Source organism: Serinus canaria, chromosome 13 (assembly GCF_022539315.1).
Source record: "Serinus canaria isolate serCan28SL12 chromosome 13, serCan2020, whole genome shotgun sequence".
NCBI classification, from domain to species: domain Eukaryota; kingdom Metazoa; phylum Chordata; class Aves; order Passeriformes; family Fringillidae; genus Serinus; species Serinus canaria.
Window position 1 is genome coordinate 13,713,623 of NC_066327.1, and position 68,274 is coordinate 13,781,896.

The 68,274-nt window shown below is 46.7% G+C and overlaps 5 protein-coding genes across 11 annotated transcripts in view; 3 read left to right on the forward strand and 2 right to left on the reverse strand.

Annotated features, from left to right (window-relative positions):
* Positions 1-970: 970 nt before the first annotated feature.
* NIPAL4 (NIPA like domain containing 4) lies at positions 971-9,754 on the forward strand. Of its 5 annotated transcripts, none has more exons than XM_050979751.1 (8): positions 971-1,092; positions 2,736-2,984; positions 4,901-4,957; positions 5,913-6,003; positions 7,121-7,281; positions 7,380-7,963; positions 8,389-8,433; positions 8,733-9,754. In XM_050979751.1, exons 1-7 carry the CDS (start codon positions 1,056-1,058, stop codon positions 8,398-8,400), a joined length of 1,191 nt encoding a protein of 396 aa, XP_050835708.1. In that variant the 5' UTR covers positions 971-1,055; the 3' UTR covers positions 8,401-8,433; positions 8,733-9,754. The 5 variants fall into 5 exon arrangements, with proteins under 5 accessions (XP_050835708.1, XP_050835709.1, XP_050835710.1 ...); XM_050979752.1 differs by having other exon boundaries at positions 9,143-9,754; XM_050979753.1 differs by having other exon boundaries at positions 9,148-9,754.
* A 138-nt stretch (positions 9,755-9,892) lies between these two features.
* Positions 9,893-41,340, reverse strand: ADAM19 (ADAM metallopeptidase domain 19). Its single transcript, XM_050979748.1, has 23 exons — positions 41,136-41,340; positions 40,788-40,867; positions 37,668-37,738; positions 28,408-28,486; positions 27,265-27,341; positions 25,445-25,637; positions 24,938-25,003; positions 23,603-23,674; positions 22,625-22,791; positions 21,690-21,774; positions 21,304-21,443; positions 20,020-20,197; positions 19,122-19,211; positions 17,781-17,976; positions 17,402-17,510; positions 16,570-16,762; positions 15,936-16,016; positions 15,330-15,438; positions 15,095-15,230; positions 14,811-14,877; positions 14,040-14,231; positions 12,567-12,713; positions 9,893-11,841 (listed from the first exon to the last, which is right to left on the reverse strand). Exons 1-23 carry the CDS (start codon positions 41,194-41,196, stop codon positions 11,767-11,769), a joined length of 2,664 nt encoding a protein of 887 aa, XP_050835705.1. The 5' UTR covers positions 41,197-41,340; the 3' UTR covers positions 9,893-11,766.
* Positions 41,341-45,867: 4,527 nt separating this feature from the next.
* SOX30 (SRY-box transcription factor 30) lies at positions 45,868-53,035 on the reverse strand. Its single transcript, XM_009091668.3, has 5 exons — positions 52,379-53,035; positions 50,972-51,211; positions 49,785-49,958; positions 48,190-48,667; positions 45,868-46,289 (listed from the first exon to the last, which is right to left on the reverse strand). Exons 1-5 carry the CDS (start codon positions 52,983-52,985, stop codon positions 45,920-45,922), a joined length of 1,869 nt encoding a protein of 622 aa, XP_009089916.2. The 5' UTR covers positions 52,986-53,035; the 3' UTR covers positions 45,868-45,919.
* A 341-nt stretch (positions 53,036-53,376) lies between these two features.
* On the forward strand, positions 53,377-57,946 carry THG1L (tRNA-histidine guanylyltransferase 1 like). Of its 3 annotated transcripts, XM_030229419.2 has the most exons (6): positions 53,377-53,563; positions 54,366-54,542; positions 54,983-55,152; positions 55,843-55,931; positions 56,502-56,609; positions 57,179-57,946. In XM_030229419.2, exons 1-6 carry the CDS (start codon positions 53,379-53,381, stop codon positions 57,338-57,340), a joined length of 891 nt encoding a protein of 296 aa, XP_030085279.2. In that variant the 5' UTR covers positions 53,377-53,378; the 3' UTR covers positions 57,341-57,946. The 3 variants fall into 3 exon arrangements, with proteins under 3 accessions (XP_030085279.2, XP_018771072.2, XP_018771073.2); XM_018915527.3 differs by lacking the exon at positions 53,377-53,563 and having other exon boundaries at positions 54,396-54,542; positions 54,987-55,152; XM_018915528.3 differs by lacking the exon at positions 53,377-53,563 and having other exon boundaries at positions 54,476-54,542; positions 55,078-55,152.
* Positions 57,947-60,475: 2,529 nt separating this feature from the next.
* LSM11 (LSM11, U7 small nuclear RNA associated) overlaps positions 60,476-68,274 on the forward strand; it is a 13,704-nt gene continuing 5,905 nt past the window's right edge. The window contains exons 1-4 of the mRNA XM_030229334.2: positions 60,476-60,887; positions 64,799-64,938; positions 65,669-65,752; positions 67,257-68,274. The exon at positions 67,257-68,274 is cut by the window's right edge and continues 5,905 nt beyond it. Coding sequence (XP_030085194.1) covers positions 60,476-60,887; positions 64,799-64,938; positions 65,669-65,752; positions 67,257-67,643 — 1,023 coding nt within the window. The 3' untranslated portion in view covers positions 67,644-68,274. The remainder of the gene's footprint in view (positions 60,888-64,798; positions 64,939-65,668; positions 65,753-67,256) is intronic.

Consider the following 68,274-nt stretch of genomic DNA (forward strand, 5'->3'; position numbering starts at 1 on the left):
AAAGAAAGGCAATTTTTCAGACATGTTCAGGTCCTGCAAATCTTATATCTTTATATTGCCTTATGACAGGGACCCTTTCTACCTATAAACGTGGGCTTGCTGAGCAAAGCTCTTGTTTCACTATTGGTTTTATTTGCCTTTGTTGACCTACAGCAGAACCAGCAACGAAAGGACTTTTCTATCAGCAATAGATTTCTGTGTACACACAGCCACTGAGCACAAATGCAGGAAGGGAGGTCAGCAGAGGAGGATGGGGATGAAGGCAGAACAAGAGAGGTCGGCAGAGAGGGTGGGGATGAAGGCAAAAGTGGTGTTCCACACACTCTGAAACATTCACACACCAGAACCAGCAAGGAAAGCTTCAGCTGCCTTGGGAGGGGGAGCTGATGGAGATTCCTCTTCTCCAGTGTGAACAAAAAGTGACCTCAGTTGCTCTTCACAAGGCTTCTCCAGACCCTTCACAATCTTCGTGGCCCTCCTTTGGATATTCCCTAACAACTCTGTATCCTTCATATAATGTTCAGCCCAAAAGGCTGAAAAATACCTCTAAGCTCGAGTCCAACCATTAACCTGACATTGCCACTAACATTTCTCTCGTTTACCTTTAATTTCTATTTCCACCACACCTGTGTTCAGCCCCCGGCTTTGCGCAACCCCTGAGCACGCACCAACCCCGCACCTGGGCTCACACACCACCGAGCCACCTCCTGCTGCCCCAGCGCCTTCTCCAGTCCCAGCAACGAGGAAAACACCTTCCAGAGGAGAAACCCGGCTGCAGGAGCCTGGTCCCGGCTCTGTGACAAGGGACAGAACCACCCGGAGATGCCTCCGCACCGACCGGGCAGGCGGGGACGGGGATGGGGACAAGGGCTGGGGATGCGGGGCTGGCCCAGGGGACCGTGCAAGGCTCCCCAGGGTATGGCGAGCGCTCCCAGCCCAGCGAGGGGCCGGGCCGGGCAGGGCCGGGCCGGGCCGGGGGCGGAGCGGGGCGGGCTCAGGTGTGCCCGGCCCTGCCCTCGGCCCGGGATGCGCTGAGCGGCCGGAGAACGACGGCAATGGAGCCGCTGGAGACCAACAGCAGCTGCAGCAACGGTGGGTGCAGCCCCGGGGCAGCGGGACCGGCTCGGCCCCGTTCGCAGCGCCGGGACCGGGACAGGACCGGGCTGGGTCCGGGTCCGGGTCCGGGACGGCGCGGCCGCTCCGGCTCCGAGTCCCCCGCACCCCTCGGCCTCATCCCCCCGGCTTTGGGGCTGTCCTCTGTCACTGCTCTGCTGCTTTGGGTTCTTTCCTGGCTTCGGGGGTTCTTCTCCATTTTTTCTTTTTTTTTTTTTTTTTCCCCGAGGTCTGTATAGGAATGGGGAAACTCGAGCAGCCGGCACCACGCTCTGCCAGTTCTAGAGTGCCCGGAGAAGGCAGGAGTTGGAGTTGGGTTTTTTTTCCTTTAAGGATTACTTAATCCAGTCGGTAATCACCTCATCCCGCTGCCTTATGCTTGTACCTTGTGGAGATTTTCACGCAGCCGAGGGGACAAGTTCCCCCGTTATTCCCCAGGAAATATTTCCACGATCAAAAATGTTTTACGTAGCAGGAAAAGAAGTATTATTAGGGAACCCTTGGAAACTCACCTAGAAAGTCACTGCTATTTTTTCCTTTAGAAAAACGTTTATAGCCAGATTCAAAAACTCATCTGTGTGTGCCGGGGCCAGGGATTGCAGCTGCTTAAGATCTAAGCCAGGCTCCTGGTTCAGGAAAAATGTGGGGCCCCTTGCCCAGGCTCCTGACACTGCTGGGAGCAGTTTAGCCATTCCACACTCCTGCTGCAGAGACACAAACACTTGCTCTATAATTCCTATGTGAGTTCAGGGGAAAAAAAAAAAGAAGTGAAGTCTTTTTCTACAAAGAGACTTTTGTACTCCACCTGGCTGCTCTGTTCCTCATGGTCACAGTCACACCATCCTTACTACACTTGGAGTAAGGATTGCGATAGAAAGATGTGCTGGGTGTGGTAGGAGTGTCAGGGGAGGAAGAAACTCAGCAATTTCCCACCCCCACACACCAACACACCTTGGCCAGAGCCACAGGGCTGCAGTGCTTTTGGTGTTAACAGCAGAACACTGCCTGCTCTCAGTCCTTCCACACTGGCAGGACTGGGTTTGCTTTAGGAGCTCTCAGGGAAACTGCAAATAGAATAAAACTATTGAACAGTAGAGGAAATGAATTGTCCAAGATTAATCTGATATTATTTTATGACACAGCTCAGCACACAGAGTAGGGACAGATGCACAGTTACAGTGTTGGCATCGCTCCACATTAAACCCAAAGTTACAACTGCAGATGAGCTGGCAGGTGTGGGGATTAGTTGGCTGGAAAGCACCAAAGCCTTTGGATCAACAAGGTTAAGTGTTGATAAGGCCTAGTTCAACTCTATAACATTGGAATTTGGTGGAGAGATTCTGGCTTATATATTTGGAAATTCAAATTATTTTTAGAGGTCCTTGTGGCCTGCCAGCTCGGTATGTAGACTCATTCAGTGTCAAAGAGATGCTTGAACTGCAGGCCATAAATCTGTCAGACAACACCCTGCCATTTCCACGTGTGAGTAAAGAGGTGTCCTGAGCTTTGGGTGTTGTTAGGGTGACAGCATGGCTGGCTGTGCAGGGGGACACCTGGATGAGCCCAGGGGAGCAGGGACACTGTTGATAGTCATGTCAGTAATTTGCTGTTCTGTCTCCAAGGGTCTCTGATCACCCTTTCGTGCCTTTCCCACCGGGTCGTGTGCCAGGTGATCAGCAGTGCTGTCCCAGCTGACTCCATCCAGGAGAATGGGACTTCAGACAGCTCCTGGATAACTCGGCTGGAAAACAGTTATGGATTCTACATTGGCCTGGGCCTGGCTGTCTTCTCCAGCTTCCTCATCGGGAGCAGCGTCATCCTCAAGAAAAAGGGACTGCTAAGGCTGGTGGAGAAGGGAGGCACCAGGGCAGGTAAGGCTTTCGTGGGGGTAGGAGGGAGAGGGACCACTTCTTCCTGGGATTGCACACACAGTCCAAATTTCAGCACTCCTGAGGCAGGGGACACCTCTGGGTACAGCCAGTCTTCCATCAGCAATGTAAATAGGAGCTTTTGTGGATGCATCTTTGTGAGGGAGAGCCAGACAGCAGAGCTGTGTGGGAGCTGTGGAGCTAATTTACAGGCCTGGCATTGAAAGGAGTTAATTTACAGTCTCTGTATTGGAAAGGAGCTAATTTACAGAGCCCTGCACTGGAGGAGCTCAGCTAAAAGCAGCGTTCCCCTGTCTGGCACCACACATAGCAAGGGAGGGTCCTGTGAGATCAGCCGTGTCCCCAGAGCTGAGAGTGCCCATTGCCCAGGAGCAAGCAGAGTGCTCAAAGCTCTTTGGAAAGGGTCCCTTTGCACAAAGCTGCAGCTCACAGCCATGCCCCAGCCCAGAGCAGGGCAGCACAGCCCTGACCCCACTCTTGCTCTCAGTGAAGCACCAGGCAGCTTTGCCACCAGGTCACCGAGACGAGGACGCAGCTCCGTGTGCTTGGATTGCTTGGATTGCAGGAGTGTGTGAATGCAGGACAGACAGGCTCTGTGGGAGCTCTGTGGTTGCAGAAAGGATCCTTTGGAGCTCTGTTGCACAACAACCTGCAGATAACTTTCCTCTAGCACCAGGCTCTCAGGGCGAGGCATGTGTTTATGTGTACACACACACATATATATATATATATATATATATATATATATATGATGGAGCAGCAGTGCCTAGAGCAGAATTGCACTGTGGAATTGGACACATCCCATCAGCATGGCAAACATGCTCCAGCAGCAGGGTAAGTCCTACCTGGCAGCTGACCTACTTGCATAACTGCAAAACAGAGCAATGATAATTAAAATACTGCTGCTTCCCAGTTCTGGCCTAGGAACAGTTCTTAAATAATCTTTCAGAGGAAGTAAATATCACCATCCCCATTGTACCCTGTGCCCATACGGGGACACAGAGGCGTGGAAAGATGAAGTGATTGTCCAGAGACAGCCAGCAAAGCTACCAGCAGCAGCTGAGCCACCAGGCAGCCTCAGGTCCATCTCCATCCTCTGTCACTGGGCTGGCCACATGCAGCTGCTGAACACAGATGGGTTTGCTTTTTGGCATTATGCTTGCACAATGAAATATCAGTATTGCTTCAACTGTAGATGTCTCTCTCCTCCTTCCCTCCATGAACGCTTCCCACAGCAGAGCCAAGCAAGTACAACAAGAGTAAACCCCTCCCTGTTTTTCAGAATATTTAACATTCTGAAAGGAATTAGAGATTAATGACAGAAAATTGCAGCTGACAGAAAGAGTTCTTGGGAAAAACCCCGACCAAACAAAAAGACCCTAAAACAAATAAACCAGCAATTTCTGAGGAATACCAGAGCATAACATTTGAACTTCAGCATTTATGGTGTTGTTGAGGAACCAGAAGAGGCTGAACTCTAGCAAAAGATTTTTCCCTGTATCCTGAGGTCTTCCTGCTCAACTCTTCATTGCCCCTTGTCCTACCTTGCCCTGTAATCTCTCAGTCGCAGTGTGTCACCCCTGCTGTGTGAGCACATCACTTTTCTCCAAGGCAGGTCAAACACTGCTGTGCTGACAGCTCCAGTTGGGTCAGATTTATCAGAACCATGGGCTCTCCCTGACCCAGCAAAACCAGGGCTCACCATGTCAGCAGGCTCAAGCTCCTTATGTCCCACAGGCTGTGGGTTAGGACCAGAATTGGATTAGCTTCAAACACAATCCATTCTTCCCTGTTCTTTTCACATTCCCCTTGCAATTTATCCCTCTCCAAAGGGACATTTTCATCTCTGGCTCTGAAGAATATGGTTGTTAACCCCTGCATGTGCTTTTCTTCCCCAGGAGATGGAGGCCATGGCTACCTAAAGGACTGGCTCTGGTGGGCTGGCTTGTTAACCAGTAAGTAGGAGCTGTTTCCCTGGGTTTGCAGCTTTTCCAGGGTCTGTCCCTGTGAATGAGGTGTGGAACAAACTGAGGATGGTGCTTGAAGCCTGTTTTCTGTAGAGTTCCCCCATTCTCAGCAGAGGTTCCTCAGGGAGAGGAGAGGCAGTGATCCCTGCAGGATCTCCCTCTCCATCCTCCTGCAGGACTGGCAGGACCTGCTAGCTCAGTTTTACCTGATCAAAAGCATGAAAAGCCAGATTTTAATAGGGCAGCTGGCAGGTCTGCCTGTGTACCAGGCACAGGGCAAACAGCCTCCCCTGAGTGCCTGGGGAACATTTCCTGCTGCAGCACAGGGACATAACAAAGAGCTGTTGGTAGCACCTCCTTCCTTGAAAACACTTGCTTTCTCTTTAAACAAGACTTAAACATATTTATTTCCTGCTTGTATCTCCTAAAATTGGACTCAAAGCTGCACAGAGAGCAGCAGATTTTACAACAGGCTGTTTCAGAGCCCTCTTTTCTGCCTCTCACCCTGGCAGCTGCAGCTCAAGGTGCCCCCACCTGGCTCTGCCCTCACTCTGTCCCTGCTCAGGGACAGCCCAGCCCCAAGGACAGGTGTGGAGGGCACAAGCAGCCTCCCAGCACTGGGGCTCCCACAGCCACCCCCTCCCTTGTTACCCCCACACAGCCTGGCTGGGCTGGGGGTTCCTAAGCCCTGACCTGGCCAAGCCCTGGCATCCCCAGCCCTTCCCATGGAGGGGTTCCCTTCTCCAGGGGTGCTTCTTTTAATTTGAAATTTTCAATAATTTGAGATTTTCACCCACTGTCTGGCCCTGTTTAGCAGCAGGATGAAGCCCCCAACATAAAACCCACTCTCCAAGTGACATCTTGCTGGTTTGCAAACCCCCAAGAGAAAATGCAGAAAGTGCTCTGTAACTCACTGATATTTATTTTTCTTGTGTTTGTTTAGTGGGTGGAGGGGAAGCTGCCAACTTTGCTGCCTATGCCTTTGCTCCTGCAACTATTGTCACGCCTCTGGGGGCTCTGAGCGTGCTCATAAGGTGATTTTTGTGTCTATAAATTGAAATTTGCCTTTTTTTTTTCTTGACTTGTAAAAATAGACTTGAAGGGATACTAATATGATTTATTCTGCCCAGAGTAAAAAAAGGTCTCAGTGTTTTCTAAAAAACACTTTAACAGTTGTTGTCCTTTCTGAGGGATCACTTGGGAACCATTGAATTAAATAGCTTGCCCTTCTGGAAATGCTGGATGTGTAGAGCAACCACATACACTGCAGGTTAAATTATTGCAAATATCTGCATTACTTCATTCCTTATCCCAGCTGTTTAACCACCCAGGATTGGTGGGATTTCAATGTTTGTTTGTTTTGTTTTGTTTTGTTTTTGTAATCAAGAGTACTAAAAATTTAAAAGGGTCAAAAATACCAGGCTTGTTTTCAAACTGCTTTTCACCTGCCTTTTGTTTTATAAGCTTTTAGGATCCTCTGATGTTGAAGGGGTTTATATTTCTGGGTGTTCCTAAAACGGCTGAAACCCTATTTCATTTCTTTATTTTTAAACAGGAGATTCCTACCAAAATACATTAAGCTACTTAAGGTTTTATGGAATGATTGTGTTGTGAAATGCATAAGCAAACTGAGAATTAGGACTGCTCTGTTGTCTTGCCCCAGATTTTTTTGGACAATGACTAGATATATTTGTAGATAAATCTGCAGCCCCAATACTTTTGGAGTTTCTCTGTTTCTCTTTCTAATAGTTCTGATGATTTAGTTAAAATTAACATAGGTTTTTTGTTAGGTTCAGGTTTTTCCTCTGTTACACTGGCCCTTGAAGTAATTTTCTTGAGCACTAAAAGCTTCATAATGCTCAGCAGCTCCTGAATGATTCTGCCAACCCTGAAAAAATATTTCTGAGGACGTGCTAAAACATTCAGCATTTTTGCACCTTGCTGACACAAGAGCTGTGATCCACAGGTCACACCTGCACCCCTGTGATTGTGTATTAACCCCCTGGAATCCAACTTATTGCCACCAAAATTGCGTCCTTGTATCACATGGAAGCATTCTTAGCTTTCCTAAGCTGCTGCTCCTTCTTTAAAGGAGTGCAGAGCACCGGCTGATGTTTGTCTGTCCAGCTGATGTTTGTCTGTCCTGTGCAGTGCCATTCTGTCCTCGTATTTGCTTGGAGAACGGCTCAACCTGCTGGGAAAGCTGGGCTGCCTGCTGAGCCTGGTGGGCAGCACTGTGATGGTCATACACGCCCCAGAGGACGAGGAGGTCACCACTCTGGAGGAAATGACCTCCAAGCTGAAGGAGCCGGGTACGCAGCCAGCCGCGCTTTCCCTCTCGGGGCCGGGCACTGCAAGGCTCTCCCCGTGCCAACTGCTGGAGTTTTGAGTTCTTCCCTCCCTCCTGCAGGTTTCCTGGCTTATGCTGCAATCCTCCTGGCTCTCTGCTTCCTTCTGATCTTCTGCCTCGCCCCCCGTTATGGCCAGAGCAACATCCTCATCTACCTCGCCATCTGCTCCGTCATCGGCGCCTTCTCCGTGTCCTCCGTCAAGGGCTTGGGAATTGCCATCAAGGGCTTCTTTGGTGGCCAGCCTGTGCTGCAGAACCCACTGACCTGGATCCTGGTCATCACGCTGGTGGCATCCATCACCACGCAGATCAACTACCTCAACAAGTCTCTGGACATTTTCAACACCTCTCTGGTGTTCCCCATCTACTACGTGCTGTTCACCACCATCGTCATCACCACTTCCATCATCCTCTTTAAGGAGTGGGTCACCATGACTGTGGTTGACATCATTGGGACAGTCTGTGGCTTCCTCACCATCATTTTGGGGGTGTTTTTACTCCATGCTTTCAAAGACATGGACGTCAGTTTTGGGAATTTACCCCAAGTCCTTCAGAACGAACAGCCAGCGCCGGTCACCAGAGATGACAAGAACATCCTGATAGAGGTGGACAACTCCAGCATTGCCCCAGAGGACAAACCCAAAGTATTCATGCTCTACACTTAGGGTGTTACGTGCAGGGAACTGGAGGTTGGGTGGGTGATGTCAATATTCCAGGTGCCATGGGAAAATTTCAAAAAGGAAAAGCAGAAAATAAAAGAAACAGTGTCTTTTCCAAAGTCAAATCTTTCTTCAGGCTTTTGTTCAGGATCTCTGTCATGGTGTGGGAGCAAGGGGTGTGTTTAATCCTCTCTGGGCCCTAATACATGCAGCCACTGGAAACAAAAATCCTCTAGAAATATGATAGTGCTGTAACAAAGCTCCTCTCTGGGGCCCCTTCCCTCTCTTATTCTTGGCAGGGCTGATGTTTACCCTTCACTCCTTCCCCCGGGTGGCCACTGATGTCTTTGTTTCCAGGCCTTGATGGATCATTGATTAGTGGTTTTTGTCTTTTTTTGTTTCCTTTCTAGACACTTGCATGAACTCTAAAATACACACCAGCGTCTGGAGAGGAGGTGAGAGACAAGGGCTGAACAGTGCTACTCAGACTCTGCTCATCCATGTTTAATCACTTGCTCTGCAAATAAGGGGACAAGAATATTGGTGAATATGGGCAAAACATGGTGAATTTTGCAAAAGCTGCTCACTCAGGCTCAGGGGCAGGACTCAAGCCATGAAGTGTTTTCACAAAGAGATCTTTTTCAGCTTTTGTTTTTTTGCAAGGTGCAGGAGTTTCCCTGAAGCAGTGTTAATTATTTTTATAGGAGTTTCAGTTGTTTGGTTTTTTTTAGTTTTTTTTTTTTTTTTTTTCCAGAGCAGCTCTGGTGCCCAGGCCCAGGGTAAATCCCATGTCAAAAGAAACTCTACCACTATCTTCAAGACTTCTTGTGACAATTATTTTCAGTCTGAATGACCAAGTGGCTGTAAATATAAAGTATTTTTATTTCCTCAGGAAATATCTTGACCTTAGAAAACCCCCCAAATTCTTTGAGCCCCATGAGATGTCCTGCTGTCCTCTGAGATGCTCACCTGAGTATACCTGGGTGTGAGCATCACTGAGTAAATATATTGTGGGGCTTTGGGAGAGAGGACAATGCAATCTCGTATTTTAATAACATTTCAGTGCTATCATTTTGGAATGTGGAAATGGAAATAAAAGGTTTTTTCAACATAAAAAAATGCTGCAGGTGGATCTGAAATTTCTTCATTATTTCATGTTACAAGTGTAGCCCTAAAGGATAAAGAGGCTGAGGGACAGCTGAGAACAACAGAAAGAGCATCTGGAGCAGAATAAAACTGCAGCGACCTCCTTTGGTGGCAGAAAATAATCCAAGTCACTCACTCCAGCTTTGGTTTTGGCATCCTCATCAGTGTGATGCTTGGTGCATTTTACTCTGGAAAATGGCTATAAATGGGACTCATCTTTCTTCACTCTAGAAGCATCCCTGGAGAAATGCCATGTAGAAAATGAAGATTTGAACCGAGGTAATGAAATAATAGACAGTGAAAGAGTATTTGTTAATGACAACCAACAAATTTTATTAAAATGAGGCAAAAGGCACAATAAATTGCATTCTTCAAGTATTTGCATAGATGCATAGAGAGCATTGTTGTAAACCATTAACATGTGGACATAGGAGAAAGTGAGATGGATTTGTTATAAGTTCTCCCAAGTAATATTATCTTTCAAAGAATCAGGTTTAACACCTTTTACTCCTCCTGCAGTTCCCTCGGGTCAATCACTCAACTTGCACACATCTGAAAACTTCAAAGAACTTACTAAAACTACCTTTTGGAGATTTTTGTGATATTCCAGCAATAAAGTTTTCTATTAGAGTTTGGGCATGTCCAGTTGTTCTCTGAGCACCGTGTGTCCGGGGGCATTTTTTGAAACCTTGAACCCATGCTCACATGAAAGGCAGTGAAAATAATTTTAGTGACTTTTAGTGGCCATTTGCTGAAGATCAGGGGTTGGAGCAGAAGTGCTGCTGCCCTCAGTGAGGGCTCAGCTATGAGATCAAGTTCTTGTGGTTGAATCAACAATTACAGTGTATGTACAGTCCTGCTGCACTGTGAGCAGCCAAACCTGCCCTTACATACCAAGGAACAAGTTTGGGGGTTGTTTGAATGCACATTTTTATATGTAATGTACCCTAACTATTGAAAAAGACAAAGATTAGAGAGCTGTTGTCTTTTACTTGTCCTCCCTTATTTCAGAAAAAAAGTTTTTTAGGTTGGTTTGTTTTACCAGGCACATAGAAGGTAAGAAAAGGTCTAAAATTAGTAAGATGAGGAATAATCTGTGAGAATTTCAAGACACACCATGTGAACTGTTTCCTTGTGGAGAAAGAGGTAGTAAAGTTGTGAAAACTATTGTGACTTAAGTCATCCTACAGATACACTACTACATATAACTACAAATTTAATGAGTTCTTGGGGTTTATCCGGGATTTCTTTAATGAGTAGATCTTAGGGAAAGAGAACCAGCAAACAAGACTCATTTTCTTTATGCCAGTAATACAGTTTCTCACATGTGGAGCAGCAGTCATGCACTTTGAGGATTTGTCCGTAATAAATCAGACACAAGAGGACTGTTGTAACTGCAGCTCCAGATTTCCCTGTGTTCTCCTAGGAAATAATTTCAAGGAAAAAAAAAATCTGGCATAACAGAAGGTCTTATTTTAAAATCCTGAGGAAAAAAAAAAAAAAAAAACAACCAAAAAACACATAGAAAAGCCAAACTATTAGGAGAAGGAAAATTAAATTCATAAGGGAGGGTCCTCAGGGTCAGAACCATCAGCTGCTTAAAGTGCACACAGACAGCTCTCTCCATCCATGGCCTGGAGAAAAAGCCTGGAGTAAGGGAGCTGCCCTACAAAAGCACCATGTGTTGTGTTAATAGTTCAGCTGTTTCACCACCTGGGCATTCTCCAGGTAGGTTTCTCAGTGGTTTGGGGAGCAGTAACTCAGCCCATGCTGAGCTACAGCCCAGCACAGACGTGCACAAACATCTCCTGCTGCCGGTACCGCTGCAGAGGGGCTTCAGCACTGCCTTCTGCTGAGCTTCCTGCTGGCCTTCTGCTCTGGGTCTGGGCCAGAGCTGCCCTGTCGTACCTTGAGTGTGTCCTAAGGACCTGGCTTGGAGCTCCTGGGCTGTGCTGGGGCTGCTTTTGGGACCTACAGCACCAGGGCAAGACAAGCGAGTGCTGGAGGGCAGAAGGGTTGCAATGTTCCTGCTGGAGAGGTTTATATGGGGAAAATAATGAAATCAAAAATAATCCCCTCTGCTAAAGCTGAGCAAAATCCACAGTGGCCCCACAAATTTTATCTCCACAGTTGGCTCCCTGTTGGGGCCCCACTTGGCACCCCCTGTAAACAGAGAATAAACTGAAGAGTGTTATCACCAGCTGCTCTCCCCAGAGGCAGTGGGTTTGTATAGCACCAATATGCTCCTGCAGCTGCCTGGGGGGGCTGAGGAAGCCAACAGGGCTCACATGAAAGCCCATCAAGGCCAGCACCTGCACTCACAGCTTGTTCTCCCTGGTAATACTTAAATAACTGATTAAAAGCACGTGGAAACCCCCATCACCCCATCCCTGCACTGGATATTGCACAACAACATTTAAATACCGTACAAACGAGTCATCCCTACATGGAAAAGGCAGAGAGGGTCCAGCTGAGCCTGGCGAGTACCTGGGGCACCCCTGCCATGCCTGGCTGCAGCCTGGAGAGTCCCAGAGGGAGCAGGGCTGGGGCAGGAGGAGAGGAGCTGAGACACTGTCCGTGGCAGTGAAGGTGTGAGAGTGGTTTTGGTGATGAGGGCCAGAGCCAGCCAGGAACAGGCTGCCTCAGGAATGCCCACGGCAGCCTGGCTGTCCCACCTTCAAGGTGTTCCCTGCTCCAGCTCTCCAGGCACCAGCACCCTGGGTGAGATGGAAAAAGGGGAAAGAAGAGGAGTGAGCACTGATGGAAGAACAAGCACCATCCTCCCCCTCTCCTGGAGCTGATGTTAGCCTGCCTGCATTCACAGCCCAGTGCATTACATAGGAATGCATCTCCCACAAGGAAGTTCCTGCAGTTTCTCCATTTTCCACAGCTGGCCTCCTATTGCAGGCTGGAGACACATAACTGTGCTGTGTGGAGTGGAGGTGTTTTGTGTTAAAGGGCCCAGTTTGCAGAGCACTGAACTCAGTGCCTGGAAGTCCCTTCTTAAGCATTCAGGATGATTTTTGTGAAACACTCCCTGCAGAGAAAGCATCTACTTAGCCACACCTAGAGAGGCTGGAAAGAATTTTTGTTCTTGACTGGGATCTTCAAATCCTGTGTGAATCTTCCTGTTTTGCTGCTCTTCACTACCACTTCTGGGTCCCAGAGCCCTTGCCCCCACTCCCAAAAATGCCTTGCCTGAGGAAGTGTTCAGGGCTGTGGAGGACTGAATTCACTGTTCTGCTCAACTCCCTGAATTCTTAATGAAACAGGTGAAAGCAGAGACCCCTGCAATGAAGGTGACCAACCCACAGCCTCTCTGTGTCCACCCACCTGGGCTGTGCACTAAGGTGTTCTGCAGGCTGATATTCCCCTCAGAGTGTTTTTATTCCCCAGGGGTGAATTCCAGGTGGTGCTTCCCACCAGCCCTCCCCGTGCCTACCTCTGCCACAGGCTGGAGGTGCCCAGGGGCTCTGCTGTGCCCAGGGGGCAGTGGGACAGCAGGGCTGTTCCCCTGCCAGCCTCTGCACCTGGATGGGATGGGATTTGCTGGCAGAGCTCTCTGGGGTGGCCGGGGCCTTGAAATATCCTACAGAAGAAAGAAACAGTTTTGAATTTAAGCCTTAAGTTTTGGAAGTAATAGGTAACCTCTGCTCCAGAGCCTTTTTGATTAGTCACTTTAACTGATGCACTTCATGGCTGGAAGCAAGTTCCACACACATACACCCAGTGTTTGTTTGCCTATACAATGCCTGTAAACACTATGTTGTGCATGTTCTTGTGCCCATACAAACACACACAGACCCACAAGCAGCTATTATTTGTTTGTGCACACAGCTGTCCCTAATAGGATGCTCAGAGCATTATATTTTCCATTCATCTAATGAATTTCAGTGGAAAGCATGTCCCAGGGGGAGAAGTTACCCCCACAAGAGCCAATTGCCTGTTGTTGCTCAGGGTCTGTGCTAAGCTGCTGCCTTACAGGTGTTGATTTAACAAACACAGCTGCACTCAAGACTTGGAGGGCACCCAAAACCCCTGCAGTCTCCTCAGACTATGCATAAATGCAATGCTTGATGGCTTGGGGACCTATTGCTCTCCAAGGATCTTGCCCTGTGACTCCAGGAAGGACAAGGCAGACTAAATTCCACTGACTGCCAGATCTGAAGAGCTCCTATAGGAATAGCAAGAGAGCAAATCTGGCAGATGCTGCAAACATCCAGGAAGGCCAATGCAGCTAGCAAAAAGTGACAGTAATTATTTCCCCTTTGTCTTCCCCAACTCATGACTATTCACTAACCCAGAAACAGCCAGGTTTCTTGTGGAAATCCTATGAAAAGTGTTCCATCCCATAAGGCTGACTGAGATAAAGAGACTGGGAGCACAAAGGAGATCATGGGGAACTTGTCAACAAGCAGCTGGGAAGGATACCTATTCCTTATTGACAGCACTCAGCTTCCTGCTTTTGTTTTAGTTTTCTTTCCTGCTGAAGTGCCAGCTGTTCACAGGAACAATGGACTAGAAACAAACCCCTTTCCCTAAGATTTTGCTCCATAGGCTTTGTTTTCCTCTATGTCCTTCAGAGAGAGACTGCCTAGGAGCCAGCCTCCTGCTACCTTTGCTTCTTTGAGGGCCCCAATATAATAACATTATTTTGCAAAATGGGTTGAAATCAGTCTGAGTGATTTACCATCTTTCCAATAAGAATGTGGGGTCCACAGTAAGTTTAGAACAGAGCTGCCAGCAAAAGAAATAAATCTTTCCTTTTAACCCTCAAAATAACCCCATGGAGAGGAAGCTCACACAAGATGGGGTCAGTTTGGGTCAAGACTAACAGTTCCCCCAGGGTGAGAGGCCTCACCAGAACAAACCTGCCATCAAACAGCATCTACAGGACAGCAGCAGGACCTCATACCTGAGAGGTTGGAGGTTTGGGAGCAGGAGGTGCTGGCCTGCTCGGGGGAGTCCTCCGGGGAATGTCCTTGGGAAGCGCCGGCCCCACGGGCTGCCCGCCGTGAGAGAAGGGAGGTGGCTGCTGCCTGCTCATCTGGGGCCCTGGAGCTTGCTGAGAAGGAGGCTTGGGTGGGATTTCAGGGAAACCAATCACCTGTGCAGAAAAACCACAAATCCTCATGCATTTCCACTTCAAACCACCCTTGGTACTCGCTGCGACACTTCTGAGGATCTGCGTGAGGTCTCTGAGCCACAGAGTGGAAAATATTGCCTGCAACACCAGTGTGTGTTGTGTGTGTAAAACCAGTGTGTGTGTGTGAGTGTGTAACACCAGAATGTGTGTGTGTGTCTGGTGGGTGTTGATTACATGAACTGGGAAAACTTTGAATCATGAGGCAGAAATGGAAATCAAGAGAACAGAGTAATCCAGGCATCAGTGTGACACTTGCAAATAAACCCAGGGTCTGCCATTTCTCCAGTTTTGAGTTGGGGGATGTGACAACAGAGAATCCAGCAGGAGAGAAAGCAGCCACACAAGGCTGGTCAAATCCCAGCTCCTGCCTTCACCAGGAACAGGTGCTACACTCAGCTACCACTGACTTTCAGCCAGGGGTGATGTCTGTCTCCTTTTCCCATCCTTTGATAAAACCACTCCCTAATTCCAGGGAAATCCCATCCCACACCTTGGGGCAGCTGCATCTCTGCCCTGCAGGTGGAAGGACCCTGCCCCTACCTTCCTCTGCTGCTGGGGGGTTCTCAGCTTGAAGGCAGGGTTTGCATGCCCAGTTCCAGAGGTGTCACTGACAATCAGAGAAAGAAAAAGAAGGGTGTTAATGTCTTGATATATTTTCTCCTTCATTTTCCTGTATTTACTATTTTATCTTCACTGGAGTAAAAAAATGAGAAGACAATAGTGACTATACCAACAAATCAATTTAGTGACATTCCTCACAGCATTTGCAATTCTGTCCTGGCAGGAGGGGGACAAGGAGACAAGGCACAGCACTGACAGCTTACCTGAACTGAGGTGTCTTCTTTAGAGAACAGATGGTAAATTTACTCCAGCATTTCAGATAATAGAATAAAAACAAGATTCCTGTGAGAAGGAGAATGGGAGCCAGGACTGCCAGAGCTATCACAACTGCTGAAGAGCCTGAGAATAAGAAAATGGAGTTTGTTAAATGGAAAACTCTCTGCTCCCAACCAACTCGAGTCCTTCTGAAGTGGCCCAGTAGCAGAGCTGGTCCCTCACCTTCAGGCAGAGGGGGACCACTGTCCAAGCTGCCTCCTGTCCCCTCCTTGTTGCAGAATGGGGGAGCCCAGCCCTGGTCACAGTGGCAGTTCTTGTTGTTGTTGCACACCTGGAGTGGGAAGGTTCAGAGATTCAGGTAAGAAACCTGCAAGTGAAAACAAACCAAGCCCTTGCTGAATTAAACACTACAGGGAGACACTCCAGTGAGAGCTGAGTGCCTGGAAACTCTTTTCTTCAGGGAGTGGAAGCAATTTGGATAAACTGTCCTAAATGTTACTTTTTGCTATGATTTTTCTTTAGTATGTTTAATACTTTTTATTCAATCTAAACTGGGCCTGCGATATTTTTCTTTAAGATTACTCCATGTTTTTCATTTATTGCAATTCATATCCCTCCATCAGACCTCCTTAAACCCTCTGTCAAAGGAACATTCAAGGACCAGATAATGCATCAAACAGGAAAGAAATATGCAAATTGATAGCCAAGAAGCCAAAGTCCAGAGCAAACCTAAGGAAGGTATCACAACTGAGCTGAACAAGCAGCCACAGAAGAATAGAAATCCATCCTGCTTCAGCCTGGAATGGAGATGAAAAAGAAGACACTTACTCCATGCCCATGGCACTTCTTGCTACAGCTCTCAGAATCAAAGATGATGGACATGTTCTGGCAGCGCCCCTCAAAGCAAACCTGCACAGAAAGCATCCAAAACCTCAGTGTTAGCTCTCTGGGCTATCTACCATGTCACTGCCTGCTGCTATCCTGTGACTTGTGACTTGGAAATACAACTAATTAACTCCTTGGGCAGAGTAACAGGAAATGAATTAACCTGGTTCCCAAGCAAACAGTTAATCACTACCCCAAATCCCAGTCTGTGTGAATCAGAGAGAAGTGGGAGCTCAGCTGGCCACAGCCTGGCCGTGCCCATGTGGCAAGTCCCTGAAGGAGCTCTCACATGTCTTTGGTTCCAACTGTGTCTCATCCTTCAGTAAGACAACTTCAACCAATTAGCAAATCCCAGATTTAGCTCTGGCCCTGAACTTGTTCTGGCAGAGACATAAAGCCTTTGGTGTGTGTCCTTCTCCAAAACCTCTAAGGCATTATTTTTCTAACAAATACAGAAATCTCCTAGAAGAGCAAAAGACATCAAAAATTAATAGCTTGACAACCACAAAGCACATTCTGGGTGGAAAAGTGATACTCTGAGCCTCCCCCAGGCCACTCCAGGCAGAACTGTACGTACATGATGGCTCCCACACTTTGTTCCTGTCAGCACCAGGCCAGGGTCCAGCATCTCCTTCTCCTCACTGTCGGATCTGTACACGTGGGTGCCTCGGCAGCGCTGCCTGTTCACCGTGGTGTCTATGGCCACTGCATTGGGCTGCAGGGGTTTGAAAGCTGAGCTCTGGCACTGGATCTTCCCACATTTAGCATCTCTGATGTCAAAGGAAAGGCTAAAGTGATTATTCCTGGCTTGCTGAGTGTTTTGCAGACATGAGCTCTAAATGTAAATTAAAGCAGCAGTGCTGAGTCATTGTTAAAAGAGGGATTCAGCTGCACCCCAGAAAAGAGCACTCAGAGCAAACACAGCATCCAGCCTAATCCCTGGAGGAAGTGTTTGCTCCAAGAGCTCTGTCTAGATTTCTTTCAGAGCCAATGGAGAGAAATATCAGTGATGAGATCATGCACCTCCCCAAGAATTATCTGATGGATACTGATGGTACCACCCCACAGTCCTCATGGATGGGGGATGCCCCCATGGATGGCTCAACAAAATCAGAATTATGACTAAGAAATTTTGGCTCAGTTACAAAGCTACATTTATCTTATGGATTAAAAAAATCCCCCCTCTTCTGTTGCTTTGGAAGAATACCAACTAGATGTTTGAAAATGGTGAGCTGAAAGCTTCAGCTGTAAAGGCTCCAAGCCCCACAAGGATGCAGCTGGTTTCCCAGGAGGCAGAGGGAGGGAATGAACCAATGCATGGATCAGTTTTATCTCCTGGCCCATCATTTTGTAACATATAAAAACATCTTCTCCAGTGAGCAGCCCTGGGCTGCCCCTCTGTTTTGTACCTCATGTCACACTTCCTGTAATTCCCATAGATGTCCTTCCCACAGTTCCCGTAGATGTCTCCAGCAGCATTGACCTTCTCAAAGCAGGCATCTGGTGCTGGCTGTGCTCCTGCATGGGAGACACTCAAGTGGCTGCTTCATCTCACCCCATGCCAACCACTCATCCTTTTTCTGGAGTGGTTGGAGCACGGGAAATTTTCTGCTGCCTCCTCCACATGAGTAAGGCAGGAGAAAAGGCTCCTCAGACTCTGCTGCTGGCAGCAGGAATGGAAGGCACCCCTGCCTTTCTCAGGGTGAGGAGCAGCAGGGTGAGGAGTGGCAGGAGCAGAGCATTTGCTGGTTGAAAGGGCAGCAGTTGTGCTGCAGGCAGTGTCCTTACCAGGCCCCCAGAGCTGCACACACTGGTCCCTGTAGGTGAGGCACATGCCACTGTAGCAGTAAGCCTTCCCTCCATCACAGGCAGCCCCATCCATCTGGTAGGAGTTGGGGGGGCAGAACGGGGACTCGCCAGTGCAAAATTCTGGGAGGTCACAGAGTCCTGACCTCTTCCTGCAGGGAGTTCCTGGGGACATCAGCTAAAAAGAGACAGTGGGGAAAACCCAGGATTATTGCTTGGCTCCTCTGTGGTTTCATGGCTGTGGATAAGGCAGAACCTTGCGTGTGTCACTTTGTCCTGCTTGTCCAAGGGCTTTTGAGGTCAGCAGTGACTCGTGCCTCTGGGACTTCATTAGCTGGGTGAGCTGTGTAGAATACAATTAATGACTGGATCCCTTCCCCAGGTAGTGATGAGATCATGCATGCTGCCAGACCTCATGGGAACACTGATCCATCTCACTATACCCTAGGGTAGGATCCAATTTACCTGAACCATTTCTGACAGATGTTTGTGTAATCTGTTCTGAGAACCCTCCCTGGCTTGGGAAGTTTGTTTCTGTCATTTCTGCTGGAGACATTTTCCTGATGCATAACTTATGTCTCCCTTGCTTATGAGTTTGCTGAGTTCATTCTGCTCTTGTCCACCACACACGTGGAGAACAAAGGGCACTCACAGTCACATCTGGGAGGCGTCCAGGTGGATTTCTGGAAATTGTTTTCCCCATTTTGCTCAGGATAGGTCAGTAAGAGCATGCAGTCAGTGTACAAACATAAAGATGAGCTTAAGAGAAATGTTTGCCCACGTTCCTTTTGTGTTAATTTGTTGTCAAATTTGAGATCTTTGGCTCCAAACCCAGAAACACATTTTAACCAGTCACTATAAGGAAAGCTGAGATTTAAAATGATACTTTTTGCCAGCAGTTCTTCAGCAAGCACCAGAGCTAAAGGGATTCAGCTGCACCCCAGAAAAGAGTGTTCAGAGCAAACACAGCATCCAGCCTAATCCCTGGGGGAAGCGTTTGCTCCAAGAGCTCTGTCTAGATTTCTTCTAGAGCCAATGGAGAGAAATATCAGCTCTGATTTATGTCTCAGTGTTTAAGAGAGGCAGGGTGACTTCACTCCAGCAGCATTCACAGCTCATCTTAAGATACCACAGGAGTCAATTTAACCAGCCAGAATAAAAGACCCCACTAGTTTGATTACACTCATGGTTGTTGCACATAAAGGAAAATCAAACCAGGTGAGGATTTAAACTCTATATCTGGCTGTGTTTTCTCCCCTTCCCCCTCCAGTTTCCAGCCTCACGCTAGCCCCCTTTTCTCTCAGGAAAACCCAGAGACCCCACCTTGCACTGATGGCAGCAGCTGCCATGGGCACATTCAGCACCAGGCTTCAGGGAGCAGCTCCTGGGGTCACAGCAGGGGTTCCTGCAGTCCTGGAAGGCAGAGAGGTGCAGCAGAGTTCACAGGGCAGATCTGAGCTGGCACTGGTGTGTTCTCACTCACAGTGGATCACACACAAAGCAAAACCCTCCCTTCCAGTGTCTCAGGGTACCCAGCACGAGCTGAGAGCCAGCACTGCACAGCTCCCCTCTGGTGGGATGCAACTGCTTGTGCTCATCCCATCTGGAGAGTCTGGGCTGCTGGTTCCAGCTCCCTGTTCTCTTATGAGGCAAAGGATGGATTTGCAGAACTGAGATGCAGTGCTGAGAGAAGGCCCATCCTTAACAGGAGTGGAGCCATGGGTAAAGTGAATTTATATATCAATCTGGAAGAATTTTTTCACTGAAAGGCTTGTTAAGCACTGGGATGTGCTGCCCAGGGAGGTGGTGGAGTCACTGTCCCTGGAAGTGCCCAAGAAATGACTGGATGTGGCACTCAGTCCAGTGGTTCTGTTGGGTCACAGGTTGGACTTGATGATCTTGGAAGTCTCTTCCAACCTAAATGAATCTGTGATTCTGTGACCTAAAATCACTTTTTCATCTCCTTTTTAAATGAAGTTTTAATCACATCTGTTCAGCACTGGGCCACACCATCCCTGAGTTCTGGATGGATTGTACCACACACTGTGAAGTCAGATGTAATATTTTAGAACCTTGATTTACATTTACACACAGGGAAGATTTTTCTGTCTCCTGCACAAAAATAAGCTGATTACAGATCACAAAATTATATCTGCAATATACAGAATAAAAAAAAAAAAAGTGTCCCACTGAACCTCAAATGGTTGGATCTGGATCTTACCTCCACCTCTCCACAGTCACACTCCTCCCCCTCTTCCAAGTAGCCATTTCCACATTTCCCTCCACCATACATTCTTTTGGTGTCTGGCATGTTGGAGAGACACATCCCTCCACCAGACTGCAGATACTTCTCCAGCTCTTGTCTGTTGCACTGGTTGAACACTTTGGGGAATGGGTGCCTGAGCAGAGACAGGGGAGAAAAACATGAAGCCAGGTCTGGGCAATGGTTTGGAGAAGTAAAGAGGAGAACGTGCAAATCCTGACAAGTGCCAAAGGACACAGGTCTCTCCCTGAAATTCCTGGAGTTGTGCTAAAGCAGGTTGTGATTTCCTGTGCCTGCACTGCAAGATTGTTTAATAATATGATGGCCTTACAAAATAACTTTGTAGAACCAAAAGATGTTGAGCTATATTTGACTGTGCTTGCTGACAAGCATGGCTGTCCTCTCCTCCTCAGTACTGGAGCTGTGGTTTATTCTCACCTGCTTGAATCAGCCTGAGAATGCAGCACTCAGCCTGTGAATAACTATGAGCCTAACTGCTAAAAATAGTATTTAATTTTTCCTATCTACCACCTCATTTTGAAGAACATGAATATTGTTTGTGACACAAATTGTTAATTTCTGTTGCTACAATGCCTGTGCACTCCACGTGTGGCTGTGCATGTGTGTAGATGTTGTGTGCTCTACTTGCATGCCACCGTGCTTTCACTTCTCACCCAAATGGTTTTGGAGGAAATGATGCACACAAAAGAAGATGCCTATGAAAAAAAAGATCTGTTCAAACAGAGGAAGGCTTGAGAGAATGGTGAATGTGGCTTTAAGTGTTTGGGTTCTTCTGGTATGTTTCGTGACTGAATTGCAGAAATTTTTATGTTTCCTCATCCAAAATCAAATTATGAATTCCGATGGGCTTCTAGAGCCACTCTTGCTTCCCCTTTCTCTCACAGACTTCTTTCCACTTAAACACAAGCTCTCAGAAACCAAGGAGTATTCTTAAGAAAAGGGAACAGGAAAACTTTCCTTTTGCCCAACAGTTCAGAGCTCCACTTTCAAACGCTGCCATCCCCTAAGGCCAGTCTCAGGCAGGAATCTGTTCCTTGGGAATCAGCAAACTGCTACTGCTCCATGACCCAGGGTATGTCCAGCAAATTTTTATCTATAAACACCGACTCCAACAGGCAGCAAGAAACCCACTCTCACTCTACATCTCTAGCTCTTACTCCACCTAGGCCCTTGTAACAAAGCCCTTTCCATTCCTCCCCGAGCCCGTGAGGATGAACTCACCCAGTTGCAGAAGCCATGATGCAGCCCCCATCTGCTGCAGGGGTGGTACAGCAGCCAGCAGAGTCATGATTCATGCCAAAATTGTGTCCCATCTCATGGGCAATGGTAGCAGCAACACCAATGGCATTATCAGAGTGGTCCTGTGCAAGGTCAAAGAGGCACATCAGCATTTTACCTGTGCCTGTCCTGTGCACCTCTGGCTCGATGGGGTGAGGGGAATTTCTCATTTGTACATGTAGAAAATATCTACTGGAGGTATTCCTGCCTATTAGCAAGTGAGGGGAGAACTTCACAGGGAATATTTTCTCCCTGGGCTTTAGGAGGCATCTCTCCTGTGTATTCACTGCTGGCAAGAAGCTTTATATTGGGGATTGGCAATTACTCACCATGTTTACTCCTCCTGACTGGAAATCAGAGCACATGGCCATCACGGGAGCCAAGCCCACTGTGGTACCTTTGAAGGGCACACCCCTGAAATCAACCCAGAAAGAGCATGAGATGGCACTGAGGCACTCGAGGAGGCAGGCAGAGAAATGCACCCTGCAGTGCACAGCTCCCCACACAGTGTCAGGGAGCACATTGTCCTTAGAGTGTCATAGCAGAGATACAAAGCCTTTAGGTCTGTTTATCTTGGACTGCTACTCTGCTTTGTGGGCCAGCCAGACAATCCTATTTTTCATTATGGTTTGGTTCCAAAAAGTGCTCCTGCTGAGCTCTGCAACAAGCACAGCAAAGATGAGTTCTGGATCCTTAGCTGAGTACTGTTTGTGGATAATTAATTTACCATGAGCCTGATATTTGCCAGCCTGGGATTTGGGGATTTGAGGGAGTAGTAGGTAACACCTCTGCTCCTGCCTCTGAGCTGGAATTCTGCACCACCCTGAAATCTTTGAAGTGGGAGCCCTGGAAATTGTGCTGAGGACATGACCAGATGGAGAGGAAATACAGTAATGTTAAAGGGAAAAAAAAACAACCAAAGAAAACAAGGGAAAAGGCATTGTATCTCTGCATTTCAACCCCACAGGTCCTCTGAGTCATCCTGGTGGATGAATTTCCACGGAGGAGGTAAAGGAGATCTGAGAGATGCAGCAAATTTTCCTTCCAATGCCATCTGCATTGCTGGCCTGGCTGCTGGCCCTGATGGATCAGTGGCCCATCAGTCACAGGCCATCATCAGCTGCCTCCCAGCACCAGGGCTCTGTGTGTCAGGGGGTGGGTTAGGAATTAATGCTTTCCACAAAGCCACTTTGGATCCTGGAAGCATATCAAGGTACACACTGATTTCCCACCCACGTGTCAGAAACAGGAGGAATGAGCTCACGTGATTAGCTGGGCATTATCATGTTTCCTGTGCAGCCTCTCTCTGCTACTCCAGGCCAGAAAGGACTTGAGGGTGGAGTAGGGATTCTCTGTTACATCACATTTATCCTCATAATTCCAGATCTCCAGCCCCACCAAGGCAATCCGGATATTCAAGGCCCTGTAAAACTAAGATACAGAAAAGACATGACAAAATGAGGACCACAAAGTTATTTTACTGTGTTTTAAAACTCAAATATATACTGCTAATTGCTACTAGAGATCCACATGTCCAGAGAAGATGCTTGCTCTGGAAATGCATTTCAGCTTAGTGCTGAGCTCTGCAGACAGAAATGGGCAACCACCTAAACTAAACTCAAACTGAAACAGAGACATTGAGCTTTCATTTTTGAATGATTGGCAAAGACATAATCTGAAGAAACAAAGACTGAAGACTGACATAATGTTTCACAATCCAATTGTCAAAATTCCTGAAAAGAGTAAGGAAATAATCTTCTGCCATGTCCAGTGCAAACAGGAGAAGCATTCATGAGTAGTGGGGTGAAGGGAGTGGTGGAAGGGGTTTAAGGGGAGCAGAAAGGGAGCAGATCTGAAAAGTAAGGAACTTTTACTTCAGCAGCACTGGACACCACTGCAGGGATGACTTCTGAAAGCTCCTTCCAGCTCTACTTCCCAGGTTTTCTACCATTTCAAGTGCATACCTCAGTGCCTTTTCAAAAATCATTACTTAGGTAGCAGTTTTTACAGAAATGCAGTAAAACACAAGGTGCTCATGCTGGCTCCAAGGAATGGAGATCCCCCCACCCTGTTCTGGATTTGCAACAACACAATTGCTTGGCAGGCACTCTCCCCAAGTCACTGGGGAGAACTGCCAAAACATTATTCTCTCTCCCAAAAAGCCAGGCTTCCCCTGGCCCAATAAATTCTCATATTTTATGATCTGGGCCTTGCTTTCCTCCTTTCACACACACAGTCTCACCTTATCTACGTAATTAGCAGCCTCCACTAATTTCTGCCTTGTTGCTTCGATGCTGAAGTGATGTTTCTGAAACTGAACAGAATGAACATGTCAGACAGTACAAAGACAACTACAAAGAGCTGAAATGTATTAAAAATGAGCCACATTATTCTGGAAATAAGAAGGTAACTATGAAGTGAAGTCTCCCTGCCCTGCACATCTGACTTTAGGCTCACCTGTACAGGTATATTCAGAATTTATCCCTGGCACACCATGGTAGTGATGCTACTCAAGTGGTGGCACACTCAAACTTATCAGTGCCCCCAGAGCTGGGGGATGAAAAAGAACTGGCAAATGTGCCAGGTGAAGTGTGTGATAACAGGACTTCATGCCTGAGGTCAAGGCTGCTGGACCTCCCACCACATCTCACTCATCCAACCAATTTGCCTACTTCAATCACCTGGCAATGAATGGGTTAATTTTAGCAAACTGTTTGGCTTAAAGAGTTAAAGTGGCAAAATGTTCAGATTTTTGTTTAACAAATGAAGAAACCCTGAACTTTTCTTTTAGTCAGCAAAGAAAGGGCATTTAACAACAACACCGTGAGCCTCTGTCCCAGTTTCTCTGATCAAATGGTGAACAACACATGGCAGTTCCTGGGCATTGTGTGTTTTCTCAGTTTCCCTGGTGTCCTGCTGCCCAACAAAGAAACCAAAATAGGTTCTGCCTCTTTAGCTTTGTTCAGAATAAATTATAGCCCAGAGCACTGTGTGGTTTTCCCTACTGGAGTTCCAAGCTGTAAATTATGGATAGGACCAGCCTGGCTCCCGTCTGTGCTGGAGATTAAACAATCAGTAAAACACTGTGTGGTTTGCACTGTCAGTGTGTCTGGCCTGTCCAGGCTGGGGATGGGGGAGGGATTGCTGACTTCACTCTGCTTCTCCCAGACCTATTCTGTGATCTGGAGCCTTAAAAATGTCTATTTATATATCTGCTAGCAGCTCAGAGCAGACCATAATCATGGTTATCTTCTCTAGAGATTAAGTGTACTGCAGTGAGAAGCACATCACTCCTGGAAACCCCCAAATTTGTCTGTTCTGAAGGCAGACTCTCCCAGCCATAACTAGGACTGACCACTGCTACCCTGGGAGACCAGAAATTACTCTCAGCCCTCATCCAAATCTGCACCTCTCCCTGGGCCAGTGGTGGCTGCCAGGACAAAAGGGACCAAGACCCAGCTCTCCCTGTCCACTGAGAAAACTTGCTGAGCCTCAGCAGCCCTCCCTGCCCCAGGGGATGCTGCAGGTGGGATGCTCTGTGCCCAGTCCTCCTTGGAGATAAAATCCCATTTCTTACCTCTGCATAATCAGCCACGAGCAGGAGCTCCACGTACTTTGTAGCCTGCAGAGTGTCCCGTTTCACCTGCAGCAGCAGCAGCAACTCTGGGTTATTGGGTTACTCCCCCAATATTCCCCAAGAAACTCTTCACAAAATATATGCAGAGGTCATTTTTCCCAGTTTGTTTCTCACTGGCTGTTCACCCCACCCCATCAATCACAGGGACCTCCAAATGTGATTGATTTAGGGCAACCAAGGTCAGTATACCCACAGCAAGTGCCCTCAAGCCTGTCCTCAGCCCACCTTTTGTTCCTGTGTAGGATGTAGGAGCAGCTACAGCCCACCACAGTCCCCAACACTCATTGACTTCCCTGCTGGAGCCACTATTTCTTAACCAGCTTGCCAAAAACCCTCTTAAATGCTCTTCATTTCACTTTCTCAGCTATGCTCCTAGGGGACAGCAGGGCTGGGAACAGGTGGGATATTTGGGGCATCCTGTATGGACTCAGGCTGAGCCCTGCTCACCCTCTGGCCTGGTGATTTCATCCCAGCTGTGAAGTTCCTGAGCCAATCTTCAGCTGCATCCACAGTGCCCTGGTAGCCACAAGCTCCTCCCTGCAACCTCAGGTTGTCCAGCCTGTAAATCAAGTGCTGGTTTGGGCTGTCAGGAGCTGGCTCCAAGATATAGCTGGAATTGCTGCTCAGTATGATAAGCCCCCTGTTGAAACAGGAAGCAATAAAAGGGAAAGTTGATTACTATCACAGCAACTGGAGACAAATCCTGCTGCTGCTGCTGAACTCCCACCTGACTCTGGCAAGACACTTATCCTTACCAGGACAGGCAGTTCATTAATAAAAAAGTGGGAATATTTTGAGTTCAGAGGGGGAAAATCCCTGACCTTCCATATATTAAAACCCAATCAGTGGGCCTCAGACATTGAGAGGCTATTGGAGCCTGTGCTGCAACCTGAGAAGTTTCATTTACAGCTTTTTCTTTAGGGGCAGTGGAAGCTTTTCTACCAACAGAAGAAATTTGCCTTTAACAGACCTGACCTGAAAAATGTGAAGACTTTGTTTGTCAGCAGGAAAAGCAGAGTTCTTTCTGGGTCATGCACATACCCAGATGGTTCTAGATTTCTCAATGAGCATTTTACAGCCAGGAGAGGTGGACATGAGTGTGTGATGCCCACTAGAAAATGTGTGGCCTGATGGGCACCACCCACACCATGCAGGCTCAGAGGGAAAAGAGCCACGTATGCTCAACTCCTGTGCCTCCCTAGCAGTCAGAAAAAGATATCAAGGAGCTGCCAGCAGACACTGACAGCTCAGGGGTGCAGGAAGCCTCTGCACAGGCACACTGAACATCTCTGTCCCTCTGGAAAGCAGAGCCTAGGAAAACACAGGCTGACAGAAGCACGGCACTCCTGTGACTGCTTTTGCTTTTGGAGTGTTTATTGCAAGCCACAGGTGGCTGCACTGTCCTGGTTATCTCACCAGGCCCTTTGGCCTGTGCTGCACTCACTGAGATGTCTCAGGTTTGCTTTGGCAGGGGCTGTTTCCTGGCTGGACCCAGTCCCACCAGCACAGCTTCCAGCAGGGCTCCAGAGCAGATGACCACTAATGTCAATAAAGCCCGTGTGATGTTTTGGAAACAAACTCTGAGCTGGTGTAAATGAATGCAGCTCCTTGGTCACAACAAACTGCTTCATTTACTCCTGGCTGAGGATACAGACCCCCTTTTCCAGCCAAAGACTCCATTGCTCCCAAAATAAAGGTTTCACACACACAGCCCTGGCACCACCTGGGGAGAAAGCAGAAAGCAGAGCTCACAGCCCAGGAGGGAGCTAAAACTTGAAGATTTTGCCCCAAAACACACAGAAAATTGCCAGCTGTGAGAGACTGGGAGAAGGTTTCTGCACAGGTGTAGAGCACTGGGCTGGGACGTGGTGAGTCCTCTCCCTGCCTGTGGCAGATGCAGCCCTGAGCCACCACCAGGAGTCTTTTGCTGCAGTGGACTCAAGTGAAACTCAGTCTCTGCACCCGCAGAGTCTCTGCTCCCACACTGGCAGCACACAGAGGGAAGGGTCCTGGAGCTGCTTAGGAGGCCACGGCTACTAATGACACCCCAAATTCTGCATTTTCTCCAACGTGCCCCTTTTTATACCCAGGTTGGGTGGCCTTTGAGAGCTCTCCATCCACTTAGAGAGAATCAGGCTGCTGGGAGAAGAGCTCGGGTGGTGACACCTGAACAGGGCCATTCGTGGGGGTCATTCCTGGAGGCATTCCAGAGGCATTCCAAGGGCATTCCCGAAGCATTCCCGGATTCCAGCGCCTGCAGGACTCACCGCAGCCCTCGGCAGGTGCTGAGGGTGACGCTGGAGCGCTCCCGGCCGCGCACGGTGCCGTGGTAGAAGCAGTGCTCCTGCAAGGCAGAGGAGGCAGGGTTGGCGCTGCCCAGACGGGATGGACAAGGCACACGGGATAAATTTAGGCGTTGCCGAGTCCCGTACGAGCGCTGCCGACACTCCCCGGTCCTGCTCCCTTTCCGCTGCCTTCGGCAGCTGATTATCAGCGCTAAAACTCCGCGACTCCTCCGCGAAATTTGGCCTTGGGGCTGCCAAGCGCCGCCTGTGCCAGAGCATCAAACAGCATCAAACAGCTCCTTGTTGCCAGCAGAAATGGAGAGCTCTGAATGCCCCAGGGGATGGCTGCAGCCCTGGGGCAGACCCAAAGCTTTCTGCCTGGAGCAGGAGCTGCCCATCGCTGGCAGCTGGCCCCGGGTCGTGCCCCAGGGGATGTGGCTGCAGCCGCAGCGAGGGTGACACCGTGGGCAGAGGGGCTGCAGCCCCCGTCTCTGGGCTGCTGCTGGGACAAAGGCAGGCTCTGGCAGGGACAAGGAGGCTTTGGGGGCAGAAACGCCAACATATTCATTATATCCCTTCCCCTCACCCCGGAGCAGAAGTAGGAAAGATGATCTCATGGGGATTTTATCTCTTATTTTTGCTTTGTGACCAATGCACATCTTTGTGCTGCTGCAGCAGGGGCAGCCAAGTCTGGGTGAGATCAGTAATTTATGGGGTTTTATGGAACGGGAGCTGGCTTATAGGGGCTGCTTTCCCCAAAGGCTGGGAAGGTCCCCAGTGTGGGGAACTTGGTGGCAAAGCTAAAAGCAAGAGGGTGAGTAGTGTGAGGAATAAACAATTCCCCAGCACCCAGAGAGAGGGGGGCAATGCTGGCTGCTGACCTTGGCTCTCATAACAGAGCGCAGGCAAAACAGAAAGATGTTTTTACCATTTTTGGGGGATGGAGCAGCTTTCCCACTGGAACCTCCCAGATCAGAAAGCTGGACTGCCCTCCCCTTCAGCTCTAAGCTGTGGGGATCTGTGCCCTTATAAAACAAAGGCTCAGGAGGAAGAGGTTCACCTGCTTCTCCAAGCCCCAGCCTGGTGTCCCGTGCAGGCACAGGAGGGAGGGATCTCTGCACTCACCGTGTGGCTCAGGGGGGTGCTCTGGGCTTGGCCAGTGTGGCTGTAGTGGATCTCAGTGTAGCCTGGTGCAAAGAGGTTTCTGCAGACACAGTGGAGGGGGTGAAAGAAAGGCAAATTCAAAAATCAAGATGGTAAGACTTTTCTTTTGACCTGGATTTCTGCTTCTTAGGGGTGCTGGAAAATCAACTAGATCCAGCTCTTTCTGGAGCCAGTGTAAATATTCCTGCTGCTGTGAACCACTGCTGTGGATTTGGGGCAGTCACTGTTTTCTACCCATGGTGTGAAACCAGCTGCAACACCCTGAGAGGGCAGGTGAGAGACAGGGATTCACAGGACACCAGCTGTGCTCTGCCCTCAGCGAGTCCCTCCCGCCAGGACTGGTTCAGGGAGCAGCTCCTGGTGGCCTAGGAGCCATGGGATCCATGGCAGGACCATCACCATGGCTGTGGGACCTGTGCAGAGCACAGTGTGATGGCAGAGGGTCAGAAGGTGGGAGCACAGCTGACCTGGCCACTTCCATCTCTCCACTGCCCTGGCAGGAGCTGAGCACCTCTCACAGAGCACATCCTCTCCTGGAAGGGCCCCACAAGCCATCTAAGTGCTCTTTCAAGCCATTTATTAAATTAAAACAGTAACAGAGAGCCTGTCCCTGAGCTCAATTAGGCACCAAGATCCAATTCCAACAGCTGCAAGTAAACAATTCGATTTTTACATGAGGACTTTTAAAGATCCAGTATCCCAACCAAATCCCTGACCCTAATGGGGTCAGTCTCTGCACAGAGTTTTCTTTCTATTGCCAAATTATGCCCCAAATTATACTGGGATTAAATTCAAAGCACCAAGTCCTGCATAGCAAACACAACACAGGCAACATCTGGGTGCTGGTGTGCGTCCTCAGCTCAAACCCAGACTGTGTCCACTGCCCAAATCTGAGTACAATCATAAATTATTCTGTATCTGCATTTCAACTGCTGCCCAGAAGCTGGTTCACATCTTTGTTATGGGAAAATGCTGATTCCCCAATTTGAATTTGTTCATGTCATCCCCATGTACACAATATTCTCCCTGTCTTCAACCCAGGATCAGACCAAAAGTCTATAAAAGGAGCTCCTGTGCTCCTTTAGAAAGAAAGCATTTTGATTTTGTTCCAGAGGAAACAGCCTTCTCCTTCTTTTTAAACATCTGCATTTGCTAAACAGTGATGTAAAAAAGTACAGCAAGTCAAAATCTGGGCCAAACCAAGAAGGTCATATCCTGTGTCCATCTCAGCAGCCATAAAATGGAGGTTTAAAGCAGTTTTTAAAAACAGTAGTTTGTCTTGCAAAAATCTGGAGAAGAATCACAGACATGCCCTATTGATGGAGCACTCCTGCAGCAGCCCCAGGGTGCTGTCAGGCCACCAAAGTGCCACATTTGCCACCCATGAGGACGCCACATGCACCCTGGGCAATGTGTTCTCAGATGCAGCTGCAGCTCAATCCCTTTGCATCCCTGTTTGAAGCATGTCATGCACCAGATTTTAGAACTAAACTGCTAGAAAGTAGGAAAAAAAGTTGTATTTTCTTGGCCTGGTTTCTTTAAGCAGGATGAAGAAAGCTGCATCACAAGCAAACACAAAGATTTTTCCATCTTGGGTTTTGGTACCTGTCAGTCAGATCTTATCAACCTTGAAAACATCTCTGTTTAAAAAAGGGACTGGGTGCCTGTGATATCTAATTAAATTACACCAGAACAACAGGAAACAAAACCTTTTATCAGTGTTTGAAAGTGCTTCACCCACCTGGCCTCCAGAGGCTCAGACAGGTACCCACAGCTTAACAACAGACAACTGCTGTGTCTGATAGCATCTGATGTCAGGAAAACAGCAGCTTTTATCTGAACTCTGAAAGTTCAGCATAGCCCAGAAAAACTCATTTTGTGTCTTTCTGATGAGTTAATTCTTATCACCAGATGCTGTCAGTGATCAGAAGGCCAGGTTGCTGCCTTCAGCTGTCCCAGGTCTGTAAAACCAAGATAAGCAACATCCCACAGAACATAACTCCCTCCATCTTCCTGACTGCAGCAGCTTGCTCAGCAAGGGTGCAAGAAACAAATATTTAATCAACAGATTGCATTAACTGGCAGGAAATTGCCTGGAGCAATGCTCTGGCAGGTATCTGGTGTGTGTCAGGGGCAGACAGTACAGAGTGTGATCTGCCCTGTGCTGTTCCAGCCAGACACCAGCCCGTGGATTTGCAGTAGCTCAGGCTTTGCACAGCCTGCTTGCTTCACTCCCAAACAAACACTCTTGTGTTTTCCTCCTGCTCCTTTATTCTTGGAAAGCATTAGCCATGAATAGCCACTTGATCTCCCCTTCAGCATCCCCGGGAGGCTCCTCAGAGCTGTGACTGCCCAGGGAGGGCACAGGATGAGGCCACTCAGCACATCCCTCCCCACTCAGGCTCCAACCCCTCCTAGAGTGGATTAGGAATTTTTAGGGGCATTTAGGCAGCTGCTCAGCTGAAAGCCTGTGTCATCCCCATGGTGCAACTTGCAAGCCTCTCTGCACCAATTGACTCCTACTCCACAGCACAGGGTCCCTAAGAAAAGTCCAGTTTCTTATTCTGAGCTTGAAACAGTTCCCAGCCTTAAAGCAGGGGGACCCTGGGGCTCTTGCAGCACTGCCAGAAAGGGCTATCACAGGGGATTGATTGCACAAAGTGTGGTGGGAAGGGCAGTGAGGAAAGAGGAAAAACAACAGAACATCTTGCAACACCCTTGGTGTTTTATTTTGAGCCTGTAAAATTTCATTCCCAGCCCAACTCATTTCTTTAGCAAGCACCAGCTTTCCACCAAACTGCAAATAAACAGCAAACAAACCTTCCTGTCACCAGGAGTGCACCAGAGTGCAGCCAGTCTTGACTCTCTTTTCCACGTGTACCACTTGCTTGGTAAACAGCAGAGAAACACCCACACCCCAAAACCTTCTCTGACAAGAGAAAGACAACATCCCTGCCAGGCTGAACAGCTAATTCCAGGGGAGCTCAGCCCTGCAAAGCACTGATGGATGTTCCCAGAAAAACACAGAGTTCACCTCCTTGCTAGAGAGGGAAAGATTGGAAAAAACAGCATAATTTGTTTTTTTCTTCTCAGTTACATTACATGCCTCTGTAGTGACCAGTTCTCCAGCAGCTCACACTGAAGCTGCAAAAGTCTGGATGCAAAATAACATCACTTAAAGGCTTCTGAGATCCAGTCAGGCAGCTGGCAGATCACTAGCACACATCATCTTCCTAAAAGGCAGCGCTGAATCTCTCATTAGAGGAGTTATCAGCATGAAGAATGGATGAAGTCAGAGAAAAAGCTGGTTTGGGATGGGAGCACTCTCCTTTGCTAAAGCTGATAGCAGCTGCAGCTGGTTTGGGGCCAGGGGAAGCTGCACACGAGAGCTTGGGGTGTTCTAGAGGAGCCTCACACCTTTCCAACAGGGACCAGCTTTCAGCAGGATCAGTCAATCCCCAGCATCCAGCTCAGCCTCCAAGCTCAGGGTGGAGTGGCCTGCTCTTGGCAGGGTGTGTTCCCTGGGAAGCCCTGGGAGCCAGGTTGAATGCAAGTGAGGAAGCCAAAAGAAGGGAGAGTGGCTCAGTGCCATCATGTACAGATGGCCTGAGCGGTTCCTGCTGATGGCTGTCCTGGAGCCATGTCCTGGTCCTGCTCCAGCCTGTCAATGATATCATTGTTTGACACAAAGCCCTCCTCCCCGTGCTGCTCCCTGCCTGCAGAGCTGGCAGCACAGGGCAGCCTGGCCCTGCTGGGACAGGGGGTCACATACTTCACTCATGAGCTGAGATGGTTCTCAGCAGGACAGGGGCTGAGGGCAGCTCTCTTGGCAGGCAGCTGTCCCTGTGGCACTTGGGGACAGGAGAGGATGAGCTTTCAGCTCATCTGGCTGCTGCTGAGGAGCAGAGAAGCAGCTGGAGGAAGAGGGGCTGCACGGCACACCCAAACACTCCCAAAAACAGCAGAAGCAAAGCTGGGGCCTTGCTTGCATGGCCATGTCCTCTTGAGGGAGTGCACATTTCCCAGCTGCTCTAGAGAACCTCACCCCTGTTTTCCTGATAAATGGCAGCAGTTTTGCCTATAAAACATCACTTGTCAGCACAAGCCTAAGAGGGTCTCAGGGCTGCCATGAACACACTCAGTTGCACCAGCCTGAGATCACCCACAGGCACCCAGAGTGCCCCAGCAGCACTCTGATATTCTTACTAATTAGAGCAAGAAGGGCTTTTAATAATTTGGTCCCATCAGCAACCTTGTTTGGATTCATTTTACAGAGGGGCTGGTCTGCATGGACAGCTGCCAGCTTAGAAACACCCAGCAGTGTCTAGGAGATGGACATGGTTTTTATTTCCTCTCAGAAAACAAAAGCCAAATGGTCCATGAGGCTCTCATGAGAAACATTGACATTGATTTTTCAGTCATGAGACCAAGAAAAGTGGAGCCTGCAGTTTCTTACATCTCTTTCCCTGTCCCTTTCCTCAAATCACAAGAAATCTGTCCAGCCAGGCTGACAGCATCTGGGGGTGGAGGGAATTGATTTTCCCAAGAAACTTTAGACATGAGATTTCCATCTACAATTTGTGGTCCCAGTCCATTGCCTCTCAACAGGATCCAAGTAGGGTAAGAAGGGGAATGTGAACTCTTGCTCTCAGTCATTTAAATGTTCCCTAAAGCCAGAATTTATTATCAAAACCTGAAGTGGCCCCATCTTGAGCACCACCAACACATGACTCATGACAACACAAGCAGGCAGGCCTGCTTTCCATATCCACCACTAGTGGGAAATGGGAGATTTCAAGCCTCTGGAATATTGCAGTCAAAACCTGGCACTTCATAAAACCAATGAAATCCACTTTTTTTTTTTTTCTTGGTGAGTTCCATCCAGATGAATCCTGGAGCTCTTAAGCTCCCTTCCTCTAGAGCTTTTGCTAAGAACATGTTTATTGTGTAAACACAGCAGTTTGGAAGGAAAAAGTGGCTTTCCAACTGTTGAGGTGGAACTAAACAAGCCATTTTTAAGGCCTGGGAAAGCATCACAGGCTAAAGACTGTCCATCCCCTTCTCCCACCCACATCATCTGTAACATTCACTGTGTAAAATGTGTTACAGGACCCAATAAAGATTTATCACACAGACCCTTGACTTACCAATAGGAACCATAAAGGAAGAAGGAAATGAAATAAATGGAAAACTGGCTGATTATGAGACAGTGCACAAAAGATTTAAAAGGTTTAATTTCCAGGTCTCTTCCTCTCTGCCCCACACAGAGGAATCACTGAATATCCTGAGGGAATCAGGAAGCTGAAAAGCAGCTGTGGCTTTCCAGATCCCACCCCTGTTTTTCTGATGGTTCCAAGAGACAGTAGAGCAGGATAAACTCAATTTCCCCTTTGCATAACCCTTAACCCCTGCCCATGAAGGAAGCCCATTAGACACTGATGATGTGTAGCCCATCAGTGGAATAATCTCATATATCCTTCCTGCTCAGAAATGGGCAGCAACTTCCTCACTCAGTTGGTAGAGAGGCCCTGGAAATGTGGAAAAGCAGGAAACACTGGAATACAAGTGACAGATTTTTTACTGTACCACAAAGATCACCAGGCTGGGTGGGAGCACTTGTCACCTACCCAGGTGGGGCCAGCAGAGCTTGGAAATGATGCTGCTCCCTATCAGAGTGGCCTATCAGAGAGAGAAAGAGAGAGGAGAGAGAGGAGAGGAGAAGACTGAGAGAGAGAGAGAAAGCAGAGAGAGAAAGAGAGAGAGAGAATAGCGCAGATGCTAAGAGAGAGAGAGGCGCCCTCAGACGCTATGCAGCCCGACTCGCTCTCCCTCTCTAGCCCCCCCTCGCGTCCCCTCGCCTCGCGCCCTCAGCCGTCGTAGCTCACCTCACTCGACGCGCCGCGTCTCTCTCACTCCGCTTATCGCACGCTACGCGCCCCCGCCCGCATCTACTCTCCAGCTCGATCCATCTGACGCCCGTCATTTTGTCGTCACCTCGATGACGAGCGCCTAGAGGTGTTGTTTTTGCTCCCTTTCCTTCACAAAGGTGAGAAGCCAAATTCCATGCAGGTTTCTGCTGTGCAAATGGGAGCTCTCCTCTTCTAAGGAGGAAGGCTCACCCCAGGCAGTGCTGCCACACACATTGAGAGGCTCTCAGCCTGTCCCTGCTTGGCTCAAAGCTGCTTTTTATTAACAAATGCAAATGCCTTTTTAAAAAAGTCACTTTTCATCCAAAGTTTGCAACTCGGACTCTTCCGCTCCTAAGCCCCAGCCAAATTTAAAGCTGCTTTATAGGCAACTCTCCATATATTTGTTGTTTGTGCAGCTTTGAGCTTTCCAATCCCACAGCTGCAGGACATGGATCTGAGTGATTTAAAACAAGCCAGAGTCATTTGAGTGATATATTTTGTCATTATCCTGAAATGTTAGTGTGTCGTGAACTCTGCTTGAAACTCCAGAGTGCTTCTGACTTCTTATCAAGTTCCTGGCCAGGAAATAATGCAATATTATGTTAACTGCTAATGCAATAATTGTATCCACAGATATATGAAGCCCAAATGCAGATGTGTTATAGCTTATTACAAAACACTGGGTTGGGCACAGCTCTGAAGCAAGATATGCAATAATTTCTGTGTTTCACCTCAGTGGATGAACACAATGTGCTTTCCATATAGAATATGAAATTGGATGGGGTGAACATTTCTTCCACATATTGAAACTAGAATGTTTCTTCCAAAGCTGGCATCCCTACCAAAGTACAGATTATGGCACTTCCCTCACTTTTCAAAGCAATTTTATCAGAATTCTCTCCAGAAGGAGAACATCACCTGAATGAGCCCAGGGACAGAGGGGGACAGAGCACAGCACCAACCTCAGCAGCAAAGCTTGCTTCCAAATGCTCCTCTAAACTGCAGCAATTAAATGGCCCATTTCTCTGAGGCTGGTTTTAGTTAAAAAAGCCTCAAGTACCTGCCTTGAAGTTTTCAGTTCTCTTATACCCACCTTCATGTGAATTTGCAGCCTGGAGCTTAAAGGTTTTGTACAGCTTTGAAGGGACACTTCCCACTTGGGGGATTTCACTTTCTCTCCTGGGGCAACAAACTTGGGCAACAAACTCTTCCCAGAAGAAGTCCTGGATGCTGCAGCTACTCAGCACCCCAAACCTCCCCCAGAACCTCAGCTTCCCCTGTGAGACAAGCACGAGCAGAGATGAGCTCCTGGGTGCTGTGGAGCAAGCCCAGGTTGGGCTCTGCCTTGCCACACTCTTCAACAAGGGGAAGAGGTTTATCTCCACTTAAAAATGCTCTGTGGATGCTGATAAATACACAGGGCATCATCATTCCTCTTTCAATTTAAGTCTCTAAACTAATTCAACACTTTCACAAGTCTCTGAGAAGTGAAACCTTTCCACTAATTGCATTTTGTGATTGTACCATCGCTTTTCTTGAGCAAGGACTTGAGGCCTAGCAAGTCTCCCACATGAAGCACTGGTGTCTATGAATCACCTGCATTTTCCTCTGAAAATAAAAATTAAAAGCCCCAAACCAATTGGTTTTCAACCAAGTGCTATTTCATCAGCACTTGTGAAGGAGATCCATCTTGCAGTGGAAGTGTGTGCACACACTTCCAAGCCTGTGTGTATACATCTCAATGAATGAAAATGCACTTCAGGAAATAAACACAATAGGACCCTTCTATTATTATAACTCTGTTTACTAACACCAGCAGAGGGTTTTTCTGTGCTGGAAATAGCACGGCACGGCTCCCGCGAGCACCTGCAGCTTACATCACTGAGCTTGGAGCTCCAACAGATCAGCTCAGCAAGGATCCTTTCTCTGGCCAGCTTTCTGGGCCAGAAATATTCACCTTTGCATAGCAACTGCAGAATCAGCAAGGCCTGGCAGTCCTGGAAGGAGACCCCCAGCAGCATCAGAGGTTGTGCTGCTTCCAGGCTCAGTTCAGACCTGGCATGGTGCCACTGTCATCAGCAGCAGCTATTTCTCCAGACAGAACTGGCTTAGCAGTGCTCATGGTGCCTGGTCTTGTTTTCCCAGCTGAAACAGGCTAAAAACCACAGAATTTGTAGCTGTTTCTGTTTAGTTCTACACAGGTGCAGGACTGCCTGTGAAAAGCATCCGGTTTTTGCAGCACTGGAACTCTCAGTAGATTTTGTGACTTTTTACAGAAAACACCTCATACTCAATTTCCATCAGCCATCATATTTCAGGCTTTACTGCAGAAAATGACCAAAAAACCCTGGTTTCCCTCCAAAACACCCTTAATATCATTTAGGTTTAGGCACTGCTACCAGAACTAGTAAGATCTTCTAATATTTCACTCTTTTAGGAGGAAAGCTGAGCCCTCAATCTCTGTGGTTGGGATGCCCATAAAATACATTTAAAATATAAACAGTGTCATTATTCTGAGGTTATTATTCCTACTGATTCTACCAAACATTTGGTTGTATTTCCATAGATAAATCTTCAAACCCATTTAAAAATAAATAAAACACCAACAGTGCAAGTGGACTGCTGAGCAAAGACAAGCTTCTTGCAGCCAAATTCCCAGCTGCTATTCCAGTGCTGGAAACTAATGTCCTCACAGGGCAGAAGGGCTCTGGGGTGGTCTCCAGACCAGAATCCTTCTCCCTACCTTAATCTCCTGCAGCTTCAGCTGAATTCAATATCCATCACACCCTATGACAGCACACAGCATTGCTCTCACATGCCTGAGAGGAGGCTGCCTTTCAGTTAATGCAAAAACAATTCTTCAGTCTGCTTTAGCATGAAGGGCACTAATGGAATTGAAACTGTCAGATCATTTCTCCTAGGAAGCAGAGAAGGACCTCTTTGGATCACAGCAAATGAAATCCTCATTAGAGTCACACTGACTCCAAAGCACTGAGCCATTTGGTAAATAGGGAGCTTCATATCAACAACATTTTCCAGTTAATGTAGGAAGAATTATGATGCAAAAATAAGTTTACACACTGAGGGCCAGGTCACCATCTGTTTTTTTGCTGACAAAGCTCTGCTATAATGTGCTCTTGGCTGATTAACATCTGAGGGGACTTGGAATAACCTTGAAATCCAGTGAAGGACTTCCACATCCTGTCTTTATCAAAATCCTGCTGAAGTCAGAGGAGGTTTTCCTGTTGACCTCACTGTAATCCTTATTCACTATTTAAGTGGGATCACAATGCAGGGCACAAGCACACTTACCTATTTTTCTCCAGTTCCAAGATGAGCTCCTGGCCTTCTGCCTCCACTGTAACTTCAGCTCGGAGTGGGTGCTATGTGCAGGGGAGAGGGTGCCTGTTACTCACACATCATCCTCATGAACACATCCACAAACACAGACTGAAATCACAGCTGACCTTAAACCACCCCTTGCCTTCCTCCCACTTCAGACCTGGAGTGTTGGGGAAGGGAAGGGATGTACCAAGGTGGCTCCCAGCTCCAGGCATGCTGTGCATCCCACAGCACAGCCATGCAGAGGCAGGGAGCAGGGCAGGCATCTGCTGGGATGCTGTACCTGAGCTAGAGACACCACCTGGTGTCTCAGGAGGAGTAAAGTGCTCAGGCAAGGCAACTGGTCCTGGTGCTGGAGTGCTTGGAGGTGCAGTGAGATGGGAAGAGCTCCCTGCACGTCCCTCTGCTGTAGATTGTGCTCAGCACAACATCCCAGCACATCCCAGCTTGCCCCAGAGACTGAAGAGTCAAATATCTGAGCCAGTTAACCAAAGCTTCCTTTGTTGTCCCAGCAGAAAGACATTTTTAGGAGCCTATTTCAGGATGAGAGGAATCATGCCTCTTCCAGAGATTCTCACTTTGTTCCTTTACCCACAGAAAGTGCCAGTGAAAGGCACAGGGACCCTTGGAAGCCTCCAGACTCCAACCATTGCACAGACAGAATTTCAGCCTTCCCCAGGGCCTGCTGGTTTGAACAGAATGCACCCCAATTTCTAAGTGCAATGGCAAATGCATACACTAACCCTCCTCCCCACCAAAAAAAATCATTCCTGAGATTTAAAGCATAGAATGAGATTTTTAGAGGAGCAACTAGAAGAGGCTCTGGAGTCTGCAGTTTTACCTCCCTCAAAGCAAAAGCACTACATAAAGACAGCTTGGGGTTTCCAAGTCTGAATGCTTTCTCACAGAGAAAATGGATGAACAAATTCCCCAGAAGAGAAATAGCTCAAATTAATATAACAGTGCACTTCATTCAGCTGGAAGAAAAGAGAATCATGAGGATTGGTGAAATTATTAACCCATAGTATTTTCTAAATCAGTGTTGGAGGAGACTTTGAGGAACAGAAGATTGAAAGTGAAAGAAAGCAAGGCTGGCTGAAATGGGATGCTCTCTCAGCCCAGAGACATGCTCACTTGCCATTTCAGCAAATACAAATATCTCTTTTCATCAGCTCCCTGCTCATATTCTGGTTTTGCTCATCCTTCCTGCAGTTTCCAGGATGTGGCATCAGGCCCACGCAGATGATGCAAAGCAAATTAATACATTTAGGATATACAAAAAGGGATAATTGCAACAGGCAGAGCTTCTTTTACTAAATCACAGGTGCACAATTCAACTGAGGGTAGATCTGTGCTTCACTCACTAACATGAAAGCACTGTAAGGCTGCCTTGCCCATAGCTGAGGGTCTCCATCACCATAAAATCTCTTCACAAAGGTTGTGCTAACATCATTATTGCTAATATCACCCTCCCTCCTCCTTCAGCAATCCCACTGCTTCAGTCCATCAATTGCTGTGTAAATGAAACTTCCCAGCTGTATATAAGCTTTGCTAACACTCATTTCAGAGCCAATGAGAACTTGTCTGAAACAAACCAAGTGTGACCCCTGAGACCCAGCAAATTTATATGAGGGGAAATGCTCTCCAGATGTATTTGCATTACTATCAATAACAGAACCAAAACCTGCAGGCAGTATCACAAGGGCATTTTAAAAAGAACTAAGATCATGAGAGAGTAATTGTAGGGTTTTTTGTGTGTAATAGGACATAAAGATAAGTTTTAGAAAGTCTCATAATATGGAAAAGACCCATTAATAAATTCCCAAATAACACCACTATACTCAAGAAAAATGGCATGTCTCCATAATGCTGAGCTTCCCTTTTTTTTCTGGTTCACAATTGTAAAAAACACCCTGTGGACTTTCCTCTTTCTCTCAATCTCACAACTGCAATTACTTCTTGATTGCAACAACACCAAGCCTGGGAAAGGGAACTGTGTTTTGTGTTTGATGTTATCTGGACCTCAGTGATTGTCAGGGTCTGGAGGCTGTTGAGACATCCCTTCATCCACCCATGGAACAGCAGCAGGGGTGAGATCTGTATTAACACAGTGCCTGAGACACAGCCAAACCCACTCGAGCTGCTGGCTGGCTTTTCTTGCCTAGTGAAACACCCTCCCAGCTGGGATTCACAGAACCAGAGAATGGTTTGGGCTGGAAGGAATCTTAAAGACCATCTTGTTCCATCCCCATGCCATTAGGCTGTAACACCTTCCACTAGGAAAGATGGCTCCAAGCCCCATCCAGCCTGGCCTTGCACACATCCAGGGATGGTGCATCCACAGCTTCTCTGGGCAACCTCTCCCAGTGCCTCATCACCTCACAGTCAAAAATTTCTGCCAAATATCCAATCTAAACCTGCCCTTTTTCAGCTTAAAGCCATTCTCCCTTGCTCTATCACCCCACACCCTTGTAAAAAGTCCCTCTCTAACTCTCTTGTATCTCTTTTAGGTACTGAAAGATGCTACAAGGTCTTTCCAGAGTTCTCCATGATGAACAACCCAAACTCTCTCGGTCTGTCTTCATAGGAGTGGTGATACAGCTTTTGGAGCATCTTCCCTGCCCAGCCCCGGCCTGGCTCCAACAGGTCCATATCGTTCCTGTGCTGGGGATCCCAGACACAGCTCTGCAGGTGGGGTCTCACCTGACCAGAGTACAGGGTCAGAATCCTCTCCCTTGACCTGCTGGTTAATTTGATGCAGTCCAGGACTCAGATGGCTTTCTGGGCTTATCTTCTACAGCAGACTCCTCTATCCAGCCGCTCCCTAAATGCCACCGATGGTATTGCCCCTCTCCCCTTTCACAGACAGAGCGAGGCTTTAAGGCATGGCAGAGGGAAGGGCAAATGCAGTTCCCAGCTCACACAGCCTTTCCTGCGATCTGCAGGAGCTACGGCAGCTCCTGGCTCATCCCCACAGCTTAGCAAACCCAAACCGCGCATCGCCAGGTGTTCTGCTACCCGCGACACCCCCGTGCCCCGCAAAGGCAGGGCTGCCAACAAAACAGGGACCAAGCGCTGGGCGCGACCTACCTTGGGGCTGCCGGGGCCACCCGGGGCTGCCCAGCGCGGCACCACCACCTCGGCCTGGGGCCGCACCTCAGCGGCCGCGGCTGCGGAGACAAGAGGAGCGGCTCAGCATCCCGGCCCCTCCGCACCGCGGGGCCAGGCAGCACGAAACCGGGGCGGGAGAGGAGAGGGAGCTCTGCGCTGGTTGTAGGAAAAGCAGAAGGATCCCCCAACCCATCCACCCACCCATCCATCCATCCATCCTCCCTCCCCGGGCGCTCCGCAGCCGGAGCTCTGCCGTACAGCTCCGGAGCCGGGCATCCCGCACTCGGAGCGGCCACCCCGCATTTAGATGGGGCACCCCGCACTCACGGGGCGGCGGCCGCAGCAGCAGCGAGAGGGCGATGCCGCAGAGCAGCCCCCGGCCCCGCATGGCTCCGGGCAGGGACCGCTCTCCGCCGCCGCCGCCGCCCTATAAACCCGCCCGGCGCCGCCTGTCCCCTCCCACCGCACCCGGGCTCCGGGTCCGCCCCGCAGCCCCCTCCTCTCTTGCTCTCCCTCCGCACATCCCGGGATACTCCCGGGGGTCCAGCGGCTCTGCCCCGCGGGGCGCGGCTGCGCTGGGCTCTCTCCCCACTCCGGGGAGGGGGAAACCCGAGCACCTCCCTGGGGCTCCCTCTGCAAAACCTCCCCTCCAGCGCCTTCGCCAGCACGGAAATCCATTGTGCCTCCAAAGCTAGGAAAAAGGGGAGAGCTGGGGGAAGGAAGGAGCTCAAGAGCTGTTTATTTATTTGTTTGCTCTATTTATGTGCAACCTTATCATAGCTGATCCCGTGGTTCCAGAGGCATCCTAAATTTTTTCCATTCCTGGGAAATACATTACTCCTGGACAGTTGAAGGGATACAGGATAGATTTTTATGTGCTTGTATAAAAGGGCAGAAGTAAAAGGATGTTCTCTGCCTCTCTCCCCTTATGGTCGATGGGAGGGCCAGGCTTGAGGAAAGACTTGGGAAGGGATATCCAGCCACCATCCCTGTCTTCTGCATCCTTCAGGGCTGAGCCAAGGCTTGAAGTCCACACATCATCTCTTTGCTGGGCCTCTGCCCTTCAGGGGGCTGAGACTTGGGGGGCTGCACGACTGCTGAATTAGCCCGTGGGGTCGGGGGTCACACCAGGACAGGAGAGCCCAGGTTAGTGGGGCCACGCTGAGGTTACCAGCAGCAAACACTGGGGGACTCCGTGGTGCTGTAGGAGCTCCTGGCACACGCTGAGCCCACAGAGAGCAGCTGCCTTCCCTGTGTCAGTGTGTGACTCCCACCCAGCTCAGCTGCAGCCCCACTCCAGGCTGAAGGGTTGGCTGCCACCATTTTTATGGGGTCAGGAAGAGCCATTATTTAGCCACACTCTTCAGACAGACATTGATCTGCATTTCCCATTCAACCCTTTCCATTAATCTCTATACTTCAAGTGTCTGTGGAGGTGAACCACCAGGGAAATGAGAAATGGGGACAATTTGCATGAGGAGAGGTTATAAGTGCAGAGTGTATAAGAAAATCAGGCTGGTAGAAGTGAATACTCCCTTCAAAATCAAGGTTTGCCAGATAACAGTAATGATTTTGTCTCTTGTCCAGAGGATTATTTATGCTATTGAAAAATCGAATATCTTTTATTCTGAAGGTTTTTGCAGGCTCCTGCCAGGGCTGCCCAAAGGAAAGGTGACTGTTCCCTTTTGCAGATACCATTTTGTTTTATATCTCACAGATGTCCCCTTTGTCCTCAGCACTTCACAAACTGAATCTCTCTGATCTTGTGAAGGTCAGTTTATTCCTGGTATCACCCTGGCAGAAGGAAGTCAGGCACTGCAGGGACACCTAGAGGGAATAACCAGGGTGAGAGGCTATAAGTGACATTTTAACTGACCCATAGAGAGGTCATGAATTTTCATGGCACAACTAAACCCTCTTGTTTCAAAGAGCAAAAAATACAGGGGCAAAATTTCAGCTCTTTTCTAATCATATGGAATATTCTGAAGGGAAATCTTGATGGTTTTTTTCCCTGTGAATTCCCCTACTTATTTATAGCTGCCTGTAATATAGAAGAAAACAATGGCACTATTGTGCATGTCTATATTATAAATAAGTAAAAATGCAAGCCAAATTTAGACACAAATTTAGCTACCCTGCTTTCATCCCTGCATAAAATTTCTGCCTACCCAAAGGGAAAAAACCCACTTTGATGAGGAGATTGTCACAAATTTCTCAGTACAATAAATCTTCACAGGCACTGCTCCATGTATTTCTCTAAAATAAGATCAGCTCAAAAAAGCACAAAATGGGATAAAATGAGCCTTATGTAAAGACTATTAAAATATTTAGGCCAACAACTATCTGCTTGTGATTGCTTCCAGCATTCAAGTATCATAAAAATAAAATATGTGTAATATTTGCATTTGTTATATAGTGATATTTTTACCTTTGGATCTTGGTAATATGAGAACGGATATCTCACTTGAAAACCACCAGAAAGTCCCTGTATAAAAATATAACGACAGCCTGTGCAGTGGTTATATATAGGTTAATATATATATATAATATATCATTTACATTACTGAGACATTGTTGCATGGAGAAATTCAGGGTATTTTAGCCTTATCAACAGTGCTCAGGTGCTGTAATGCTGTTTCTGGCACAGGGTGAGTCAGATCCTGCCTGTGCCCACCTCTTCAAAATCTCTTCCCCAAAGTCAATTGGTCATTTGTGGATTTCACAGAACAAGGTCAGACTTCTGGTTATCTAAGAATTACACAGGCTCAGACTCATTTCCTCCAGGACCCAAACTGTCTGATAAAGAGTATCAGCTGGGAATTTCAGATCTGCTTTGTTCCCTCATCTGTTACATCCCCGTGACCGAGGAGTGGAGCAGCAGTCTCTGTGCAGCACCCAAGCAAGGGTAAGGTGTTTCAGCCTCCCCAGGGCAAAGCTGATGCCAGAGCTTTTGCAGAGGGGGTTCTGCACTTGCTTGACAATTTTCAAGATGATTTAATGCTACTGTTGTTAGCTGGAGTGCAAAAGAGGAGAATTCTCCCTTTATGTTCATAGTAAATCAGGAATTAGGCACCCAGAAAGAAATGGACCCAGGGAGAGGAAAATGCCTGTTCAAGGACCAGACTTGAGCAGAGAATGACTGAGGTGTACCACAGCCCAGTAATATTTCATGTGAACTCTCTCTTAGGAAAGGCTGTGGAACAAAGTGCTCTGAGAAGACTCCTGCTGACACTGAAGGAAACTTTACCCAGAATCAAAGGAGAAGGGAGAAGGGAGAGGACTGTCCTGCCTAACCTCTGCATTACAGACACTCTCACTGATGAGAGAAATGTTACAACTTTGGCTGACTCGAGTGGAATGTGAAATCTCCCATTTTACAGAACATTCTTCTGGTTCAGATCATTTGAAACGATCAAAGGAAGGAGGCTGTGAATCTGTGAAGGAAACTGGAGATTCAAGAATTAACTCCTTTATCCAGTGTCTTGACAGTTGGGAGCAGCTTCAGCTGACCCAGAATATTCTGTTCAGCTCTGCTTTTCCACCACCCATGTAGGACAGCAGGAATATTTGGAAGGGCCCTGGAGCAGCTGTCCTGCCAAAGAGGGAGAAGTGCTGTAAGATGATCAGGAGCTAGACAAGGGCTTGTCCTGATGTGCTGATAGCAAAAGGGTATCAAAGCACTCCCTGTGCTTCTTTTAAAGGGTGGGTCACTGCTGACACTTTCTGCTATGACTTTTGCTTCATTCCTACAGGCAAGTGATCTTGAAGATGATTATATTTGCAGACACAACTTTTAACTCTATTTCCACATATGAAACAATTATAATCCTCTCTGTGCTGCCTGCAACCTTCTGCAACACATCAGTAATTATACTGAAATAGTTAATTCTAATAAGAAAAGGGAAACAGGCATAACAGCACAAGGGTTTTTAATAACATCCAATCTGTAAAACTGTCCAGTAATTTTGGAGAAGAAAGTTGTCTCTGTAAATGGATAGCTGTGATGCACTGGGAAGCACTGAGTGTCCTTAGATTTTTACAGTAGCAGGAGGAAAACAAACTTTGTACTGAAAATCTTCATCTCTTTTTCAAGAACACAAGGTGGTTTTTTTTGTTTAGATTAAGGTAAACAATAAGGAGGAAAATAATTATAAGAGAGTAGAACATGTCCATCTTATGTCCCAGTTACCCTCTGCACTGCCATGAAGGCTTGCAGGAGGGCACACAGCCTCCAGGGCACTGGCCCTGCCAACACTGGCCACTTCCCACATTTCAGGAGGAGAAGTAACAGCACTTGGCACAGATAATTGGCATTTCAGGAATTTGCATTATGGGAAAGTTTGTGGGTGAGCTGAAAATCACCTATACATGGGAACTAAAACCTCTTGTACCACATTTTCCTGGCTGCAGAGCTGCCAGACATGCTGACGGATGATGCAGAGGAAGCCAGTTTGAGTGGGTTGTTTGTGTAACTTTCACTTCTGTTATAGACAAGACAGGAGAGCCTTCAAGAGAGCTCAGCTGAAAGCTGGATGCAGTGACACAGAGCTGCAGACACAGATCCCTAACAAGCACTCCAGGACATCAGCTCTAGCTGGGAGGGAAGAAGGGATCACTCTCATGTGTGGTTTCCCATTAGTATATTCAGGATATGTTAAACCACTCTTCCCTTTCCCTGGCTTGGTAGAATAAATCACAACAGTTGTGTACCATTCTAGATTCTGGTGCATTGAAATATGTCTGATATCCTACACCACAGGGTATAAAAAGAAAGACGGGAGAAAAGGGAAGTTAGAGCTAGAGAATAATCTCACAAACAGCTGTTTTATACCCTGAAACATATTTGAGGAGGAATTTGTGCATTTGGCCACATGCATTCCTGCAGGCCAGATCAGCTTTCAGTGAGAATTTAGAAATGAACAGTCATTTTCTGCTATATATAAGACTTTCCTCTTATACAAACAGCTCATCAGACTCTTCAAAATGACCTGTGCAACTTACTAAAGCCACCTGGGTTTCCCATTGAACACACTGACTGAAAAGGTGGTGTTGAGGAAAACATTTATTTCCCATTCTATAATATTTCTCTGGATTATAATAAGTTTTAAAAATTACAACACTTGAAAAAACTTTACTTCCTCTTCCTCATCACTGTCAGTTACATTGACAATGTAAGTGCTGGAGGGAGTAGATGGGGGGGATGGCAAAACCTCCTCTACCACTTCCACGTCCAGCTGTGGCAGGGGGCTCAGAACTCGCTCCTCGCTGCAGGTGCTCTGACAGGACACGACCTCAGGGCTCCCACAGACACGCTGGTTCTCACAGAGCCTCTCTTCTGAGTATGCCCTGAAACGATAGTCTTCATCCAGAGTGGAAAATATCACCTCCTGCCTCTGGTTCCTCTCCTCATAAAAGCCAAAGCACTGAGGCACTGAGCTGGAGAAATTCCCGTAGCCAAACGGAGCTCTGAGTGGGAATGTGCTGCAAGGGAAGAGATTCAAGGTTGGCTTTCAGAAATGCAGGGCTGCACAATGACACTCCTGTTCTGTGCTACTCAGCTTATCCTGTTTTTTAAAACATACAAATTTAAAACCATGCCTAATTTCAGCATCAGGGCCATCACAAGAGAAGTTCAGTAGCTCAGCACACACGAGGTGGCTCTGAGAACAAACATAAACCCCGCTGTATTTATCAATCAAATAATACCATAGATAAACCAGCATGCAGTGAGTTAACCAACATACTCAGATTAATTTTAAAAAGCATCAAAAGTCAGTCTGGGTAATTTCTGTATGCCAAATTTAGTGACAGACCTGGGGTAAAACGCTCTTATTTGTAATTTTTCATGAGATCTTACATCTGTTACACTGTTATCAAACAGGACAGGGAGTCCTTGTGCCCAATATGTGGTTGTCAATGTTAATATTTAAAGAATGCACAGTAATAAATGTTTAAAAAGCAACTACATAGTAAATTGCAGGAAGTTACTCTGTCAAATGGAACTGTATTCCTCCAGTGGCAGATTCCTGAATTTTTATTCTGATGCAGAAAGACACAGGGATTGTAATTTACAGTGTTTTAGAGAAATTCACTACATTGTGAAGAAAACAAAAATATGTAAAGAAGTATTAGAGCTCCACAGTGCAGGCATTGTAAAGACATTGATACAATATCTGTTAAGGTTTCAAGGGGACTAATCAACATTCCAATCTAATATTTAAATTTTTTTGCATACATCTGCACTTTCAGTTCAGAAATCATGACTCTTGCATGCAAGAAATGAGTTTATAGGACAGAGAAGTCATAAATCACTTTATTAGAAAAACCCTGGCATTAGCAAAGCTGGCATTCAGCTGGCATTAATGGACTTCAGAAGTCCATTAATGTGTGAAATCAGAACAGCCTTTTATGCTACAAGAACTCTTCTCTCTCAGAGGCCTCAAAAAACTGTCTCATTTCAGACACCAAGGGTTGAGCCAAGATCATTTTTAGCAATTTGGGGAATATGTGTTCTGTGTTTCCTTAAAGGACCTCAAGAAATGTCTTGTACTGTACTTGTCAGCTCATGAAGTTGTTCTGACTTTGATGGATCATCATTAGCCCTAATTAAAGACCAGGTGGTCTCATTGCCACAGGAACGTACTGGTTGCTGCTGCTAGTGAGAATAAACAGTGCATTATAACAGGAAAAAAATAACTTTAATAATCATAATAATTTGTTACATTTGCTACTGCACAGTCATGAAAGTAAAATGATGCCCTGTAAAGAATAAGGATCAGATGCCTGGTGTTTGAGCTGCCCACCTGCACCAGGGCACTGGTGCTTTCTGTGCATGCTCAGCCCACAAACACCCACAGGACATTACATCTGTTAGCCTGTAAATTCTTTGATTAGAGAACCTCTGATTGACTGAAAAGGAAAAAAACTAGGAATTACTACTTACACAGGAATTCTGCAGACAACTTCCCACCAGGCTGGGTTTCAGGAATACTACCACTTATGGCAATCATAGCGTACCCAGGAGACACCTCCAGGACACACCCACTACAATTCTATCTGACCATTTTCAATCTATATTTACATTATCTCTACCTAATGCTCTTCTGCTGAAATCAACTGCACTTTGACCCATAAAGTGGAAAGAAGATACTGCTGTTTTCCATGGTCTTGGGGTGCCAATTACAGTTGCAATAATTCTATGGAGCCTTCAGTAACTGGGCACGTATTACGAGCAGGCTGAGGCCAGGGGTTCCCAGCACACAGCAGCTACAGGAAGGTAAGAGCTCCTTTCCCTCTCAGTGCTCCACCTGCTGTCTGCAAGTCAAAACATTCTCTGCCTTTCAGCATTCTTTCCTTACTGGTATTGAAACGGTTTCATTACCTTGACGGGAAACAGCGAGGTCCAGGTATAAAGGAAGGGTGGCAAAATGGAAACTGAGGAGTTCCTCCAAACAAACCAGCTGGTTGTCCAATGGGAGCAGACACATAGGCAGGTGAGGGAATAAAAGGGGTAGCCTGGGGAAGAGCTATGCCTCTAGGAAAAACAGAAATCCCTGGGATCTCACTGTTAGAGACAGAAAACCTGCCACTAGTGCTGCTGATGTTACTCGGGTTCCTGTTGCTGAAGCTCTCAGCGAAAACGGGTGCAGGTCTCTTCAGGGAGAAATTGAGCCCAGGTGATACAAAAGCTTCTGTCTGAGCAGGTTCAGCAAAGTGCTGTGATGAAACTACAGGGCGCAGGGGCAGGGTTGGAACTGCAACTGCCACTGATGTGGTGCTTGCAGCTGTGGTCTGGAAAAGGGTCATGGGCACAGCGTGCTGGATGGAAGAGGCCGGCAGATGGATGGCGGGAGACTCACCTTCAGGAAACAAAACAGTGACTTATCAGACATGAACAGAGACTTCTGATCAACAGCATTATAGAAAACCACAGCATTTCTGGGTACAGTCACAATAATTCCCCCTGAAATTTCCTAGCAACTCATGTCATGCATCTAATGTGACACCATTCTGAGAGATGGGTTTGGAGCCCACACGATAAAGCTTCATTGCACAGAAACCCACACGAGGAAGCAAGTGGCTGATGTGGATCCATTGGTCTGGTGAGGCTCTGTCTTGTCCTAGTAAGGCCCCACAATGGGTTGGAGTGTGCCTCCAGCTCAGAAGACCTCACAAGTCTACTGATGTGAAGTGAGCCAAATTTATAACAAATCTGTGTGCTGAGGAGTCTAAAACACCCTAATCCTCAATATGTTTCCTTATTTCATCAATGAATGTACACACTAGACAATTTTACTTTGAAATGTTTTGCAGAGCACAAACCTCAATGTACATTTTCAAATCACACCTCATTAACAGGGCTGCCTTTATAAGGAAAGATTTCAAAACACATTGCATAGAAATTTTCAGACATCACTAACTCAGAACTTCATCAGAACAAAGCTGAGTATTCTTTTGGTTTAATATCTCCAAGAATTCCTACACAGCATAATCAGGCATTTCATTTTCTTGTCTCTTTACAAAGAAAGCAGCTGTTTCCAGGATATTTAGAGGAAATGCCATTGCCTGGATCTGAGCTGTTGAAATCCACTAACCATGCACTGACAGAGCCAGAGCTCTTCCTCTAAGGAATATGCAGATCAGCTCTTACACAGGTCTGGGGGGGTCTCACACTATTTCACTGCCATTGTGGAGTTTTTGTAAAAAAGAAGGATCCTTCCAGGCTGTGAGGTGGAGACCAAATGAGGGAAAGCAGCAGCTGTAGCTTAACATCTTAAGTAGAAAGAAATGTTGGTAAATAATCACACCTTCTCTGGGCAACCTGTGCCAGGGCCTCACCACTCTCACAGCAAAGTTTCTTCCCAATATCTAATCCAAGCCTACTCTCTTTTGGTTTGAAGCTATTCCCCCTTGCCCTGTCATTACTGGAACAGGTAAATTCTCAATTTTTAAAATAATTCACTACTGAAAACTCACAGACTGGACGTCCAATACTGTTCTTAACACTGGAGTTGACAAAAGAGTAAGTAGGTGATGAGAAGGGAAGAGTGCCAGCTGGATTTGTAGTGATGGCACTCTGGGAAGTGCCTGAAAATGCAGCAGAGCCAGGTGGTGGAGAACACTTCTTTTTGTTTGGCTGATAAACCCAACCTGTCAGAGATGAAAAAAAGATGCAGACATCCATTATTTTGGATGGTTTCATTACTTATCTAAAGCTATGCTATAATTCGGAAGGATCTGATAAGACAAGTGCAAAACCTGCTCCTTTAGGCAATGGCAATGCTCCACTTGGTGAGCTAGAAATGGGGAATTTTATTGGAGATGGAAATGAAATAGAAATATTTGGGTACTGTTTAGAAGTTACTAAGTAGTAGCTGCTTGTAAGACAAAAATCTACCAAACAGTGGGGAGAGATGTGGCTAACAGACATAAGAATATTTCATGAATTTACAGAGCTGTTTGGTTTCTTACACAGGTTAACTCTTAATGCAACTTTAAAGAATCACCTTTTTTTCTTCTTTTTTTAAAGCTGCAAGGAGAAAGGGAGAGTGATGCTCTTTTCTTTGTTTATAACAGATTAGGCAGGATCATGAACAAGCAGCATTATGATACCAGAGAGAGAAAGGATCACAACACCTTGTATCTCAACAGCTTTTTAAAAGTGTTTTACATTCTCTTATCTTCTGGATGAATGAAATTGTTAAGGGTACAAACTTAAACACTTGACAAAAGGCTGTGAAACATTTTCCACACCATTATGTGGGAAACTCAAGTCTACATGTTTGAGAATCCCACAGAATACAATGCTGTTTGTGCTTCCTGTGACATTTCCCTTTCCTGCTTTTAGAAATGGACACGTGTGTCACCACAGGCCACCTGGGCAGCTGTTTCTGGAGCAAGGACTGATGCAGCAGGCCACATAAACTCACTCTCTGGCCATTAGACTATTAAAGCATTCAAAAAAGCTGCTGTAGCTGCAGTGTTCTAAGCACCAGCATTTTGGATGCTTTAAAAAATTCATTGTTTCAAGCACACTGAAGGATTATGTACTTGAAATATCTGTATTTTTTTTCTCTCTCTGTTGATTGCCATAATGCATGAGATCGATTTTCCCAAAAGCCCTGCACTTCTAAAGCATTCAGGTAAATAACTAAGATGTTTACCAGGAAATTCCTCCCTGTGCCTCAGTTTTATTTTGTTAGCTTCCTCATAATAGGGCTGCTTCTGCTCTTCAGTGAGTTTGCTCCACTCCAGGCCCAGCTGGACGCTGATCTCTGCATTGTTGGCCCCTGGGTTGGCTTTGGCCACAGCAGCCCTGTGGATCCGGGCCCACACCATGAATGCGTTCATGGGACGCTTCACACGGCCACTCTTGGTCTTGCTGAAGGGAGTGTCTGGCATCCCTGTGCAACAAGGGAGGGAAAGATCATCACCTTCCAGGGGATACAGCAGGTCACACTCAATATCACACCCACAGGGTATTTGGTAACAGCATCACCAGGGCTTTGGAACAGATGAAACTCAGTGCACATTTGAAGAGCAGTTCCGACAAAATCCTCCACTGCCCTTTGCTGAGTCACTGCACAAGGAATCAGTTACCTGGCTTTTGTTATGTATAATTGAAAAAAAAAAAGAAGGAAATAAACAGGGCCTGCTAACACACTAGTTTGGATTTCAGTGGCTTGTTTTCTTATGAATTTACAAACTAATCATTGTACAGCACAGACCACACCACCACAAATTTATTATCGCCACCAGACCTGTGTAACCAAAGCCCTAAGGATGCAGGGACTAGGACTAAGGATGGGGAGGCTGCTTAGTCCCACAACTGTGCAGTCCCTGCCTTCTCAACCACAGTTGCTGTTTTGAGTTTCTGCTTGGGTTTTGGTTTTTTGGTTGGTTTTTTTTTTTAATTTTTTTTCATTTTTTGGATTTGGACACTTGTTTTGTTGGAGGAACATGTGTTCCCAAATGATCGTTACATGATACCTGGCTTTGGCTCTTTGTAAACACAGACAGCATTTAAATTGAGCTGGCAACATGATGAATCCACAGGCCCCTTAAAACTGATCCCTGAGCAAGCAATTTCCTCAGGAAAAAGGTTTAAAAATTAACTCTTCCACATCACTGATAAGTAAAGTCTTAAAGACTTTTTCCCTTTAAATAATTAATTTTGAATGTCTAGATATTTTTAAAAAAAGCTTCTAATAGAGATGTTTCAAAATGCTCTTCATTTAACAGGTCCAGAGTTTTTCAGAGAGATATATGACTACTTAATAGCTTTAAAAATCAAGCAGTGTCTTGACCTTAAAAGTGCAATCACAACTCAGTGTAATTCTGAACGCTGTCCTAAGAGGTTTTGTGCAGACAGGGAGGAATGTGACAAAACTGCCTTGATTGTAACAAACCACAACAAAACAACTCTGTGCTCCCGTGCTTATGTGTCTTACACTGTGCAAGAGTTGTGCTAAACACAGCCTTTGCAAAGGGATGGTTTTCTAACATGACATTTCTACTTGTATTCTCCTGCCTGATAACAAGTCACCCTGCAAGCTCTCTGACCATAATACCTGAATCCGAGGGCAGGACTGTGAGGGGAACGTTTTTTGTTTCAATCTTTGGTCGCTGCAGTAGAGGCTGCAATTGAACCGGCACTTGTTTTACCGGCACTGGAGTCACATGCATCAGCTGCGAGGAAAGAGGGCCTTGGAGCTGTACGTGGGACCTGGGAGGTAAGGACTGAAACAAGACCGGGATATTCTGATCCTGAGGAGGGTTCCCAAGCTCGCACAGGGATCCAGCCGGGGCATCGCTCTTCTCCACCTTCACTGGGCGGGTCTCGTAGGTCACGCTGGGTCGCTCCGTTTGGACGGCAGCTCTTCTCCAGGACTTATTTCCCGTTTGCTCCAGGACCTTCTCCTCGTTCTGGCGGTCACCGCTGCCCCTTTCCTGGTCCCTTTCTCTCCTGATAGTACCCCGGGCCTCTTTCTCAACCGCCGCCGGAGCCGAGATGCACCTGCTCTTCTTCGCCGCTCCTTCGCTGTGCCCGGGCCGGCTCGGGTGCTCCTGCACTTGGACGCGCAGCCCTCCGAGGGGGCCCATGACCTCCCTGTGCCTGGGGGGCGAGGCGGGGCTCGCCCGGGCGCGGAAGCGGCAGTGCCTGACCCTGCGCTCCATCGCTCCGCTGCCGCTCCTCGGCCGCCGCCACCGTTGCGCCAACGCTCCCCGCGGCCCCGCGCCGCCGGCGCGCACCGAACCCGCATCCCGCACCAACCGCGGGGCGCGCACCGAGCCCCAGGCCCGCCGGCTCGGTCGCGTTGTCCCCCCGTCCCGCGCCCACCGGTGGGGCCGCCCCGACCGCCCATCCCGTGCTCGTTGCTCGGCGCGCTCGGACCGGGGCGCACGGGTCCCCGGCCCCGGCTCCGCGCCCAGCAGCCGCCATGGGCGCCGTTGCCGGAGCCGCCCCGCGCTCCGCCCGCCGGCTCCGCCCGCACTCCGCCGGCACCGCCGAGCGCTGCTCCGGGCCGCCCACAAGCGCTGGGTGCCGCTCTTTCCGCTTCCGCGCCGGTCATGCTGCGCTGCTGCCGGGCGGCCGCGGCCATCGCTGCCGGCTGCGCTCCGGGCTCCCCGCGCGGCCGCCGCGGCCTCGCCATGGCCAAGAGCAAGTTCGAGTACGTGCGGGACTTCGAGGCGGACGATACGGTCCTGCCCAACTGCTGGATCGTGGTGCGGCTGGACGGCCGCAACTTCCACAGGTGCGGGCAGGGCCGGGCGGGCGCTGCGGGGACCCCGCGGGTGCGGGCTGGGAGCGCTGTGCCGAGAGCAGCGTCCTGCGTGGTGCCCGGGCTGCGCTGTTCCTGTCCGGCCTGTGTGAGTCCTGCAGGTGCGGGGTTAGAGATCCTCGCGTCCCCCACTCGGCCTCTCCAGGGCACGGAATTCCGCCGGGATTTTGTTTTCACGGGTGGCTTCAGAGCCGCGTTACCACCCGGAATGGGAATGGGCCGAGTAGGGAAGTGGTTCCAGTGCCTTAGGTGTGCTGGGGAGGAACAGCAGCTGCTATCCAGGGATGTGTACTGGCGTTTGGAGTCAGTGTCTGTGTGGATTTGCCTTCCTTCGGCATAAATGGGGCACGGTTCCCTTGCTTGGTAGATAACTCGAGTTCTTGCTGGGATATTATCTCTGGTTTTGGGAAAGCTCTTGAGTTTTAACAAGTTTATTGATAACTTTTCCCCTTATTGGGATGAATATTAAAGATACTCCATGAGAAAGGGGGTTTACAGAAAGTAGTGTTTGTTATCAATTTCTCGTTAAATACATAAATCACCTGCTTTAAAAAACTGCTTAGGGTCCAATACTGGTGGGAAAGAGAATGGCTTATCCAGAGTGGATAAGGAGGATTTTTGTTCCTGCTTTTCAGACCTGGAGAGAATTCTTTTGACAGTATTGACAGGATACTGGAAATCAATGTTCATATAAACCAAATATGAGGAAAATGAATGGGTTAGCATTTTTAGTAGCTTTTAAAGGAACTCTTATGCAGCCATTTTTGCTTTGAAGGTTTTCTGAGCAGCATGAATTCAAGAAGCCAAATGATGACCGTGCTCTGCACCTGATGACCAAGTGTGCCCAGACAGTGATGCAAGAACTGGAGGATATTGCTATTGCTTATGGACAGAGTGATGAATATAGTTTTGTTTTCAAAAAGAAGAGCAGGTGGTTTAAAAGAAGAGCAAGGTAACAGCTGCTTTGGTAGTGAAGTGAACTTGTTTTTAACATCTCTTTATAATTCTTCTTCAGATTTGCCTTTCCTGACACTCAGAGGTTAGGAGGAGGGCTGGTGCTTACACTGCAGTTAGTTCAAGTTTTTAATGTGGATTCTTTACATGTGATCTTTCAGGAAAATATGCTCAATAATACAGAACTTGTAAAAAAGTTATATAAACAACTTATATAAACTATCAAACATTATAAACAGACATTCTTTTAAGAAAATGTTACAGTTCTCAGTACCTCTGTTGTTCAAAAGTGTCTGTACCATTCCTCATCTGTTTGGCCATTATTTAAGAAATGCTGCTTTCCACTAGAGTTATCACTACTGCTACCTCAGATAAACACAGATATATAATCACACCCATGTATTTCTTTCTTTTTTTCTCTTGTTCTGTGTTTGCAAGTAAGTTCATGACTCATGTGGTCTCCCAGTTTTCCTCAAGTTACGTGTTCTATTGGAAGGATTACTTTAAGGACCAGCAGCTTCTCTACCCACCAGGATTTGATGGACGCATTGTGTTGTATCCCAGCAACCAGAATCTGAAGGACTACCTCAGCTGGAGGCAAGCAGATTGTAAGTGTTCCTAGAAAAGAGAGATTTGTTTAGTAGAGTTCATTTCTCTGAACAGAAATGTCTTTGCTGTGTATTTGTATATACAGTTGTCAGTGAAAAAACAGCAGGTGGGGTGTCAGTTTTCAATAACATTACACTTGTTCTGGGGTTTGTATAGGTACTGGCTGAAATTTGGAGTGTTCAGACTACAACTAAATTGACTGAATCCTAAGAGTGAATTCAGCACAAGAAATATTAGAACTGCTAACAGAATTAATGAATTAATTTTGATGTTCAGAGTTGGCGTAGCCAAGATAGTCTTTAATGAAGAGATGTGAATATTCAAGTTCACAGCAGGTAGTGATCAAAAGTGCTGAATATTCCATGTTAGAACAGACCACTGGATTTGTCTCTAGACCTTTGTCAGCACCTAGTCCCTATTGTCAAATGAATATAATTCACGTTATACATAAACACCTTCAGCCTCTGCTGTGCCTTTTTCATTTATGAAATCTGTCTTCTAGTCATGATATGCAGTACCTTAAAATGTATTATAAACATTGTATCTTCTTTAGAAACTGACTATATTAATTCCCCATTACTCTCGGCGATTTCTTGGCTACAGCTCTGGAAATAAAGCTGTTTTTTCCTAAGTAGTCACTCAGATGTGGTGAATAACCATTCTCACACTCATGTCTGTGCTCTCTCTAGGCCATATTAATAACCTTTACAATACAGTGTTCTGGATGCTTGTGCAGCGAGGTGGTTTGACACCAGTGCAAGCACAGGAGAGGCTCCGGGTAAGAGTCTGTTGAAGTCATGGTTTTTTACAGCCAAAAATTAAATCACAAGATTTGCAAAGTGTCTTGCCAGCCCAGCAGCCCTGGCTTGTCTGTTCTGACTGTAATAATTTTGTGGGTGTAGTCAACAACTTCTTCAATTGTGCAGATACTAATACCACTAGCAAATAATATAATTTTGGCCAAATATCAGCAGGGTTTAAGTTCTTAGTTGGCAATTTCAGAAATCTTAGAAATGTCATAAAATGTTCTGCATCCAAACCCATGAGGAACAGTGGCAGAATTCAGGTCCTGTTCATTGCCAGTCCCTTCTGTTGTGTTTTGTCTCCTTTGCAGATTTTAGCAGATTATTACTGTTTTCTCCTGGAATCTGTTGACTGTCTTCCATTTGTCTTGAAAATTTAATAAAAACCCTCTTGGAATTAATTCCTCTGTTGAGAGAAGTAATTAAACCTTATGACTTAAAGGTGAAAAACCTTTACAAATGTCTGTCTTGCTTCCAGTATTGACCCCTCCTCTATCCTAGAGATACAATTTGTTTCCTCTAAGAGTATTTTTCTTTCCTCTCAGGGAACTTTGGCTGGAGATAAGAATGAAATCTTGTTTTCTGAATTCAATATCAACTACAACAATGAACCTTTGATGTATAGAAAAGGAACTGTCCTAATATGGCAGAAGGTAAAAAAAACCCTATTGTCACTTGCTTTGGGCTGATATTTTAAGTAGTTACACTGTGGCAGACAAACTGCACTGTAAGAGCACCACATGTATCTCCAGTATATGTCTAGGAATAAATATATCTTTAAATTAACTATATTTGCCATGTAATTGTGTGTAAGGTGACTCATTGTTTTGGAGATGTTTTTGAGAGCTGTTTCTATGAGCATAATATAAAAACCAGTCTCTGGAGTCTGGCTTAGATACAAATTATGACCATTGAGATGAAACATGTATCAGCAGATGACAATGTGTGTATCACTGGGGCCAGGCTCTTCCCAGGATTAGGTCCCAAGTATATCCATGGCAAAGGAATTACAAACTTCTCTTCGATGAGGAGGCTCAGCTCATAGTTGGCTTAGTCCTTTTCTGCTTTAAGGTAACTTGGAAGTGTTCATTACTCTACGATTGCATCGATTTAGTGGGAGAAATTCCTGTCCTGTGTTTTTTTATTAAATTCTTTTTTATCAGAATTTTTGAATCCTCTCTGGAGCATTTTATATCTGCTAATGTGTCAACTGTATTTTCAGATTAATGAAGTCATCACTAAGAAAATAAAACTTCCAAAGGAAGAAGAAGAAAAAGAAGTGGAAGTGACCCGGACTAAGACTAAAGTTGTTCCCCTGCACTGTGACATCATTGGGGACCAGTTCTGGGAGGAATATCCTGAGATTCTGGCTGAGGATAGTTGATATCTCTGATGAGCATAACTGGTAGTTTACATTCTGCTCTGCTTGGGTTGTTGGCAAGTGAGGAATACGAATGGTGGCTGGCAGAGTTTGACCTGGAGCGCTTTTCAGCAACTACAATGGGTTTAGCACTGTTGCTGCCTAAAAAGAAGACACTGGTGCTGTCTGACATACAAGGATATGCCCATATGGAATGCTAAAATCATACTATATTTTGAATGTTAAGAACTCATCATGAATTAAGACTGTTCCTGCCTTGTACATGTGTATTTGTAAAAAAAAGTATGTAGAAATTTCCTGTATTTCTATAGCATTTACAATGAGGTATTTTATTGTACTGCTGAACTATAAAAAAGCCCGGATATTTGAACAGAAAATTATTAGTTTGATTTTTGTTTTAACTGAGATGGACCAGAATACTTCATTTGGGATTTAGTATTAAATTTCAAGACTGGTGTGTTTAGTCCGATGAGTGACAAACTGTTCAGCTGTCTGATTCTTACTGAAATGCAATGGAGTTGCCCAGCAGTTTTCTATGCTTGATTTTAAAAGTATTTGTCAAATGTACAGGATTTTTATACTTTTAAAAATATAAATAATGGTACCTTCCCTGCTGTGTTTTATTATGTGGCCTTTCTCATTCCTGGGACTTGAACTAGTAAGTGGTGACAGTTCCAAGCAGTGAAGTTAATAATAAAGATACTGCACAGGCTGGAATTCTGTTAGGACATGGATAGCTAGCTTCCCTCATATTCCATGGCCTGGGAATTCACCTGTCTCCTATTGTGCACAACACAGCATATTTTAAAAAAATACAGCACAACATAGCAAAATATTCCAGGTGCCTGCAAAGAGGGAGTCAACAACAATTTGCACAATTTGTGCTGCTGCTTTCTTTTATCCCTGGAAATGACACAGAACAGTGCTGCCAATCCACGTTTGTTAGAGGAAAGGGAGGAGTGTGTGTTGCCTGCTCCATGCACAGTTCTGTTTTGGTTTAACTGTCACTTAAGACCCTTTGACAAAACTGACCTCTCAAAACAGAAATACTTCTGCTAAGGATAGGGGTTTGTCCCAGTGTAACTGGAATTTGAGGCAAATAACCTATTTTAGTGTAGAAATACAGTTATAATGATAGGTGTTTATATGGCTGTTACTGCTTCAAACGAAGCTGGTTGCAGAAACATCCAGAACAGTAACTGGGCCAGTTGTTGCTAACAAAGACATGGTCAGCAGTTGGGACTGGCCATAAAAAATAGAAGGAAAGGATCAAGTGTGTACTGGTCACAATACTGAGTTAGATTCCTGTGAATTCTCTTATCAGCCTACTCTGTTTCCCCTTCTTGCAGAATAACTTACACATTTAAGGCAATGTGGTTTTGGTGGGTTTTTTTTCCAAAAGAACCGTGACCAGGTGCTGATGTAAACTTCAGCTTTGTGAGTTCTTCCTGAGATTAGGCAAGTCTGTGAGTTTATAATAGCACAGGACTTCCCCCCTACTTCTCTGTACTGGTTAAGTACATGCAATGAGAGAATGTATCTTGTTTTTAGTTTGTAGAATAGGCTGCATAATTCCTAGGAAGAGGATGTGACTTGATGGTAAGAATGATTCAGAATGAATCATTGCACCAGTTATTTACTCCTAAGAACTTTGTTGGTTCTTTATCTTCTAACATAAATGCAGTTTAATTGACTTTAAAATTCCATGTTACTGCTTGGTGCCTGACTTTGGACATTACATACAAAGCAGCTGTTCCAGAACTGGTAACAGCTGGATTTACTCAGCCTGGTAACAAATGAAAGATTAAAAAAATAATTTGGCAGCCATGATTTATGTTTGGAAAGTATTAAATAGTTTTTTTATTTTATATATTATGGCTGCCTGATACATCCTGCAGTATCTTTATGTATGTACATCGTGTGTGTGTATATAAAAAACAGGTCTGTATTAGGTCATAGTGTTTTCTAACTAACTCATTCTTACAATAATATGTAATAAGTCAACATAGCTGTTCACATATGGATGCAGACTTTGGAACCATGATCAGAATTATCCGTACAACCATGGCCTGTAATTTGTATTAGGATAAATGCTGGAGAAAGAAACTCCCTGTGGTATCCTCATGTGTAAGATGTGCATTTATATAACTCTGCAGCTCTGGGGGAAAATAACTATTCCCAAGGCTCAAGCAGCAGCCTGGTGTTGGTGGCACACACAACACACGGGTGTTTCTGTAGCTGCAGGAGTCCTGTACTGTGACCCAGTGAAGAAAGAAGTGTTTCTCTGAAGTTGGTGAACAACCCGTGGCTGATGTATTGCCGTAACAAGAAGCATTAAAGGTACGGGAACCCGTTATGAAGCATTAATGGAGATGGTGAATCATTATAGTAAAACCTATTAAAAAGCCTTTCCTTGCTGTTCCTCAGTGAAATTACTCTGCCCTGTGTATCCTTGTGTGCATTAAAGTGCTAATTACATTGCAACCGCCACTTGCCCAGGTGGATTTCATGGCCTGGAGCTGGGGGGTTTGGTCCCCAGAGTGGGCTCCAGGGGGAGGGTTGCACCAGTGGGAGGTAACTGCAAATAATGACAGATTTGTCAGGGTTGGAAGGGGCTTCTGGAGATCATCCAGCCCAACTGCCCTGCCAGGGTGGGGACAGCTGGAGCAGGTTATCCAGGAACGTGTTCAGGTGGGTCTGGGATGTCTCCAGAGGGGGACTCCACGCCCAGGCAGCTGTTTCAGCGCTGTCACCCTTAACACAAACAAGTTCTTCCTCATTTTAAGGTGAAATTTCTCGTGTTTTAGTTTGTGTGCATTGCTCCTCGTCCTGTGACAGTGAAGAGTTTAGCACCATCCTTTTGAGTCTTTTCGGCTAAGCAGGCCCAGCTCCCGCAGTGTCTGTTATAAAAGAGAGACGCTCCAGACCCTTCACCATCCTTGCGGCCTTTGCTGGACGCTCTCCGGCGCCGGCCGCAGCAGGGAGGTGTCCGTGCTCCCCGCGGGAACGGGCGGTCCCTCCCGGCTCCCTGCCGGGTCCATCCCGCCCATGGCGGCCGCTCCGCCCTCAGGCCCAGGGCGTTGAGCGGCAGCGCCGCCTGGCGGCGGCCCTGGGCGGTGCGGCCGGCCGCAGCCCGGCATGGAGGAGGACGAGGCGGGCGCGGCGAGCGCGGAGCCGCGGGGCTCCCGCCACCGCTCGCCCAGCCCTGGCCGCCTGGATGTGAGCTCCAGCCGCTTCGACCCGCTGCTGGCGCTCTACTCGCCGCGCACGCCGCTGCCCTTCCCCGCCGCGCCCTGCTTCAACAACCTCGCCGAGTACGAGAGCTTCCAGCGCGGCCTGCGCCGCCCGCACGGCCGCCGCGGTGCCCCCGCCAGCCGCGGTGCCCCTGCCGCCCGCGCGTCCCGCCGGGGCCCGCCCGCCCCCGACCCCGAGCGCATCCAGCGCCTCCGCAGCCTCATGGTCAACGCGGGCCCCGAGCAGGAGGCGGCTGAAGGCGGAACGGCGACGCGGCGGCGGCGGGCACCGCGCAATGTCCTCACCAGGATGCCCCGTAAGGGCGCGGGCAGCGCGGCCCCGGGCTGGGCGGGCGCAGGGAGCCAGGGCTGAGGGGAGGCGGAGGCTGGGAGGGCCGGGGTCATGCTGGTCCGGCTGGGCCGGCGTGGAGTTGCGGTGCAGTTTGGGGGTGAGGAGGGAGCGATGGCTGGCGGAAGCGGTTGGGTGATAGTGGGATGTGGGTGATGTGGGGGGAATGATTTGGTTTGGTGGGAAATGACACCGGCGTGCAGAGGAACAGGTTGCTCAGAGAAGGTGTGGCTGCTCCGTCCCTGGAAGTGTCCGAGGCCAGGTTGGATGGGGCTTGGCGCAACCTGGGATAGTGGAAGGTGTCCCTGCAGGTGGTGGGGGGATTGGAACAAGATGGGCTTTTAGGTTCCTCCCAGCCGAGACCATTCCGTGATTCTCTGAAATGGTCTGCAGGAATGAGGAACAGCATCACAGAGCTGCTCACACAGAGATGACACGGACTTTATTGTGGTGATGTTCTGCTCTGTTATTTGGTGAATTACATACATCCTCCTGGTTTTAAGGAGAAAAAGGATGAGACACTGCTCTATTCTCAAAAGTGCTATTTTAAACCGTGACTGATGTTTGGGTTAGTCCAGGGTGTAGTTAAACCATAACCACAGGGGAAGTCTGTAAGACACTGCTGCTACTTGGTTGCTAACCAAACATCCTGCAGGCAGAAATATTAGCATTTCTGATAACATGATGGCAGAGCAGTGGATTGAGGTGAGAGGCAGCTGTAATGTAAATTTAAATTCATCAGCTGTGATGATGATACATATTTCCTGTAAAAATGTTTTGTGTGCAGTCAGGGTAAATAGCCCCTAAAGATGAAGAGGTGCAACTTGGGCCCCCACACCAAGAATCAAATGGCATTGCTGTCAGGTGAGATGTAACTTTAGTGCACTTAATTAAAAATACTGGGGTTCATTTTGAATTCAAATTATCTTTGCACCATCACCTTAATTTTTTTTCTAAAAAGGCAAAGCCCAAAATATTTGATTCTGAATGCCCAAGGCAAAACCTTTTTCTTGCTTAGACACTAAAACACAGTGTGTTCATTGCTATAGATGCTGCATGATCTTAAGTATATCACACTTAGTGTTCTGCACAAATGCAGAACAGTCTGTTGGCTCAGGATTTCCAGAAAACTGACCTGAAATGGTGATTTCAGATCTTAATAAAAAATGTCTCAGTTTGCACTGGTGATGAAAATTGAGAAAAAAACCACTGTAAAAATTAAGAACAATTAAGGACACATACTTAATATCCACACATTCATGTCTGGATTACAAAGAAGACTGGCACACCTGATACAGAAACTACTATTCAGCAGCCTGGGGTGTTTAATGAGTGATTTATAGCCAAAGTTTTGTGCTTTCCCTGTAACTGGGGGATGTCTGCACCACAGGTGTTTGGAACTTGGATTGTGTAGATCAGTTCAGGAGGAGCCATTTATCATCACTTTGCATTCACCAAGGGGCAGAGAATTCATGTGCAGGGCAGGTGTAAAGGTGTTTGACAGTGTTCTGAGTTATTTCAACTTTTCTCTTGAGGTTTTCCTAATCTTGCGTCTTAATAGAGTCTGCCTTGAGGACAAGGACTTGAACTTAACCAGAGTTTAGATCTTTATTTTCACCCTTTTGGGGTGCTTGCCTTCTACTTGTAGTAGTTTTGGAGTCATTCTTCAGAGTCCTGCTATTAAGCATGTGCTTATTTTATCTTGGTAAGGGTTGTATTTTGAGAACCAACTTGGTAACTTTTTTCCCTGTCTGTTGAAACATTGTTCATGCTGGTCTGTACCAGCACAGAAGGCACAGACAGATTTAGTTGTGTGCAGAGCCTGCTCATTACAGCCCTCGGCGCTTGCAGAGGAGGTGTGTTCCAAAAATAAAAGCCTTGCTTTGATGGTTTTATTTTTGCTGGAAATGTCAGGTTGTTGAAAGGTTTTTGGGTGATGTGCTCTGCCCTTTTGTTCAGATGAAGCTGGAAGTTTGCCATGGAAGAGCAAACTTACACAGCAAGGAAAAGTGGGCAGAGTGTAGATTTGGTGGAGCTCTGTAGTTTTCTGGGTGCTGAGAGACAGAGGCATGTAGAAAGAGACAGAAAATAAAGGTTAGATGTAGAATTCTGTAAAAAGTTGTAGGAAGAGTTCCTACTTAAAGGGACTATTGGAACTTAAAATCTAAAAATAAGTCTGGATTTTAAATTATTATGTAAGTTCTCAGGGTTGGTTAGAAAAAATACTGTTTTCTGATTGGAAGCAATAATTTGATATCGTGATGGTGTCATCTGTGGTTCCTGTGATGGATCTGTTTATTCAGAACATGGATTCATGGATCAGTTCAGCTGAAGGAGACACAGAGGCTCATGGAAAGACCCCCTAAGCAAGGCTGGGAGGTGCTGAGACAGCTTATACTCTGTGTGAAACCAATTTCCTGCAGTTATCCAGCTGGAGAGGGCTGGCAAGAAGACAATGGATCTCAAAAAATAAATGTGATTAGGTTAATTCAGAGGAAACTGATTTAGATTTCCCTGCTGTGGCCATGAATTACCCTGCAGCCCAGTCCTGCAGGTCAGCTGTTTTACACAGTCACTTTACATTCACAGGAAGCAATTTCTGGTGTGCAAATCAAACCTTGAGTGTACAGTCCCTAAAGCACAGGGTGAGAGGTCATCTCTGGCTCACATGTTTTATTAATGTAGAGAACCATGTGAGATTTTAGACCAAGTCTTTTTCCTGACTTTTAGTAGGAATTGTACAGCAAGTGAGTACCCAGGCATGGGTGGCAGTTGTAAATAATATCTACCCCTCTAGAAATGTTACACTTGCAAAGATTTCTGGTGTGAAGACAAGGCTTGTGTGAGCCAGGCAAGCTGTATGTTTTACTGAATTCCTTCACTTTTGCCCTGGTTAAAGCATTATTGTCCTGGGCTTTAGTATGGTTTAATTGCTGGCTGCTCCTTAAGAGTAATTTTATTTCTTTGCCAGAGACTTGTAGGACTTTGAAGGATGTTCATCTGGCTGCTGAAATCTTAACTGAAACAATGCATTTTCATCAGTTTAAACTGGTCCAGTTTAGTAAGTTGAAGGATTTTGGTCATTCATTGTTTCAGAAATCCCCTTGTAAAGAAAAGGAACAAATCTGCTACAGTTCTTTATTCACAGCTCATAACTAATCTGAGGTAGCCTTAACCAGGCATTTGTCTTTTCTGTGGAACTAACTCTGCCCCTGTGAGCTTTTTGTTCCCTCTCAACCACTTTTATTTACAGTTTGGATTACTTGGCATGTTTATAAAATGTAGCAAAAAGATTTTCAACTAAGGCTGATTTGGCTGTGGGCTAAAGCAAAACCTTCATAATTTCTGGTCTTGGCTCTCCCCATTGTAAGAAGAGTTTTGGTGGTCTGGTAATGGCAACCACAGTGTGCTACAGTGCTTGGGGCTTCTTCATTGCTATTGTTGTGAACAAAAGTGTTGTGCCAAGCTCTGCCATACTTGTACATAGAGTGGATTTCTACATGGTTTTCAGATAGATAGATACTGAAGAGAGAGTTTTTACAAAAATACATAGTGACAGGAAAAGCAGGAATAGCTTCAATCTGGAAAAAAAAGTAAGTTGAGATTAGATATTAGAGAAAATTCTTGGCTGTGAGAGTGGTGAGGCCCTGGCACAGATTGTCCAGAGAAGCTGTGGCTGCCCCAACTCTGGAAGTGTTCAAGGCCAGGCTGGATGGGACTCTGAGCAACCTTGATCTAGTGGAAGCTGTCCCTGCCTGTGGGAGGGAGTTGAAAGAAGATGATCTTTAATCAGTTGTTCCAACTCAGGCCATTCTACAATTCTGTTCTCTGGTTCTGTGTATTTTGGTGAAGACTGGTGATGTTCTCTTTCTGTTCTAGTCCATGAAGGCAGCCCGCTGGGGGAGCTCCATCGCTGTGTCCGAGATGGTGTCAGAATCAATGTCCACATCCGCACTTTCAAAGGGCTCCGTGGAGTCTGCACAGGCTTTTTGGTTGCCTTTGACAAATTCTGGAATATGGTAATTTTTGTTCCAGCCCTTAATTTGTAACTGTTATATTGAGAACTTGAAATTTGCAACAGGTTTAAGCAAATGACATATGGGGAAGGTTAAGGTGGTTTTGTGGTTGACAAAATTTGCTCTGGTACCAAGTGTTGGGTTTCAGACTCAAGTGGCACATCTGGGAGGTGCCCAACCATCTTAGAGAGGTTTTAGGTGAGAGAGAAGCTTTGAAGGGTTCCCAACATCTTCAGAGTTTTGTATAAGAACACAGGAAGGTGGAATATGAGGAATATCGGAAGCTTCCAGAGTTTTCTTTCTCTGCAAAACCCAGTCTTTCTTTAGTGGTGGGTGCTTCTGTGTTTTCTGTCCCTGACTTCACTGAGCTGCCAGTGACAAAAGCTTTTCCCTGTTTTCTACCTTGTGAAGATCCTAAAGACAGTGGATGGAAGAGCAGCTATTAAATATTCATGAGCTTGGAGGTGTGAAAAGTTTGGAAGTGGGGAGGAGGGAAAAATTTTGCAGGCAAAGATCACAGAGATTTTGCAAATAATGCAGAATGATCTTTGCTGCTGCTTTTATACTTCAGTACAATTTAGATGATTAACAAACCAGCTCCAAAGCACAGCTTGTTCCTGGGATGGACTTGCTCTCGGAACATAATTTCATAATGCTTTGACACAAAGCTGGTCCAAAGCTGCTTCATGTTTTATTTTAATTTCAGTCATTCAGTTTCTTTTATCTTTTTTAGGCCCTGACAGATGTGGATGAGACTTACAGGAAACCAGTAATGGGCAAAGCCTTCTATGCAGAACCTCAGCTCTCACTGACCCGAGTAGGTGACATCTGCTGTTTTGTTTCTTAATAGGATCCCCTTTTTCAAAGTAATAAAAGGGAAGCATTGATTTTGAACCCATGTTGACATTTGAAATACTTTATCTCCTTTTATTACAGATGACTCTAAAATAATTTGAACTGAGCAAAAAAAATACCCAAAATGTTTTCTGATCTTTCTGAAAGTACTTTAGTAGTTCAGTGTTACTAAAACTCCACTTTAGAATTAGATCAGAATTGTTCCCACTGCTTAATGTAGCATGCTGAACTTCTAGAAGCTCACTCTGTGGGTTTTGATGTGGGATTTGTTCTGTGTGTTTTTTGCACCATGGACTGATAGGGTCCATGTTTGTCTTGCCAGGGAACGTGGCAGAGCATCCCTCTGGTACTGACGTTCCTCATGGCACAGTCTATGTCTGCAGCCAGAGAAACAATAGAGCTCTTTGGTCACTTGAGCTTCCAGTCTGGGTACTGTGAAGCCCAAGATCTCCAAAGCTCTCCACCCTCTAGGATCCAGCTGCAAATAGAGTTGTTTACCATGTTGACAACTGAAGAGATGATAGATGAACTTCTGAACAATGAAGGGAAAAAAAATGTGACAGGGCAGTGCCTATTGAATGGCAACAGCTCTGGGCCTTTTGAACATCAGAGAAGCATCACAAAAACATTTAAAATGTTTCATTGTGAGGAGTTTGCTTTCAAATTCCTGCCATTTAAATCTGTTTTCTGGTAGATCCCACCCTTCCTTCTTTTAAAGATTAGTTAAAAATAATCAAGTTGTCATTGTTCCTTTAGCTCACTCTCACAGCCATTGGCTTTCCATCCTGTTGCTGGGAAGAGAGAGGCTAACCAAAAATCTCATTTGTCATTATTTCATAAAAGCTTGTCTGCTGCCAGAGTAAAAGCAATTTCTTTTCCAGTTTCAGCACCATGTGTTCTTAGATTAACGAGTTCATATAGTGCTTTGGGTCTGCTGCTGTAGCTTTTATTATTTTTCTGTTGTTTGGGATCTGCTCACCTCCCGGAATACCCACATGTCATCTTTTAGTTTGTTTTGGGGAACATGAAAGATCCCTCCGGTTTTCAGTGTACAGACTCTGCTAATAGAGGCCCTTTATCTTAGGGATTCATGATACAAGGATGAAAATCTCTTTAAAACTGTCTGACAACATTAAAAGAACATGGGGAAAAGTGAGCTGTAGGAGCAACTTGGTGTCTCTGTTTCTCCTGCCCAAAGTTAAAGGCTACCACACAGCAGTGTTGCTCCCGAAATTAAATTCCTTGGTGCTCACATTAGGACAGTCATGACCATGCAAGAGACTCATTGACCTTCTATCACTGTGTGACTTTGGTAAGCAAATATGGTCTTTATTGCTGGTGGAGATTTGGCACTGTGTCTTGTGAGCTGCTTTGGGATTGTACATGAAAATACAATGTAGAAGTGTGGAACAAGTAGCCTCTCTTGTTTTACAAGTGTGGTCATAGATACAACTGTCCTTTTGCAGCTGTTTGACAGACTCAAGCTGCAGGAATCCTCAGGGAAGAAGAGAGCTGACTCAAAGACTGTCTCACAGGAGGTGGCCCTGACAAATGACTCTCAGATGCTGAGTTTGAAGGCTGGATCTGGACGAGGGAGAGCAGAAGAGGAGCGTGAGAGGCAGAAACATTTGGGCAGAGCTGGAGAGAAGAAGACTCCAGGTGACAGAAGTGAAGCTGATGTGGGCAGCAGGACTGCCCACACAGAGGGGGCCAGTGCTGGTGGGGCCCGAGTGAGGAGCCAGCCCCGGAGGAGAAGGCGGCCCAAGGTGGATTATCAGCAGGTGTTCACACGCCACATAAACCAGATCTTTATTCGAGGAGAGAATGTCTTGCTTGTCCATTTAGCACATTGACTTGGCTGAGCCTTTGTCAGAGTATTTATTTGATAGCATGACTTGCTGCTGCAGCTCCCATTGCTGTTTAGAGTTGTCATTGAGTAGGATGGTACTGTGGCTGGTTTCCCATTGCCACCTCAAGGCAGGGGAAAGAATTTTAACTTGAGCATCCTGGGCTTGATGCCAAAGCAGCCTCCTTAGATCACTGTTGGGGGTCTTAGGAGAAGGTCAGCAACAGAGTTGTTTCTGTGATATGAGGAAGTTAAGCACAGAGAGAATTTTGGTGTACTCTGTTACAGGAACTACTTGTGGCACACATTTAAGGATAAGATCTGGACCTGCAATAAATCAGAAATGCTCTTTTGCACATTCTGAGTAATATCAAGAGGAAATTGCTAATGAAACCAACAGTTTATCTGCTGCTGTTACATGGATGTCCTCTTTTCCAGATATAATTCTGACAGTCATTTTGAAATAGTTGAAAACATTGAAGTCACATCCTGCTGATGGCTACTGGCCTCTTTGCCATAGTTAGCTCTGTAAATGCTCTGTGTGATAGAAAACCTCTTAATTGTAAAGTATTCTTTTATTGTGGGTGATGACAGGACTGTAACTTGTTTCCAGTATCAAAGCTTAGGCTCTCTTTGTA

What these genes read in the sequence shown, in the direction of transcription:
- NIPAL4 (XM_050979749.1), top strand. Translation starts at nt 1,056, where the DNA reads ATGGAGCCGCTGGAGACCAACAGCAGCTGCAGCAACG. An exon ending in GTGGGCTGGCTTGTTAACCA is followed by an intron (nt 4,958 to 5,912) that starts GTAAGTAGGAGC and finishes GTGTTTGTTTAG; the next exon opens with TGGGTGGAGGGGAAGCTGCC. An exon ending in GCTCTGAGCGTGCTCATAAG is followed by an intron (nt 6,004 to 7,120) that starts GTGATTTTTGTG and finishes TGTCCTGTGCAG; the next exon opens with TGCCATTCTGTCCTCGTATT.
- ADAM19 (XM_050979748.1), bottom strand. Translation starts at nt 41,196, where the DNA reads ATGCGGGGCCGGGGGCTGCTCTGCGGCATCGCCCTCTCGCTGCTGCTG. An exon ending in GTGACTGTGGAGAGGTGGAG is followed by an intron (nt 19,212 to 20,019) that starts GTAAGATCCAGA and finishes TCTGCCTTCCAG; the next exon opens with GACTGCAGGAACCCCTGCTG. An exon ending in ACCTCCAGCCTGTGGCAGAG is followed by an intron (nt 11,842 to 12,566) that starts GTAGGCACGGGG and finishes CATCTCACCCAG; the next exon opens with GGTGCTGGTGCCTGGAGAGC.
- SOX30 (XM_009091668.3), bottom strand. Translation starts at nt 52,985, where the DNA reads ATGGAGCGCAGGGTCAGGCACTGCCGCTTCCGCGCCCGGGCGAGCCCC. An exon ending in GCACAGGGAGGAATTTCCTG is followed by an intron (nt 49,959 to 50,971) that starts GTAAACATCTTA and finishes CATCTCTGACAG; the next exon opens with GTTGGGTTTATCAGCCAAAC. An exon ending in CAGTATTGGACGTCCAGTCT is followed by an intron (nt 48,668 to 49,784) that starts GTGAGTTTTCAG and finishes TGTTTCCTGAAG; the next exon opens with GTGAGTCTCCCGCCATCCAT.
- THG1L (XM_030229419.2), top strand. Translation starts at nt 53,379, where the DNA reads ATGCTGCGCTGCTGCCGGGCGGCCGCGGCCATCGCTGCCGGCTGCGCT. An exon ending in TGGTTTAAAAGAAGAGCAAG is followed by an intron (nt 54,543 to 54,982) that starts GTAACAGCTGCT and finishes TGTGTTTGCAAG; the next exon opens with TAAGTTCATGACTCATGTGG. An exon ending in CAGCTGGAGGCAAGCAGATT is followed by an intron (nt 55,153 to 55,842) that starts GTAAGTGTTCCT and finishes TGCTCTCTCTAG; the next exon opens with GCCATATTAATAACCTTTAC.